Below are 71,681 nucleotides of genomic sequence, written 5' to 3' on the forward strand. Positions count from 1 at the left end.
AGGTAGGCAGTGGGTGGCTGTCTCGGTGTGGAGATTGCCACCACTGATGGCGGGAGCGCGGTGTCAGGGGCAGCGGATAGGGTCGGGGGATGGGGTCGGGGGATGGGGTTGCTGGCGGGCTGCCTGAGGCGGGGGAGCCCAACGTCTGTCCCTTGGAGGAGCAGAGGAGCGCCGCCTGGCCAGCCGGTCTCTCTGCCTTGGCGGGGCCCCACCCAGCGGAGGTGCAGGGGGCGGCAGGGAGTCGCCTGCCCTCTGTGCGCGCCCTTGAGTTCGCGCCCCCCAGGACCCCGTCTAGGCCAGGTCTCGACATCCCGGGGTGAACACTTTCCTTCAGAAGACGCCCGTGGTCAGCGCTCCTCTGTCTGACTCCGCGCAGGCTATTGGGCTCCTCACTGCGTTCTTTAAACAAACAAACATTCCTACTTCTTTGGGACCACTTTTATAGAAAAGCCTAATCCCATTAATGGTTTCTGATAATTGACTCTATATTTGCAAGGGGAACTTTGAAGCCTGTGAATGGTTGTAAACTGCATTTAATGAAAGGAGCTTCAAACAATCCTTGGTGAAAATTATGTAACTTCCTAATAATAACTCACCTTCTGTTAACATAGACTGATGACTGATCAATTGATGATTGACATAATGTGTACGGAATTTTGGTTTCAGTGGAAAGGTTTTTCTTGGCACTTGGTGCTAAAATTAAAATCGGATAAGGAGGAGGTTTTTAGAAGTAGTATGTAGTGTGTGTTTTGTCTCCATACTCATTTAGAATTGTAAGAATTTAGATTTGGAAAGCTCATAGAACAAGAATTTTCAAATTTTGATTTGACTGAGAGGGTGAAGGGTGAAAAGGCTAAATACGGTAGGATTTCATTTATATGATATTCTAGAAAAGATAAACCATAGGGAAAGACAACAGATCATTAATTGCCATTAGTTTTAATATTTAGTTACTCATTTAGTTTAATAGTTTAATCATTAGTTTTAATATTTCTGATTAAAAAATACATTTTAATGATAGCATCCTAATTATGCTTTTGGATGATACCAGAATTTAACAACCTATGAAATTCTGCAGGAGGAACAAATGACATGTTGGTTATTGGTGTCTTTGAAGTGTAAGTATTGTTGGTAATGAATCTAAATAAACTTTTGTGGATTGTGAACTACTGATTTTTTTACTAGATCCTGTTGGACATGGCATATTACAAGTTTCAAAAGACTTTTTAAATTATTGTAGCAGGCTGAAGCTATTAAATTATATTGTAAGATCTTTATAGATGAAACAGGCAAAAATACAAAAAGCCATTCATCGTTTTATCTTTGTTAAAATATCAAGTAAATCTTACCATATACATGAATGACTTTTGGCTAGACAGACCTGAACTTGACAAGTTGGACTCATTAGTATGGTGAATTTGTTTTGGAATGTTAAAATGGGAGAGGACATATGTTTTTCCTGAGGGTGACTCAAATCAATATGGTGGTTTTCGCTGTTTATACGCTCTTTCTGAGTTATGATCTTGATTAAACAGCTCGTCATAGACGTACCAAGAAATTTGGGCTATTTTATGTACCAATATTTTAAGATGTCCTATTTCCCTGATAGCTTCTGATTTCAGGGTGTCTGGGAAAAACAGTTTCTCAACATAGGTACTTTGGAATATAATTTTTGATTGTTGACTTATTGAATCATAGAATTGTGGAGTTGGAAATAATTTCAGTGGTTGTAGAGCCTAAACTCTTCATTTTCCAGGAAATGGAAAGTGCGATTTCTCAAGTTAAGTCATCCATAGTCTGACTGCTACTTAGTGGCAGAGTTGGAACTATATGCTCAGATGCGTGTTTCCAGATTCCTAGTACAGTGCTGTCTGTGCTATGTTCTATTAAGTAGACAAACCAATGAGTTATCTTCCCAGATCATATATGTAGCCAGCAGGGTTGATTCTTTCCCATATGCATTTTTTCCTTTCTTTTTTAAATAACTACTAACCACAATTAATTCAGTCCCTTACCATGTTTAATGACTATCCTTGTGTGTGTCGCCTTGAGCACACGTGGACTCCCTAGAATGGACACCTGCTTGTGAGTGGATTGCTGGAGCAGAGGCTGATGTGCATCTGCAACTTGACGAGCTGCAGCCAAATCATCCTCTGAAGTTTTAACAATTTCCATTTCCACCAACAGTGTCTGAGTCATCCTTGCCCTGGGAATTGTCAGATCGGCATTGTCAGATTTTTAAAGTTTTGCCAATCTGATGCCTTAGAAATGATGTATTTGTTTTTGTCTATGTACAACTGTTTTGACAAATGCACAGAGCTGTGCAACTACCAAAATCAAGATACAGAATAGTTCTAGCACCCAGAACTCCCTTGAGCTGCTCTTTTGTAGTCAACTCCTCCCCCACCCTTAACCCCTGGCGGCTAATGATCTGTTGCCTTTCCCTGTGGTTTGTCTTTTCTAGAATATCATATAAATGGAATCCCACAGTATTTGGCCTTTTGAGTCTGGTTTCTTTCATTTAGCACAATACATTGATTTGTGTTCATCCATGTTGTTGCCTGTATCAGCAGTTCTTTCTGTTTTATTGCTGTATGCAGTATCTATTGTATGAATGTACCACAGTTGATCCATCCACCCGTTGAAGGACATTTGAGTTATTTTCAGTTTTGTCTTTTTTGACTAGCAAAAATCTGATATAAATCTTTGCAAACAAGTTTTTGTGTGAACATAAGTCTTCTTCTCTTGGGTAAGCACCTAGAAGTGGAATTGCTGGGTCACATGGTATGTGTATGTTTAACTTTATTTTAAAAACTGTTTGTGGTAGCAAAGTCATGGCCCACAAAGATGTCCTAATCCCTGGAATCTGGGAATACATGAGTTTACTTGGCAAAGGTAAATTAAATTTGCAGATGGAATTAAGCTTGCTAATCAACTGATTTTAAAATAGGGAGATTATCCTGGATTATCCAGGTGGGCCCAGTGCATCACAAAGGCCCTTAAAAGGGAAAGAGAAGCAGTTGAGTAGGAAAAAAGATACAACTAGGGAAGCAGGGCCAGAGAGTTGCAGAGTTCTTGGTCTTGAGGGTGGCAGAGGGGGGCCATAGGCTAAGGAATGTGGTGGTCTCTAGAAGCTTGAAAAGGCTAGGAAGTGGATTAACTTTTACAGTCCCCCAAAAAGAACCTAGCTCTGCCAACACCTTGATTTTAGCCCAAGGAGACCCATGTCAGACTGCTAACCTACAGAACTGTAAAACAATAAACTAAGTTGTTTTAAGCCATGAAATTTGTGGTAATTTGTTACAGCAGCATAACAAACTCCACTTTAAAACTGTTTTCCAGGGGCCAGCCCCATAGTTTAGCGGTTAAGTGCGCGCGCTCCGCTGCTGGCAGCCCGGGTTCAGATCCTGGGCGTGACCGACACACTGCTTCTCTGGCCATGCTGAGGCCACGTCCCACATACAGCAACTAGAAGGACGTGGAACTATGACATTACAACTATCTACTGGGGTTTTGGAGAAAAAAAAAAAAGGAGGAGGATTGGCAATAGATGTTAGCTCAGAGCCGGTCTTCCCCAGAAAAAAGAGGATTAGCATGGATGTTAGCTTAGGGCTGATCTTCCTCACAAAAAAATAAATAAATAAAACTGTTTTTCAAAGAGGCTGAACCACTCTGTGTTCCCACCAGCAATGTAGGAGTGTTCCAGTTACTTTCCATCCTCATTAACACTTGGTATGGTCAACCTTTTTAATTCTAGTCATTCTAATAGGTACATAGCAGTATCTCAGTGTGGTTTTTATGTGCATTTTTCTCCGGATTAATGACGTTGAGCATCTTTTCATGTGCTTATTGGCCATCTGTGTATCTTCTTTGGCGAAGTGTCCAAATCTGTGCCCATTTTAAACTTGGATTTTCTTATTGCTGAGTTTTGAGGGTTCTTTATAGTCCTGTCAGATATGTGATTTGCAAAGGTCTTCTCCCAGTCTGTGGCTTGCCTTCTCCATCCTCTCACCAGTGTCTTTGGAAGGTCTGTGTAACGTAACTCGAGGGGCTCCACATGACCTCATTGGGAAAGAGTGAGGTTGGAGCAACTGAGTCCAATCAGACATTGATCAGAGTTGGGGCCGGGTCTCACTTTTAGTAAACCCAGCCCTTCCGCTTTCCCCCTGTTTCTGTTTGCTGTGCTCCTCTCCCCTGCATAGGGGTCTGGTTCTAAGTCTGGTAGATCTCTGTCTTCTCAGATTTGGGAGCCCACAGAAAATTCAGCTATATCCTTCAGACATCTCAGCGTAGCTCTTCAGCCTCCTACCTTACATCGCTTCACAATATGGCAAATTCCCTGAAGGTCAGACCAGCAGTATGTTGGACTTAGGCCACTTCCACCACTTCTGGACGTTTCACTTTGCTTTATGGAAGCTTTTGACCTAGCTCCCCGGATTCCTGTGTGGCACCAAAACGTAACACGGGTGCTTTGAGGAAGAGCAGTTGTGTGTCTGAAAGCCCTCAGGTTTCCTCTGCCACACCAGTCCTGCAGAATTACTACAAGTTTGCCTAGTTTCTCTTTTCCCTAGCTGAGGCTCTGACTGAGCAAGCCAGATCCTCAGCAAGCACCCAGAATCAGAAAACGCCTGCAGGGGAAAGAAAGATAAAAATCCTTGCTCACATAAAAGACTTTTTCTTCTTTCTGGATTTTAGTTGGTTGATTCTGAAGTTCTCTGATGCTCTAAAAATATATTTATAATTTATCTGCCTGTGTCCAGTTTTGCAGCAAGACTGCTTTCCTGTCCTAGTCTCCTCTAAAACAGAAGTTCCCTTGTCATTAGTTTTTAACTCCATCAGTTATACACTGTCAATATTATTATTGTTTGGTAAAGTCATGCTTTCAATGATTTATTCAGATGTTTACCCTTTTTTATCCTCACAATCCATTTTTACCTCTTAGCACTTCTTCTTCTATCAGTTTCTTTCTTCTTAAAGTACATACTTTTATACTTTTTAAGTTTTTTCCTGAGGAAGATTAGCCTGGGCTAACATATGTGCCCATTTCCTCTATTTTGTATGTGGGTCACCACCATGGCATTGCTGATGAGTGGTGTAGATCCACGCCTGGGATCCAAACCCACAAACTCAGGCCTTGGAAGCAGAGTGTGCTGAACTTAAACCACTACACCGGGTGGCTGGCCCCCTTAAAGTACATTCTTCAGAAGTTCCTTAATGAGCATTTGTTGGTGGTAATACTCAGTAAATGTTTGCATAAAAATATCTTTAATTCACCCCAGTTCTTTAGATATGGTTTGATTGGGTATACACTGAAAGTTATTTTCTCTCTGTACTTGGAAGATTTAATCCAACTCTCTCTTGCCTTCCATTGTTAAGAAATGTATCATAGGTCTAAATGTAAGTATCTGTAAGTGTTCTGTTCCTCTGTGGGGCTTTGAATATCTTCTTTTGTATTTAGTGTTCTTTGGTTTCCCTGGATGGATCTGGCTCTAGATTTTTTTTTTTTAATTGTGCTTGAGATGTATTCAGCTGCCTGAATCTAGAGTAGAAGTCTTTTATCAATTCTGGAAATTTCTGTTATTATGCCTGTATATTCCTTTAAATCATATATATATGTTTATATTATTTAATTCAAATTTATATACACATACTTATACACATTCAATATATATTCATTAAATATATATTTATATTATTTAATTCAATATATTATATTATTCAAAATAGTGATTTGTATTATTCAAAAAATATACATATATTATTTATATATATAGTTTCCTCTACTTGACCAAACTCAAGCCAGGCTCCTTTGAGCCCTCTTCTTGACTAGGCCTCCATCTTGGCCTATAATAACTACAGCCTCTCAGCACAAATGATTTCACTGCCCGACACACATTATAAGACTTAAACACTGACATAGTTTCTAACAACTCAAATCCACATCTCTAGGATTACCCCTGCCCCTTTAAAGTGCCTGCCTGAGAAAGCTCAAGGCAGCCAAAAGAATTGACTGTTTGTTCTGGCCAACACTCCATCATTGGTCCCTGACATCCCTTTCTTAGAGCATTTATCCAAAAGTGCTTACAACTGTGAATCTTTGCTCTGTCCTTTTGAGTTGTATGTGTGTCTCCTATAACTCAGGAGTGCACATCTTTTTTTTTTTTTTAATTTTATTTATTTATTTTTTTCCCCCAAAGCCCCAGTAGTTAGTTGTATGTCATAGCTGCACATCCTTCTAGTTGCTATATGTGGGATGCGGCCTCAGCATGTCCAGAGAAGCGGTGCATCGGTGCGTGCCTGGGATCCGAACCTGAGCCGCCAGTAGCAAAGCGCGTGCACTTAACTGCTACGCCATGGGGCTGGCCCAGGAGTGCACTTCTAATGGTCCTGACAGCCATTCCTTGAGATGAGGACAGGGTGTCTGTCTCCCAGACTCTGTGAGAGGAGAGAAGTGAAACTTTGATCATTTCCAACCAGCAGACACAACTGGCCAGATCACACTGCGCTGACCAACACTCTGTAACTTTTCCCTCCCTCACTCTACTGAGCCCCTGCTCACCCCTCTTCCTGCTCCCTCATTCTGCCTTTCAAATGCCCAGTCAGCTCTGTACAAATCAAATTGAGTTCAGTTGACCCTGTTCCCTCTTCCCTAGTGCAGTGGTATATTACTGATTAAAATCTGTCCTGACCACTTTCACTAGAGCCTGGCTTTGTGTATACTCTACATTTAACACACATGCAGATAATCTCATGCATATGCATACATACGCATATACCAACATAACCATGGGCCCTCCGGGACCAGTTCAAGTGACCCCATCTTATCAACAGAGTAGCTAAGAGTTTTCTTTCAGGAACTGAGACCCCTCATCCAGATCAGACCACTTGGGACCACCAACTCATCAACTGGGAGTGAACAAATGCTTTATAAGTGACCTTTGGACATCAAGGAGCTAAAAAGTCCATTCTCTGATCATGGTAACACTGCCAATTTGTGAACATACATCCAATGAAGAGCCACAAAGCTTGACTTTGCTTGTCAGATCATCAATTACTTCACTTCTCCTTACTTCCAATCACGTACCTCCACACATCAGACCACCCTGCCCTTCATCCCATAAATTGTGCCCCAAGACCTGGATCAGGGATACAGATCAGAGACAGACACATGCCCCCTGTCTCCTTGCAGATCAATCTCACAAAATAAAGCTACACATCATTTCCCAAAAGCTGATGCCAGAATAATTGGATTTTTTAATGTGCATTAGGCAAGAGAACCCCAATATTGTCCAGTAACATCAATACATATATATGCACTTACTGATTGTCTTATCTTTTTTATTTTCTTTTCTGAAGAGGATTCCCCCTGAGCTAACGTCTGTTGCCAATCTTCTTTTTGCTGCGGAAGATTCACCCTGAGCTAACATCTGTGCCAATCTTCCTCTATTTTGTATGTGGGTGGCCACCACAGCCTGGCCACCGATGAGTAGTGTAGGTCCACACCCAGGAACTGAACCAGGAACACTGAAGTGGAGTTCTCTGAACTTAACTACTAGGCCATGGGACCGGCACATCTCTAAATGTTTTGAAGATGTTATTAGATATGCAATTGAAGTTTCACTATGATCTCGGGATTTCCTTGCTGCTCCTTTAGTCCCTTACTTCAGTGTATGTGTTTCTTGCTCCATATTTCATGCTAGAGGAATTCCTCAAATATCAAGTGGCCCTTGGCTACCTGTTCATATTTCTGTGATGGGAAGAAAACAGCTGAGTAGGATCTCTGCAGGCCTGATGGGGCCTGTGAATGTCTAGACTCAATGTTTCTTCAGAGGTGTTGAATATTCAACTGGTAACAGGCAAACAATGTTGGTGCCCACACTGATTAATAAAATACTTATTCCACACATTCCCACAATGACAGACATCCTCTGAAGATGTGGAAATGCTGACAACACACACCCACATCCACATACCCACTATTTGCAAATGACCATCAGCATTCAGACTGTAAACTACACCTGATAATGCACACTGATACTCAGAATATACACACAAACTCACACACACATACAGACCACTCACTGTCTCAGAGCCCACAGTGACTTGAACTCTAAACACACACACGTCAACAAAACACACCTTCATATAGATGCCATAATAGCCATGCACCCTGTGACCATACAGAATTGCTGAACACACACACATCCACACAACAAGGAACATGGCCGTGCACGTGTGGGGTTGATCAGGAGGTTTTTCACACCTCAGCATCAACATAGACACCCCGGGGCGAGAGGGAGAGGCAGAGGGCATAGGGACAAAATGTGGGGAGCAGTCAGAAGGCACTTGCATAAAGCAAATATGATACCTGCAAAGCTGGTTGCTAAATGACATGTGACTCAAGGGTAGGAGGAGCCAAGAGGATCTGAAATGGTACAAAGGAGGTGACTGATACAAACCCATCACAAGATATTGAAATGTAAGGAACAGTGATATTTTAAAAGGCACTGAGAGTGCATCAAAGCTTAGATATAATTGCAAACAATGAATGACATGGAATTCTGGCCAAAGAACAGCCATTATTGCTGTCAAAATTCCTATTTAAATGTTTCTTATAAAATTATAGAAATACTCATTGAAAAATGACAAATATTCATTGGTTTAAAACATTTAAAACATTTCAGGATAAAATTACTGCAGGTTCCTCTTTTATTGAGTAGCTTTCCTTGGGCAGCTAGACTAGCTGGACAAAGCACACAGAACAGCTGTGTGAAGGGTCAGAGAACATCCTGTGCAGACAGGACTTGGGGGTCTATAATCTCTGAGACGAGGGAAGCAGAAGATTGTGAGCACCAGCTCCATGCAGCTTCTCCACTAAGGCATTTGCTATTTCATTAGTGAGAGAAGAGAGTCTGAGCAGAAAGAGGAGGAAAAATGAATTGAAATTTGGTTCCAGCCAAATCCAGTAACTTCTGCTTCCACTTAGATGTGGTAAACGCAGAGCAACAGTTAAACATTGATTTAATAAATACTGTGTGTTTGAAAACACCAAAGGGATGTGGAAGCAAACAGGACTAGATGAAATAAAATTTCAAAAAAGGAAGAGCCTTTTTAGGTGAGATTGCCAGACATGCCCTCACCCGGGGGAATTTGCTGAATCTGGACTCTGATAATCAGACCTGTCCAACCATAAGACAATTGTAAGTAAAATCTGTCATAATTGACCTATGTTAGCTTTTAAATAGCACAATATTTGTTTGCCTGTTAATTTTTATTGCCTCCACTAGAAGACTCTGTGAAGGGAAAGACATTGTATCATTTGCCACATGATCTCCAGAACATTCTTCAGTTTGGGCTGTATGACTTCTATAAATATTTATTAATTGTTGGTTTCATGAATGCTATAGACTGAATGTCTATGTAATCCAATTTTATATGTTAAAATCCTAATCCCCGACGTGATGGTGTTTGGAAGTGGGGCCTTTGGGAGTTAATTAGCTTAGATGAGGTCATGAGTGTGAAGCCCTCATGATGGGATTAGTGCCCTTATAAGGAGATGGAGGGCCAGAGCTTTCTCTGCCAGATGAGGGTAGAGCAAGAAGCTGTCCTTCTGCAAAACAGGAAGAGAGCTGTCACCAAAAGCAAATCAGCTTGAACCTAGATCTTGAACATCCCAGTCTTCAGAACAGTGAGGAATGCACTTCTGTTGTTAAAAGTGCCCAGTCTAGGCACGGCCTGGTGGTGCAGTGGCTAAGTGTGGATGCTCCACTTCCTCAGCCCCAGGGTTCACAGGTTCAGATCCCGGGCATGCACTGATGCACCAATTCTCAAACCATGCTATGGCGGCGTCCGGTATAAAAAGTAGAGGAAGATGGACACAAATGTTAGCCCAGGGCCAATCTTCCTCAGCAAACAAGAGGATGAGTGGCATCAGGTGTTAGCACAGGGCGGATCTTCCTTACACACACACAAAAAAACCCCCAAAAATGCCCAGTCTAGGGGCCTGCCCTATGGCCTAGTGGTTAAGTTCAGTGAGCTCCTCTTCGGTGGCCTGTGTTCGGTTCCTGGACACAGACCTATACCACTCATCAGCAGCCATGCTGTGGGGGTGACCCACATACAAAACAGAGGAATACTGGCTCAGATGTTAGCTCATGGTGAATCTTCCTCAGCAAAAATATAAATAAGTAAAGTACCCAGTCTATGATATTTTTGTTACAGCATCCCATACTGACTAGGACACTGAGTGTGTGAATAAGTTCATTTAGATTGACGATCCTTCTACATGACACGTTATTGCCAATGATTCCTAAATTGGTGTGAGTCAAATTTCCCTTAAGGATCATAAAGATGTTAAGGACCTTCTCCCTAGTTGTGCACATATTGCTACACATGAAAACATGTTGCATCAAGTGCTTTGTCAACACCTTAGTCTCACACTTCATCCCATTGGCCTTCAGTGAACCTCAGTGTTACAGTCAGTGCTTTGGGCAATAAAGGAAAGTCCCTGGACTGAAAAGGGGCCGGTATCCATCATGCAGCTCCTGTCCTCTGCCCAGCCAGCTCTAGAGCAGGATCAATTTACAAGATAGGCTTTTCTCCAGGCAGCTCATTCTCCCAGGCTGTTCTCATTTAGGATGATCTCACCAGGAGCAGTGAGTGGAAATTTGGAGGGAAGAGCTACAGAAGACATCTCCCAGGGGAAATTCTTTGTGGTTACGTGACCTAGAATATGGACACTTGACTGCTCTAAGGTGTCATGAAAATGGAACCCTTCTCATGTCTGCAATATCCTTCCATGTCCTCTTTCCACTCAATCTCTCTGTTCTTGGTGGCCAAATTCTTATGGTAATGACAAAAAAAAAATGAAAGTAGGGAATGACCCGTCTCCACTCTCAGAATTCTGTGAAATTTTACTGCCTATCCCCAGACTCACAGGACTGACACTCTTTTAACTCTTTTAAGATTAGATTACATTTTAATCTCCTTTAATCAGAGTTTTCTCTCATCCTTGTTATGTATATACATATTCTAATACATAACATTTAAAACATTATTTTTGGCCCTACAATTTCCAGATTCACTCATAGTTATTTTCTAATGGATGCATGCCTGTGTAATTTGTTTATAACTCCATTAACTATAGAAATTGACTAAATGATGAGTAGTAATGTACTAATACAGGAAAATGGCCGATTTTTATTCAACATAAAGTTTCATGTTTTCATCAAGACAAATACATGAATACTTAATTGTTCAGCAAAAACTCTTACTGTGTACATGTAAGCAATTATAAATCTATTGGAGTTGGTTTACCTTGTCGATTGTTCCTTGTTTCCGAATTGTGCATTCAGCATTTCCATGAACACTTTAGAGTCCTGCATCTTTATCCTACCATTTTAAATACTAGGTCATCGACAAAAGTCCATGTTACTCGTTCAGTTGTGTGCTAGTGGATCGTTTGTTGGGTGTCTTCCCAGGTACATTATCACATGGTCATCGATAGAAGTCCACATTACTTGTTCAGTTGTGTACTAATGGGTCCATCATAAGGTGTCTTCCCTGGTACGTTTTCCAATGTGAACCCCAGCCGATGGCCTTGTGACACTGACATAAATACTGGTGTCTCCACAGATCATGGGGCCAATGATATGTGGTCCTTTACGGAGTCATATATAACCTAATAGTTTTCATTCAATTAGTGTAAGGAATGCTATGGAAAGTAGATTGGTGACAATTAATAAAAGAAGATTGATTATGAACATGCTGTTAGGGAGAAAAATTGAACCTCTGGCTATAAAAGTTTACTTTTTATGCAATTAATCAGCCACCTTAACAAACTCTGTTTATAGGCAGGGCTATATACATACATATATTAGATTAAGATTATGTCATCTATTAGTTTGAATGTGCTTTTGTAAAGTATGCCTGTTTTCTCTTGCCCTTTTGTTCTGGGAGAAATACGGAATAGATAGAAACCGACTGGATTACTCTGGTCTGAACTCAGATCACATAGGACTTGAATCATTCAACAAATGAGCCATTAACGGCGGCTACACCACTGGGATCTCCTGATCCAGCATCGCGGTCATACACCCTATTGTGGATACAGACTCTAGAATAGTATTGTGCTGTTATCCCGTGGCTAACTTGTTCAGTTGATCAATATTTTGGATCAATAAGTGATAAAATATTTTGACTAGCTGGTCTAGATTTTAGTCACTCAGAGGTTATTTTCTTCTCTGAGGTAACCCCAACCAAAATTGTTAGTCCATTCAAGATTTGTTATCCCTTGATTTGGCTTACCTTTGTTTTTTTTTAATTAATTGAGGCTCCATAGGGTCTTCTCATCTTACTTTGTCATTCCCGCCTCTTCAGGGAAAGGTCAATTTCACTGATTAAAAGTAAGAGAGAGTAAAACCTTGGAGTGGCTGTTCATACAAGTCCTCATTTAGACAACAAATGATGATGCTGCCTTTGCAGGGTCCAGTCACTGTGGCCTTTACACCGTGTCACTGGGCAAGCAGTGCCTGTAACACCAGAAATGCCAGAGGAGATGCTTTTGGTAAACAGGTGGGGGCTGTGTTTGCCGAGTTTCTTTTACTTTTTTAAATCTTTCCTTGAATGAGTACCTGTGTTGGGTTAACAATTAAGGTAATAAATAATTATTGGGTTGAATTTATTTTATTGTTGAATTTTGGTGATGATCTGTTCTAATATTATGCAAGGAGAAATAATTCTTGTTCCTCATAGTAACAGTAGTACTTCTATGAATTAAAAGATTAATACAGTATTAGATTAGGAGTTTCTGTGATTGAAATTAAGATAAGTATATTGTTGAACCTGAAGGCTTTCTTAATTGGTGGCTGAATTTAGGCCAACTAGGGTATTGTTTGTACTCCCTCTCTAAGGAAGGTTGTATCCTGTATCTAAAAGGATGTACCTCTTTAGGGCTGGGTCTGGGGAAGGCAGGAGGCTGGACAAGTGTGGAGCTGGCTCTGGCCCAGAGGGATGAGCAAGAGACTCAGGGCACCTGCTGCCACACACAGCCGCAGCAGACATCACCAATCAGTCACGACATGCTGGGCTGCAGAGCCCAGAGAGCCCCCCAGTCCTCAACAATGTGCACACGGAAGCCACTCCCGGGCAGAGCAGGGGGCTCTGATGAACCCATTTGCCATCCCAGCTCCTCTAAGACGTGCTCCAGGCCTCCTCTCCCCACTTATTCCGCCAGCTCCTCACTGTCCTCGGGACTCAGGCCTTCAAGGCCCGCCAGCAGCTGGCTCCAGCACTTCTCCTTCCTTACCATCGCCTCCCCTCTCTGCTCCCACTCTAGTTCCAGGGCAAGTTACCTGTGGCTCCTGAGTGCTGCTCTTTGCCTTGGAAGGCCCTTCCTTCACCCCATCCACCCTGTGCACGCCTACTTATCCTTCAAGACTCGACTCCAGTGATGCCTCCTCAGGAAGCCCTCCCTGCCGCTCTATCTCCCCAGGGCTGCTCTGGGCCACCACTCTGCCTCCTGCCCACTTCCATCACTGCCAGGAACCTTGCTGGCCCCCCTTGTCTGGTCTCCACATCCAGCCCAGCCCCTCAGGAGCGGCAGAAATTCTTAGGCTTAGGGTAATGGAGCAGATTCCTGGACTGTGATGACACTGCCCACTCGAGGGGAGGTCATTCTTTGGGCTTCTTCCAGCTTGGGCCCAATGCAGCTCAGAGGGAGCCAGGACACAGGGAGGCTGGCTCTGGGCTCAGTAGATCATAGGGTCGGCCTAGGGAAAAGGCCTCACAGAGGGGTTCAGGACAAAACTCCAAGTCGATGATACCCTTGCTAAGGGCAGCAGGGGCAAAGGCAGATGCACAGGCTGCAGGAAATGCTGGCGAGCTTTTCATCAGCTCAGAGAGTCCCAGGGCTGGATAGAAGGAACTCAGGAGGCCCATCTGAGGTGGAGGTCACCTCGGGGGCATGCAAGCAGAAGCTGAGGTTCCCACAGCAAGTGGAATCTGAAGAGGTGACTCTCAAACTCCTTGCCGCTTTAATGTCTCCGAGTTGGAAGTCAGTCATCTCTGTCACAGCCTGTAGCTGCCCCCTCACAGGGCTGCCTCTCAAACACTGCTCCCAAGGCGAGTGGAGGCTGAGGATGAAGAATACTTCCTACCTGTGAGAACTGCTGTGATCACGGCCTCCCACAAGGGGCCAAGTATGATGAGCAAGGGACAGAGGGACTGACCCACAGGACTTCCCCTCGGATGCTGAACATGCTTGTGATTCATGGGGCCAATCAGTATCTGTCCTCATCCCCCACTTCTCTCTCCCCAAAAGGACATGTCAGTGTTTACTATGACATCCACAGACACATCAAGGGCATCTGGGAAGAATCATGTGTACATCTGGAGAGTCAGGAACTGTGAAAACCAGTAAGATCTGCATCCATGTGTGCAGGTACCGACATCTACCTACAGCTGTCTCATTCCTCCAGCAGCCCTGGAATACTCCGCACTCAGGCCAACAGGCTTTGGCACATGGTAGCCAAACCAACTGGTGGTGTCCCCAAGTGCCACCACTGCTGGGGCCTACCTTGAGGATGGGGGGAGGCAGGGTGGATGATTCATCTCACAAAAGTCTGGCTGGTGTCCAGGAGGGTCTCACAACCTTCGACAGTCATGCCCTCCATGGTTATGTTTTCCTGGATGCTCTCTGTCTTGTTTACTTCATTGTGTGTTATCCTGTCGGGACAGAAAATGTCAGAGACAGGCTGCCCCACCTCTCAGGGAGAAGAGAATGCCGAGCCTCTGGCCAGACTTAGGAAGAAAGCCTGGCATCCAGGATTCTCAGGTGGAACCTGTGGTCACAAGGGGGGAGAGAGCATACATATTGAATGCCCGCCCTGCCGGGCACTCTATGGGCATGATCTCACATCATCCTTCTTTTTTTTTTTTTAATTTTTTGTTTATTGCAGTAACATTGGTTTATAACATTGTAAAAATTTCAGGTGTACATCATTGTACTTCTATTTCTGCATGGATTACATCATGTTCACCACCAAAATACTAATTACAACCCATCACCACACACATGTACCGAATTATCCCTTTCACCCTCCTCCCTCCCCCCTTCCCCTCTGGTAACCACCAATCCAATCTCTGTCCCTATGTGTTTGTTTATTGTTGTTATTATCTACTACTTAATGAAGGAAATCATACGGTATTTGACCTTCTCCCTCTGACTTAGTTCACTTTTCATTATACACTCAATGTCCATCCATGATGTCACAAATGGCTGGATTTCATCGTTTCTTATGGCTGAGTAGTATTCCATTGTGTATATATACCACATCTTCTTTATCCATTCGTCCCTTGATGGGCACTTAGGTTGCTTCCAAGTCTTGGCTATTGCGAATAATGCTGCAATGAACACATGGGTGCATGTACCTCTGCAAATTGGTGTTTTCAAGTTCTTTGGATAAATACCCAGCAGTGGGATAGCTGGATCATATGGTAGTTCTATCCTTGATTTTTTGGGGAATCTCCATACTGTTTTCCATAGTGGCAGCACCAGTTTGCACTCCCACCAGCAGTGTACGAGAGTTCCCTTCTCTCCACATCCTCTCCAACACATGTTGTTTCCTGTCTTGTCAATCATAGCCATTCTGACGGGCGTCAGGTGATATCTCATTGTAGTTTTGATTTGCATTTCCCTGATAGTTAATGATTTTGAACATCTCTTCATGTGTCTGTTGGCCATCTGTATATCTTCTTTGGAGAAATGTCTGTTCAGGTCCTTTGCCCATTTTTTAATTGGGTTGGTAGTTTTTTTGTTGGTAAGATGCATGAGTTCTTTATATATTTTGGAGATTAAGCCCTTATCAGAAGTATGGTTTGCAAATATCTTCTCCCAATTGTGAGGTTGTCTTTTCGTTTTGTTGATGGTTTCCTTTGCTGTGCAGAAGCTTTTTAGTTTGATGTAGTCCCATTTGTTTATTTTTTCTATTGTTTCTCTTGTTCGGTCAGACGTGGTGTTTGAGAAGATGTTGCTAAGACTGTCACATCATCCTTCTGATAGCCCAAGGAGACAGGTGTTGGAAATGGAAATGGAGATTAATAGCTAGAAAGCAATTCTGATTTAAAAGTCTGAACCATGTGGAACAGAGATGGCAAAACTGGGAGGACGACAGTAGTGCAGGAAACAACCTTCATTAATCTGACCCCCACACCACTTCTGGCCTTATCTCCATCCATATAACTCCACCCACCCATCCTGCCTCAGGGCCTTTGTACTTACTGTCTCCACCCCTCCCCCAATGCACTTTATACAGTTGCTTCCTTAATGTTCGGGTCCTGGAACGGCTTAGTTTTGGAGCACCTGACAATCCAGCTGGCTCACGGAAAGACTGACTCCAGTAGGCTCCAGCACGTCTTGGGGGGAGCAAGACACACCTTGCCCCTTAATCTGAGAAGAAGGACAACTCTCGTATTTCTCTTGTTCTGACGGCAGAAACACCCCTCCTCCAGAATCTGGCGACATTTAACTGCTTTTTAAAATTAACATTGGTGGGAAAAGAGGCCTGTGAGTTGCGAACTTTGCTAAGAGCCTTGGTGGGTTTTCAGGAGTCTTAGGGTGTTAGTAATTTTGTGGGAAGGAGCGTCTGGAGAAAGTACCCCACCTACTCCAAGAAAAGCACAAAACCTCTTATTTGTCTGCTGATGCCTCAAATTCTACAACCATGACCAGATCACCAAGAGGGCTGGTTAGTATGCGTGGCTTAACGAAGTTCTCTAGTAGACGCTGTCCAATTTAATCTTCCGAGCAATGAGAGATGACACTGGTTGAGCTGGATCAGTGATTAATGAACTCAGTGTGATGAGCAAATTACTGGGCCCCCCTGACCCTCAGTTTGCTCACCTGTAGAAGGTCAGAGTGAGGAAGGAAGAGAATGCATTTCACGTGCAGACTTCAGGCCCAGCACACATGGCAGGTGCTTGAGTAAAGGGCAGTGATCACTGTTGCTAGTATCACTGGTTGCAAAGTTGTTATTATAAAACTATTATTAAGCATTGTCTTCTGGTTATCAGACTGGGGCATGGAGATGGGGTATCTTCCTTAGGAGCCTCAGTCTCTCCCTCCCAGCAGTGCTCTTCTCAGCAGCCCAGGCCCTAGCCCTCTTCTGGAAGGGACGGGGCGCAGGAAGGCACCTTTCAAGGATATGCTAGTACCCTGGATAGGGATTCAACTTTGGAAGTTAGCAAAGGTAAGCAGAACCATTTCTTTTTTTGACGTGGGTGGGGATTTTGCTGAGGAAGGCTGTATTTGCTACAAAAAAGGGGGCGATCCCAGAGTAGCAACACTAGTTTCACTGTTAGACAAGTGCCAGCTGCAGCTGCTCAGGACTGCTGCCAACCCCGGCTGGGGTTTGTGCTGAGAGCCACACCGTCCACGCAGCTGGGGAGGAGTTCCCAGGGCCTCAGGCTCCCGGGGGAACTGGAAGTGACGACCTGGGTTACATTGAGCCCAAGAGATGAGGTTCAGGAGAAAAAGTGGGACAAAGGCCAGAGGTAGGAAAGAGCCAGCCCCAGGGGAGGAGTGTTTCTGAGCACAGCCAGGGAGGATAGGTTATCTGATGGCTTCCTGCCGGGCTGGGAGCCTTGCTCAGTCCCCCAAGGGAGGGAGAGAGGAGAATGAAAGGACTGCTGTCAGGGCGATAGGAAAACCGTCTTCTGTGCCACTAGGGCTGTGCTCAGGCCAGGTGCAGGAGATCAGGTAGGACAAAGGATGAGTAGGCTTTGGGAAAGGGGATCAGGGTCTTGGGACAAATGCCTTGGCACCCATGTGCCTTCCTCGCCCCTGCCTGCACCGGGACAAGCCATCCCGCAGTGACGAGGAGCCTCATTGGAGCCCCAAGTCTTCTCCTTGGGGAAGTGTGCAGGATTTGGCTCCTTGGGGCATGAGAGGACTGGGGTCTCCACCCCACAATGGTTTTTGTTAGTCTGCAATCACGCTCTGATTACATCTGCTCCCTGAATGACCCTCCACTCCGGGGCCTGTGCCCTGCCCTAGTCCAGCCTGGTCCTCCCTCTGCCCACCTGGGAACCGTGTCCCTACTGGCTGCCTTTTGCTGGACTCAGGAAACCATTTAGAACACTGAGCAGGGCTGGGGACTGGACCCCACATGCTACAGACTGACCTTTGCAGCTTCTTGCCGCCCATCACTGAGTACCAGGCTGCTCATCATCTCTTGGCCTCCATAACGTGCTGACCCCAGGGCTCAGCTCTTGGTGCACATCTCGTTCCTACCTAAACTCACTCCCTTGGTGATCTCACCAGTCTTGTGACTTTAAATACCATCTCCGAGCTGATGGCTCCTAAATGGCTCGCTCCCTTACACTCCAGACTCAAACGCCCTCCTCCCTTCTTGTCCTCTCCACCACTGTTGTCCATCTCAAGCTCAACATGCCCCCAGTCAAGCTCCAATGAAGCAAGAAAGACTCCCCCTCCACATCTGCCCATCCTGCCTGTTTTTCCATCTCGGTTAGCAGCAACTCCAACCTTCTGCTTCCTCATCCAAAAACTCTCGAATCACTCTTGAGTCCCATCTTCTCTCTCCTCACATCTAATGCATCAGAAACTCCTGTTGGTTCCATCTTCAAAACACACCCGGAATCTGAACCTCCTCCTCACCTCCACTGCCACCACCTGGTACAGGCCACCGTCAACTGCTGCCTGGGTTGTTGTAGGCGCCTTGTTCCTGGCCCCTCTGCTTCTGCCCCGGCAGTGGAAGGTTGCCCCGTACTTTGGTGACTGAAAGAGGGACAGGGGAGGGGCCTTGACCAGAGGGCTGGGGCCTCTGACACTGGACTAGTCATGGGCTTCTCCACCCATGACACTGCCTGCTGTTGACTGCAGCCTTGAGCACATGAAGGCCCATCACCCAGGACCCCCTCTGGGTCTCTGGCAGCTGCTGCCTGGGCTGTTGTAGGCGTCTCCTCCTTGGTCCCTCTGCCTCTGCCCTGGCAGAGGAAGATTCCCCCTTGGCTTTGAGGACTGAAAGAGGGGCAATGGAGGGGCCTTGATCAGAGGGCTGGGGCCTCTGACACTGAACAAATCATGGGATTCTCCACCCATGACGATGCCTGCTGTTGACTGCAGCCTTAGACACATGAAGGCCCATCACCCAGGACACCGTCTGGGGCTCATATACCACAGGTTGTGAGACACTGACACTGGAGAACAGAGGAAGTTGGCGGAGCGCCTGCGAGTCCCCTGGCAGATCCCTTTCCTGGCAGATGGGCCTTACGTGAGTGTCCAGGACCCTTCCTCGAACCTCATCTCTGCCAGGGACAGCACACCACCTGCATCATCCCACCAACTGCCCCCTGGGCTTGAGCTGTGAACTCAGGTTCCTCTGAGGAACCTGCTTCCAGGTGAGGCAAGCTGGGGTCCCCCAACCCCCACCCCTTGAGATCCTAACCTGAACATGAGATTTTACCATCTGGGGCCCAACAAACTCTCTCTGGGGAGCATCCTCAGCCCTGGTCTGTCCACTGGTGGGGGCACCCAAGAGCCGGGCTCACACAAACAGCACCCCCAGTTTAGCCCTGGCGTCGTCCAGGCTGTTGGGTTGATGTGCTCGTGAAAAGTGGGCCAGGAGCTCGTGCAGTTCAGAGTGTGCCTGGGAATCTGCAGCAGGCAGAGGCAGGGGGACAGGGACAGAGGAAAGGATGGGGAAGGACAGGGAGACAGAGGCAAGGAGAGACAGTGATGAAGCAAGTCAGAGAGAAAGCAGTAATGTAGAGAGGGAGAGAGAGACAAAGTAGATGGAGAATGGTTCTCGCAGCTCCCAGTACTCCCACCAGCAGGGTTGAGGACGGACACCCACAGCACTTCTGATCTCAGACTCTAATGTGGAGGCTCTTCCAGGGTCTTGTCTGGGCCAAGAGCCCATAGCTTGAGGCTCTAAGCCAGCAGGAGGAAGGGCCTGGTGGTGGGCTCAGGACCAGGAGCTCCCCCTCACCTTCCCACACTGCCTGCTCTGTGGAGCTGGACAGGCCTACAGTCCGCTGGGTCAGGGGCTGGCTCTAACCCCATTCTCCAGGCAGCCAAGAGCTGGGGTCTGTTATGGCCTGGGCCCTCCCGGCCATGGCCCCCCGCTGCCCCCTGCTGTCCCCAGCTGTGGCTTCCTCCCTGCTGGGGCCCTCACTGCCGTGGCCCCCCAGCAGGCTCCCCAGGCATGCGTCCTCAAGGACAGGGCTAGGTGCCAGCTGGAACATGGGGTCAGTGAGGAAGGTCTCCAGCACCCTCTCCTTGCAGTCAGTTTGACCTCATAGTGATTCAGCAGCTTGTCAAAGTCTCTGTTCTGCTTGCAGGCTGTACTTGTGGCTTGAGACCAACTCCTGATAGAAATTGACCATGGGCAGCAGGATGGCCAACAGGTCTGCTCAGGGAGATGCCCCACAAGCCCTCGGTCACCCAGCCCCACCCACAGAGGTCAGGGCCAGGCTCAGACCTCCCACCCAAAGACACCCTTGCCTTTGGGGATGACTCTGGCACCACTGCCCTATCCAGGGCCAGATAGGTGGCCCCAGGCTTCAGGACAACAGAGTCACAGATCTTTATAGAGATGGGGCCCTGTCTAGTCTGACATCTGTGTATTGGAATGTCGGAGAGGGCTATTGTGGGTGCTGTGGTGTGCCTCGCCGCCTGAAGAGTCTGAAGGGCCACGTGCTCCGGAGCTTTGGGGGGGTTGGCTGAGACCTCTGTGGTAACTGAATTGCAGCTCCACATCCCCCTCAGCCCTGGCTCCCACAAGAGGCCTCCCTCCCATAGTGCCCCACCAGTGACAGAAGTGACCCATCCGAGGTCATAAGGTGAGTCAGTAGCTGGTCTGGAAACAGGTCTCCTGAGTCCCCCATTCCAGGGCTTCCCCCACATGACCTGCCTTCCCGAGTCACATCCCTTCAGCTGTCTGTCCCTTTATTCATGTGTCCCTGTCCTTCCACACCTTCCCAGGTTCAGCAAGGTGTGTCTGCTGCTGGCCCGCTCTGTCCCAACCTCCTGGATATACGATATCCTGCCTTCCAGCCCCCAAAATTCCAGCCAATCTCCCCAAACCTGCCCTTCAATACTTGATTGGCAGGGATAGGCCCACTGAAACCTCTGCTTATAAACTCCATTAAAAAAGAAAAACGTGCCTCCTTTGCGATAAACTCCAAGTGGGAGCTTACACAGGGCATTCCACTACCCAAGGGACGGCATCTTCAACCACGCAACTACAGGAAGTGCAGACCTCGTCTTTCTAGGCCCGCTTCCCATTGTGACCTTGGGGAAAAGTGGGGCTCTCTGACTTAGGAAAGTGAACAACAAAATGTCACACTCAGTGTGGGAGAGGCACGATGCAGGGGTCCTGCTGTGCAGCCCTCGGGGCCATCAGGGTGGTGTAGCCAGCTTGGAGAGCAGTGACACAAGGTGGACAGAGTGGGAGCCTTGACCCTGCTTCTACCTTTTGTTTCAGTCATTCTACTTTTGGAAACCTGTCCTAAGGAGACGCTCTCTCATATGAACATTTCCGATGCAGAGATGAGTGTTTCTAGTAACAAAAAGTTGCAACAACTTTAAGAGCCAAGGATGGGAGATGGCTGCATGGATGATGGCATACTCACAGGTACTAGAGCATCATACAGCCATCAAAAAGCATACTTTCAGCATGAGAAAACAGTTGTGCTACAATCTTAAGTAAAAAACAAAAAACATCAAGATTGAAATTCAATATTCATATGTGTGACATTATGTAAATAAAACGGGGGGGAAAAACCCAAGATCTGTGCATAGAAAAAAAATTTGAAGAAAACACAACAAAATGCTTACAGTGGTTATATTTGGGATGTAGAACTATGGTTGATATAGCTTTTAAATTTTTCTGCTTCTCTAGATTGTCAAATTTTCTCAAATGGGTTCATATATATTATTTTTAAAAGGGAAATGTAGATAAGAAACTAAAAATATATCACTTCCTCCTAGAAAAACAGCTTTTGCAAAATTGTCTTTCCTCTTCTGCTCCCTCTGAGGGATTTTGCGGGTTTTAAGGGGCCGCTGTCACACCCCAGGAGGATAGAAGTGCCGCCAGCCTGGAGGGGAGGGCCTAGGAGAGGGACTTCTCAGGTGGAGGCGGGGAAAGGTGGGGCAGGGGACCTCTGCCAGGACTGCCTGCTCACCCAGGCCCCAGTGGGCCAGCTGGAGATGCAGACCTTCAGGCCTTGGCAAAGATCTGGTGCAAATCCACAATGGCCTCACTGACAGAGGAGCCACAGGGTAAGCTCCGGCCACGGAGTTCCTGCCCCTCCAAGGCCCTGCCCCCCAGTCCAGCAGAGCTGAGGGGCCCAGGGAGAGGGCAGGGGCTGCCACCACCGGTGGGACTCTAGCAGCAAATGCCTTTCTCAAGTGAGACCTTATGTGAAAACCCCATCAGCGGGATGGACTATGTAACTTGTGGCCCAGTGCAAAGAAAATATGCAGGACCCCTTGTTAAAAAATGATAAAATTTCAAGATGGTGACAGCAGAGCACTAAACCAAACACAGACTTTTGTAAATGCATCACACACCCCAGAAGCTGGCAGAGGATGGGAGCTGCTCTCGCTGCCAGCCTTCCTGGCACCTTCAGTGCCCACCTGCTGCGGTGACCCTAAGGGATCTTAGAGGAACTCAGGGCTCTAGAGAATTCAGAAGAAATGCCACTGATGATGTGAAAAGAGCTAGGGCTTGAGACCCACACAGAGCAGGCTCAAATCCACCTTATGCTGCTTCTCAGTTGTGTGACCTTCAACAAGATGCCTAACATCTCTGAACCTCAGGTCTTTCCCGTAAAATATGATGATCTCTTGCAAGTAATGGGACAATTTGAGGGCCTGGGGCAGAGAAGGTGCTCAGTAAATGCTAGCTCTCCACCACCCCCTTTTGGGGGAAAACTTAGAAAAGCAAAAACACCCAGATTCTCCCAAGCACCTGCCCTGTCACCACCTAAAGAGCCGTGGGGAACATGCCTTCTCACTGGCAGCTTAACACTGGGCTGGGTAATGGGCCTCTGAGCACCCCTGGCAGCCACATTTGCCGTGTTCCCCTCCCAGCACCCTCTTCCCCGCCCATGCTCCCCAGCCAGCCAGCTCCAGAACACAGCCCGAGTCTCTTCTCCCAGGATGAGCTGTAAGGATGCCAGAGAGACTTCTGCTACTTCCTGCAGCCCCCTCCCCTCCCAACTGTTCCTCCTCTGCCCCTGCTCATCATCCCCAGCTCCTAAAACCCTGGAGACCTGGGAGCCACCACAATGTGTCTGGGGTTTGAGCTGAACAACAGAGGGCAAACTAAAGGGACTCTGTCGTGCACCCCATTTGTGGACAGGAAAATAAGCTCAGAGAGAAAGTGTGAAACCACCGGGAGTCAGGGCAGCCCCAGCCTAAAAGCCTGTCCCCCTCTCCCTGCAGTTGTCTCTGTCTTTCTCTGCCACATCAGATGCCCCTCCCTGGTCCGATTCTCCACGTGTACTCTCTGCTCCCTCCCTCTGTGATGACTCAGTACTTTGGCTGTTGGAGACCCCTGGTGTTGTCCTTCTTGGGGACGTGTCACAGGGGGCTGTCCCCTCTCCCAGCAGTTTGTGCCCTGAGGGCAAAGCCCCACCCTGGGGTCTCACTCTCTCAGTACATAAGAACAGGGGATAGAAGGTGCTGAGTGGGCACAGAGACATCCCTGAACTGTGTGGCACACGTCCAAAGATAGTAGCTCAGGAAATCACAAACATGCCACAGAGCCAGCTCTGCTCCCTTTTCAGGGCACGTGGCTTTGTCTCCTCAAGCCCACTTGCTGAACCACAGGAAGAATGAGCTCTGACAATTGAAGGAATGGAGCACTTTGAAAGCAAAATGGGACAGTTATCCCCTCTCCACTTCCGGCTTGCTAAAACTACCCCAGCCTGTGCTTGAAGAGCGGCTGAAAATATCTAATGGAGAAATATTCATTGCCAATACAGGCTTTTCTATTTTTTCGATTCTCTGAGAACCTTAGCACTTGAAAAAATGGCTGTTCTTGGATCTGAACTCTAAAGAGCTAAGGGATTCACACAGAGGCTCGTGGAGAGCTCAGAGACACGTGGATGCCCAATCAGCACCCTCACTGCCCTGATGTCATCACCCCCATGCCAGTCTGCTCTCTTTGCCAGTTCTGGGATTTGCACGTGTTATCCTTTTCTCTTTAGGATGGCGGGGTGTGTGCGTGTGTGTGTGTGTGTGTGTGTGTGTAAGAGTAGTCTGTATGTAAAACTGATGGTGCTCTTCTCAGAGACATCTACAGGACATCTACTCCCCAGGGACCAGAGCAAAAGCCAGATGCAGTCAGGTCAGGCGCTCTGCTCCCTGCAAAGGCAGCACCGGCAGTCTGGGAGTCTGATTTAAGGATTGGGCCGAGTGGGCAAAGCTCTGGAAAGCTGTGAGCCTGGGGACCATGCAGAAGCCTTGGGCCATGGCCCACCCTTGCTACGAGCCAGTGTCAGGATGGCGGCAGGAGCCCCAGCCCCACTGAGCTCGCAGATGCTGCATTTCCCTTACCCTGCAGGTCCCTTCTGGGGATGCATTTGCTTTGGATCTGGGTTGGCTTGGCTGACGTCCAAGCCTGCTCAGTTGACTCTTGTCAACGATGGCAATGGTGAGTTGGGACTTTGGCTTATACCCCAACTCTCCGGCTAGAGTCCAGCTCTGGCTGCCCAACCTGGCTCAATGCCTGGCATCTCAGCTGAGCCCTGCCCACTTGCCACCCCACAGTCTGGGCTTCTTGGCCCATTACAGGCAATCCCTCGCTTGCCACACCCCTTAGGGGCACTGGTCATTGGCTCCTGCCCCAACCAACTCCCCTGTCTGGAGACAGTGTCTTTAATCCAGAATGCATTTAGTCAGTGCAGTCATTGATGGAGGAATTAGTCCATGGTTTTCTCTCTTTTGTTAGCAGTCAAGGTTTTGCTAAAGATCTCTGTACTTCTTGCTTTTCAAACAGTTGCCACACAACTCAGTTCTCTCTCCTTCCTTCTCCATTCCCTCTGGCCTCTTCCAAGCCTAAGAGATGCCCATCTCTGTCTCCCTTTGTGCCAATGCTGTCAGCATGTCCTGGTGGTGTCTCTGTGGTGGGCACCATGCTGGGCACGGGTGAGACACAGCTGGAGGTGGATAAGTCAGATCCCTTCCCTGGAGGAGCTTCCAGCCTAAGAAGGCTGTCAGATACCCACAGAGGTAACTTATACTCCAACAAAGTGAGGCCAGAACAGAGGTGGGCCCCTACTGCAGTGGGAGGGTCTCACCATGCAAGCCACAAGCGCTACCCAGAGGTTTTGCAGGACAAAAGGGGAGCCCAATTGGGCTGGCCCCGTGGTGCAGAAGTTAAGCGCATGCGCTCTGCTTCTGGAGGCCCAGGTTCGGATCCCGGGTGCGCACTGATGCACCACTTGACCCGGAGTGTTGTGGTGGCGTCCCATATAAAAGTGGAGGAAAATTGGCACAGATATTAACCCACAGCCAGTCTTCCTCAGCAAAAAGAGAAGGATTCGCATGGATGTTATCTCAGGGCTGATTTTCCTCACAAAATAAAAATAAAAAGGAGCCCAACAGGTGTGCTATGGGATGGAAGAAATTGGAGCAGAGGGGATGGTGTGAACAAAGATGCAGAGTTCGACAGAGTGTTGAGTGCAGGACAGCAGGGGTGTGGATGGCAGGAGGAACATGGGAAACAGGACTCAAGGCACAGAGTGGGCCCTACAGAGGGGCTGACTGGGGAGGGGTCAAGGCGGCCCTCTAAATGTCAAAGTTGGTTTGCAAACCTGATTCCACGGCTACAGTTTTACCTTAAACCCTGAAGTAAAGATCTCTGCAGTTTCTTGCAGAGTCAGCCTTCCAGGATTCTGAGTGCTCCCAAGCCAGGAAAATACCACGACCATCTCTAAATTCTTACTCTGCCCTTTACGGCTGCCTGAGCCCTTCCAACTTACTTCCAATCATAAATGGGAGAAAAATAGCTATTAAAACAATGAAATGGTGCCAAACTGAGGATTCTATAGGAGGGGAGGATTCTTCTCAGAGGAGGATGCTCCCTTTGTTTTAGATGGTCCTTGGAGCTTTTTGGTTACAAAAGATGAGGCCCAAGAGGGCTGTTTAGATGGGAGAGAAGAGACTGAACAGAGCTGGATAGTTTTGCTTAATAAATTTTGTGCAGACTTTTGTTTAGGTGTCATCTCCCATTACCTCTAGGGAGACATGGCTGTGGGTGGAGTCTCCGGGAGTAGAGAGTATACAGGGAGTAGAGACAGGGCCGGTGTCCTCGAAGTGTGCCTGTGTCCCTGTCTCTGAGTGAGAATGTTGTGGAGCAGAACCCACAATGGACACACAGTGTGAGAGAGAAAGCAATCTTTGTTGTTTTAAGCCACTGAGATTGGAGGCTGTTTGTAATTGCAACAGAATCTAGCTCCACCTGATGGACACATGGAGTGACCACACGGAGTAAGGAGCAGTCAAGACTGAGTGAAGACAGGCACTGTGAGAAGTGATACAAGAAGTCAGGAGAGCAGAATTGGAAATCAGATGTGGCCGGGAAAATGGAAGACCCTGAAAATCCTCAGGAGTATGTGGGATGGGGTTTGAGGAATTTTTCTGGCTATCAGGTGGACCATGAGAGCTTGAGGCCATCCAGGTGACACAGTGGTTCCCAAACATTCACCTTTTATCTGGCCCGTCTCCCCAGCAAGGAAGGAATAAGTTGTGGGGCAGGCACAGGCCAAGGATCTGCAGCCAGGAGACCCAAGGTTAAGCCTGGATTCCAGCACTGGAAGTGACCTTGGAGTGACCTTGGTTAAGTCCCTTCCTCTTCTGTGGACCTTTGAGTTCTCAGATCCCTCCCAGCTCTGATGTTCTAAGACCCTCTGTCTTTTTCACGTGCGTCACTGATCACTTACTTGGCTCCTCAGCTCCTCCTGCCTACCTGATGGCCTACTTCCTGGGAAATGGGCTCTGTTTCACTTTCCTGGAGCCCCTCCAGAGCATACAGGTGCCCTCTGCCCTGCAGGATGTGTGTGTGTGAGAGAGACTGAGTGAGAGAGAGAGAGAAAGAGAGCGAGCGAGAAACTACAACCAGAAAGCTTTACAAAGCTGATCTTTCAAAATCTTCTTTAAAAAAACCATTTGCCCTGGAGAGTAATGCACTCAGTTGGAAACGTTGCTCCAAGTTCCCACCAAAAAGGCCTATGCTGCCACACTGACACACACACACACACAGACACACACAAATACTTTCACTCCAAACCGACCAGTTTGGTGCACTCCAGCACCAGAGAGGGCCCTGCCATTTGCACCCACCCCTTCTCTGGCCTATCAACCCCCAAAATCTTTGAAGGCCATATGCGAGATGAACCCACCCCCTCTTGGCAATAAAATGACTCATTTTCTACTTGGGTTCACACCGCAAGCTCTATTATGGTGCCAGTCACACTCTACCACAATCAGACCTTAAGGGTAGAAACTTCCATCTCTTTACTGCCTACCCGAGAGCCTGATGTTCATTCATTCATCAAGCCCTTACAGAGTAACTACTATGTGTGAGGCAGAAGGGACAGAGTGATAAAGGATACCACTGCCTTCAAGGAGGTCCCACCAGGTCAGGTGGGGACAGACTTGAGGAGTCGGCTCTGATGTGGCATGCTGAGGGTGAGAAAGCTGTGGGAGCAGGGGGCATGGAGCACATTCTTGGATGAGAGTCCCCAGGAGGAGACATTGGAGTTTGGTAGGATTCCACCAGGCAGGGAAGCGTGGGGGTGGCAGGGGTACTCCAAACAGAAGGCCAGGAGGTGCACAGATCTTGACCAGGGAGCACTGGCTGGAGCCCCATATGATAGGGGGAAGAGGAGCCTGGGGAAGAGGATGAGGCAGTGTTCAGCTGATCTTAGGCAGTTAGTGAACAAGTGAGTGAATCACACCCTGGATCATGAAGCCACTAATCTGGTTCTGGTCCCTAGACCTATTCCCTGGCCCCTAGCAAGGACTCAGCTTGGTTTCAGGGATATGTGTAGGGCTAGGATAGATCTCAGAGTGAACCAGATGGTTTAGACATGAGACAAGCCCCCATCCCAGGAGCCACGTGGGAAGAGGCTACGAGTGGCAAGCCTGGCAAGTAGACACTCAGACCGGGTTCTAGTCCTGGTTCTGCCGTCTCCCAGATGTGTGAGCTTGGGCAGGTGACTTGAGTTCTCTGAGCCTGCTTCCTCATTCGATCCTATGAGGGTGGTTATGGGGACTGACTAATGAAGCATGTCTGACAGTGCCTGGTGCAGGGTAGAGGAGGTGTGTGGAATCTGAAAATTTTGTTCAACCTCCAGTTCCAAGCTGATGTGACCGTTAGTTCAGAGTTTGGCAATGGCACCATAAGGTGGAATTGGCAACTTCAGATCTTTGAACATTCCAGGCAGAGCTGGCTTCAAGGGCATGTGATGGGGTCCTATGCTCGGAAGACCCCATGCTTGGAGATTAAAGTTCTGCAGTTGTCACCCTGAAGTTCTTAATCATTTCTCTTTGAATTTGTGTTTCACGAGTAACATCTGATGGAACAATGGAGCACACCCCAGGGGCATGGAGCCTCAGCCCCTATGTGTTCCTGCCTCCTGCTGCCTCCCTGGGATGGTTTCTCAGCTGCTGGCTCCCAACACGCCGGCACCCCAGAACCGATGACCTCGTCTATGCTCTGTCTGGGAGCAAATGGGTTGAGTCAGCCAGGAAGACTCACATCCCACCATGAGTCACCCTCTACCCTCTGCAGGGACCTCGGTGTAGGTGCAGAAAGTGTTGGTGCAGTGCACTCCCGATGGTGTCTCAGGGCATGGCAAGGAGACAATACCTGGGCACTAGATGGGTGACTCAGCAGGGGCATCTTGCCCACTCCTCATCTAGGTACCAAGTGTATCCTGGCACAGAGGTTAGAGGAGGTCGGATGTTGAAATGGAGGGGTCGCCTGTCTGCCATGGGTGGGCTGTGAGAAGGGGAGGTCGACTTTCCCGACTCCACCTAGGGCCTTGCATTTTTCCCTTAAATCAGGCCCTACAAATCATGTAGCTGACCCTGGTTAGAATCTATGTTTCCATTTTCCCATCCTCAGCTCAGAGTCCACGGTCCTCGTGTGACGTGGCCAAATGGCTCTGAGCATCTGGTGAGCACTGGTGAGATGAAGGGGGAGAGGAAATCAGATCATTTGGTGCTGGGGTAGACAGCTGGTGAGGGGCGTCTAAGGGACAGAGAGCCAGCACCTCCCAAGCTTTAATGTAAATGGCAATCAACTAGGATGTTCTGAAAGTGCAGATTCTGATTCCGGAGGTCTGGGCAGGGCCTGAGATTCTGCATTTCTAACATACTCTTGCTTCATGGACCACATTTTGAGTAGTTAAGTTCTAGAAGGCTTAACCTAGCAACAGCGTGACCTCCAGACCGATGCGCAGTGAGCCCCAGTAGGAGCTCTTATGACAGGCAGAGGGAACGACTGCTTGGAACTGAGCCAGGATCTCACACTGTGATGACCTACCAGGGACACTGTGTCGCCGGACTCTTCAGCTGATAATGTGGGAATGCTTAGTAAACGTGGTCATCAGCAGAGTAACTAAAAACTCGCTCATAAATAACCTCACTCAATCCTCACACTCTTGTCAGGCAAGTAGAGAAAGGCTGTTTTATAGATGAAGGAATGGAGGCACAGAGGATGGGGGGACGTACTCCAGGTTGCAACTGTCAAGTGGCAGAGGTAGGATCTGAACTCAGATCTGACTAAGGCCCTTCCGACTCTGCCAGCATCACTAAATTTAAGTTTGGAGGCTGACCTCACTGTGGCTGGAAGCTGGTCCCCCTGCCCGTCATGTGCCCCCTGGTGCTCCCTGCAGGAGCCCGGAGTGTGAGGTGTTGGCCCTGTGCCTTGGGCCCCCTGGCCAGCCTCCTCTGCACCCCTAGCCAGCAGTCACCTCTGCCTTCAACCACTCAATATGGATCTCCCCATCCTCGATCTGCTGCCGTAGGTGCTTGGCCACTGTCTTCTCATCTCCACGATCTGCAGCAAGTGCAGGTACTTCTGCCTCAGCGCTTCACACTCCCTGGCCAGGGTCTGGTAGATGTGGACAGACATACGTGGTAAGACACTGCCTTCTTGTCCCCCAGAGATCCAAGCAGAAGTGAGGCTCCCCCACTGACTGCAATTAGAAGATCCTGACTCCCAGACATGGTGCACAGGGCCTTGACCTGGCTGCTGTGCTGTTACCGACTGCTCTGGCCCCTTCTCCAACTCCTGTCTCACACTCTGACCTCTAGTTCCTCTAACCAATCCTGTTCTCTCCCCTCCCCCTCCAATCCACCCCCCGGGCCTTTGTACAGGCTCACTCTCTTGTTAAGGGGAATGCATCTGGTGACTTTAAGTTAAAGTCAATGCTCAAATGGAACAACAAAGCTTAGATGACAGCACATCTGTTTACAACATGGTTCACTGAATATTTTGAGTCCACTGTTGAGACCTACCACTCAGAGAAAGAGATTCCTTTCAAAATATGACTGCTCACTGGCAAGTGCTGTGATTCCCATGCAGAGACTGATGCTGGTGTGTGCCCCCCTCCACACACGCACAGAAGTTAGGAAAAGTCTTATGACTCACATAATAGAAGTCTCCGAGGAGAGCAGGGCCAGAAATTCAAGCAGCTCTGAAATGGTTTGAGGGAGCAAGGAAAGGAGCCTGGCCTGGGTTTTTATTGTGGTTGGGAGTTTTAAACAAAAAATATTCAATGACATTTGTCAAAGATGGTAAGGCATATTTTATTCAGCAACACTATGATACACAGAGACCACCGTCATGGGATTCACAGTGGGGGAGAAATGAGATTTGGCTCGACTCTGAATGCAGCATGGGCAAGTGGGATTTCATGGCCAGGCAGCATGGTGGGGGTCAGGGGATGGAAAATTACTAAGAAAAACTCAAGTGTTGGGGTTTCTTGCTAACCTGACCTAACAGGATTCTTACCAAAGAGAGGCCAGAATGATCAGACACCACCTGAGGGATGGTGGAGGAGGAGGAGGAGCCTGAACAAATCTCAAGTGTGATCAGACATACAGGTGTGGGTTCTGCTTAAACTGACTTAGCAATGTTCTTGCTAAAACTGCATTTTACAAGGAATTGCACAGACAGGCATACAACAAGGTTCAGGGGCCTGACTAAAGTTTGGTCAAAGCAAGAAATCTTTGCCAGGGCTGAGACCAGGGCAAGACTTCTGCACACAGACAAGGACTTGTGTCGTTGGATCCGAAGCCAATGCCAGAGAAGGGAGCCTCTGGACATCCTCCTCAGCTTGTCCAGGTGTGGACACGAGGGGAAGAGGGAGAGGAGAGGCATAACCTGTCAGCACACATCAAAAATGCGGAGTCTGACCACTCATTGCAAGGACGAACATGCGTAGAAAAATATGCATTGACAATGGCTTGTTTTCATATAAAGAAACACTAACAGGATGCTCAAGAATGATCAAAACTGTGTACTGGGGGTGGCGGGAGTAACAGCGCTGGAGGGGACCCAGAAATGTTGGCAGTGACTCTTCTGTGGTTAGACTTTTCTATCTTACAGATTTATCTAATATAAACAGAAATTTACACATACCATGTTTTCCCATTTAATAGCTTTTCTTTAATTTTAACTTCTGTACATAGGAAACCATTCTAAGATTTAATTCCTTTAGCACACTAACGGTTACAAAAGAGTAACCAGATGAAATAAAATTACAAAGAACTAAGGGAAACCAGAAGCACAGGACTGCAGTGTTCAAGCGATACAGGAGTCCAAAGGAAAGAAACACAAATACTGGGATCAGCACAGATAAGCAGCCTTCTTCCCACAGGACAGAAGGAAAGCCACATTCAGAAAGTTAAACATGGGGTCCAGCCCTGTGGCTTAGCAATTAAGTGTGCACGCTCCGCTACTGGCGGCCCGGGTTCAGATCCCGGGCACGCACCAAGGCACCGCTTCTCCGGCCATGCTGAGGTCGCATACCATATATAGCAACTAGAAGGAGTTTCCCCTCCCAAACTGCCTAAAGAATTTAACAGAAGACCTGTTTCAGGAAGGACCCAATATCATATGATGGCTGTAATATAATATAAAATAGATGTTACACTAGGAAAGGCACCACCAACAAGCCCATTTTATCTAAATTTCTGTCTCTCCCTGGCCACATTCTCTATAGCTTGCCCTGAAAAAAGTTGTACAAACATTTGCATTTCTATCTCCATGTGAATTGTCTTCTTCCCCTCTGAAATCCCAAACCACTCCCCCTCGAACACCTTCCATACCTTTAGCTACAATACAATACTTAAGCAAGCAGCTTGGACAGAATGACGAGTTTCTCCCATGTATACATGTTATTAAAGTTGGTATTATTTTCTCCTGCTAGCCTGTCTTTTAATTACTTGGACAGCCATAAGAACTTTAAGTGAAAGGGCAGTGGAGGATTCTCCCTCCTGCCCAACACTAGCATTGACCAAAGCACCAATACCCCACCCCTGCCCCCCAACACATTGTATTCGGACCCCAATAAGTGAAGGCCCGATGAGATGCATTGTTTCTCTTTCTCATCATAGAAAAAGAAGTTGGAATGATCTATCAGTCAACAAAATCATTCTTGTGTTGTGAGCATTGGAGTAGTTTCCTCCCCGCCAGCCTACAACATAACTTTAAAGGAGTTAGAGAGCTTCCACTTCTTAACTCCTGGAGGGGAAGGAAAAAGCCTCCCAAGAACCAGCTCTCTAGCCCCACCCAATGCCCCACCTACCCTCCCTGCTGCCCCACTGACCCTCCCACCTCAGCGGCCTTGAGTCTGTCAGGCCGGCGCCCCAGCCCCACCCAGCACCACCCTTTCCTTCCCCGACCCGCCACTGCCCCTCGGCCGTAGGCCTCAGGCCGGCGTCCGAGTGCCAAGGGCGGAGGGAAAGAGTGTCCAGAGCTGCAGGGATCGGGCTGTCAGACATGCAAGTCTCACTACAGGAGCCACCACCGCCCACTCTGCACGAAGACCCGCTCCACCCAGCAGTCCCGCCCCAAACTGCGCCTGCCAGTCCAACGGCCAATGGCCCAGGCGAGCGCAGCCTCCCAGGCCTCCTGGCGCGGGAATGCCCTCACCCACGTCCCTCTTCCTACTGCCCCGGAGAATGAGTGCAATGCGATGGGCAGCCGCTGTGGCCAATCCGGCTGAGCAATGCAGGCAGGGCTGGAAGTGTGGGCAGAAGTGCATCATTTGCCATGCGGGTGTATGGCGGGTCCCCTTGTGGAGGGCCAGCCACACTTTCACTCCACCACGGTTTGCTTCCTTCGCTCTGAACACTGCAGCAGCGACCTATTGGGGCAGCAGAACAGACGAGTTTGGGCAGCGCGACCCTGGGGTGGGTGCGTCAGCCGGCATTTTGCCTAGGCCCACAGGCATGGCCATCTTGTTTTACGGAGGACGGACGGGTGCATGCCACCATCTTGCAGTCCTGCGGGGTGTGGGGAGCAGCTCCCATGTGCTGCAGAGTGTTGCTGCAAGCCCTTATCCTTGTGGCAGTCCTGCTGCGGGGCAGTGAGAAGTGAGGAAAAGCCTGGCAGCTCAACAACCTGAGGCCCAAGATGGTGATCGCTGCACTGCCGCGAACTGCTCCCACTGCCGGGCAATGAGGAGAAACGGCTGTCGCCTTCCACAGGTAATTGGCCATCGCCGCCTGGTCAGCCTCCGTCGCAGTCCAACCTGAGGCGGGCGGCACTCTGTGCTCGGGGCCTCAGTGCCGGTCCAGTGGGTGAGTCAGCGCCAGGCACTGTGTGGCCTTGGTCTGTGCCACCATCTCTGCTCCGGGCGCCTCCGGTCACCGCGGCCCCCCCATGGCCACCAGCGCCCACCTTATGGCCTCCACCACCTTCTCACTCCCACCCCATGACCACCCTGTCCTCCACTGATTCAGGCTGAGGCCAACAATGTCGAGAAACAGGGCATTCTGGAAACTCTCTTCCTTAGGGTTACTATCCTCTTGCACTTGCTGTGACTTTTCTGCTCTTTTGGTGGCAGGGAGCCTGCCTTGATCTCTGTGATCAGGAATGTGGCTGAGCAAATGGAGCTTGTACCTCCAGGATGGATGTGCCTCCCAGATGCTAGTTGCTAGAAGAGTCCTGGCAGTGGAGGGAAAGTTGGCTCTGCACTGAAGGTGAGTCCTGGAAAGGAATCTGACAGTGGACTCTGCACTCTGTATCTGACAGCATCCTCGGTGGTGGAGGGTGCGGCCCCTTCTCATTGGGAGGCTTACCCCAGGGACTCGGAGAAGGGGCTCCTCTCTTCACTTCTTCCTTGGGCTCCCATAGCATGGTGAGGCGTTTGCCTTTCCCCTGGCCTGGCTCCCTTCATGAGGGCTTCTGGAATTCAGCCAGTTCAGCCAGTCCTTTCCTGTGGACTCCGCACTGGAGGTCCCAGAACAGTGCACTGAAGACATTCTACTTTGAAAACCTCCTGGCAGATCTTTCTGTTTTGCACTGCAGGTTCTTGATGAATTTTGAAAGACCTGAATGCCACTTGTCTGTAGTCTTATTGAAGGTTTACAGTGGTTTGTTCTAAGTCAGAAGTCGTTACAATCTATCCAAAGAGCTAGTAACATGAGCTTGTTTCAGAGGTCAGCTGCCATGCTTTCTTGACAGAACCTTCAGAGCCTATGCCCCAAAAGTTATGTTACTGTTTTTGAAAATGAGGCCAAGCACTGCAGAGAAGGTTGCTCTTGGCATGTGTCATGGTCTAACGTGGTCTGGGGGCAAAGGAGGTGGAGGTCCTTTGGTAACTAGTCACAAAGCATTGAGGAGGGTTAGAAGGACATGTTGCTTGGAACTCCCTGAGGACCTAGTATCCACCTGGTCTGGTCCACAGTGGCCTCAGGGGGTTAGATGACCTCAGGTGGAGCAGAAAACCCTAGGGAGAGATGACCCCAACCCCTCACGTGCACAGTTTGGTCTAAATAGAGATTTTACCTTAATGAGGAGAAGAGATTATGAAGTGTCTTGGTCAGTACCTTGCAGGGCCTGGTTGCTCTGTACAGGGAGCCGCTTTCCTCCTGGTAGTGGGAGGACAGGAGGAACATAGATCTGAAGCTCTTGGGGCTGACCTCTTGGCAGCGGTCTCGCATCCTCAGCTGCTTGAGCAGAGCTGGGGCCAGGTGCACTGCTGGGTGCCTGGGAGGCTCTGCTGGCCAACACCTGGCCTGGCTTTGAAATAGGAGGACCAACCCTCCCCATTTTAGCACCCAAAGTCCTGCATCCCAGGGACAGCAGGAGGGTTGGGCAGCCATGAGCTTCTAAGAACTATTTCTGAGACTTCTTGAAGCCTTTCCTGTTGTCTTGATGCCATCCTGTGTTATCTGCCCAAGCGTCTGTGTCCCTACAGGGCACTTACCACAGCCTGGGAAGAGGTCCTCACCTTCCTTCCTTCTCTGTCCTACAGATGGTCAGCTCCTTAAGGTAGACAGTGAGTGTTTCATCTTTCTATTCCAGTAATAACTTGCAAGCAGAAGGTGTTCCTTAAATCTTTACTAAAGGTTTAAATGGGCAAAGTGGCTACAGGTGTGGATGTTCACAAAAACACTTATTTTGCTTTTATAGTTGATTATTTTAGGGGGAGACATTTAATTCTTTCTAATTACTTTTTCATTTATTCTTGCAGGCTCCACATAAAGGGCTCAAAATGTCTGGTTAAGTGGTTAAAAGCTGTTCACAGGGATGACTGGAACCCACTAAGCATTCTTTCATCTGTAGTGAACATTTCACCAAAAAAAGCTCTTGGAAAGGCTGGAGGGTCAGTACTATGTGCTCAAGCCATGGCCGTGCCCTCAATCTTCCACCCAACTGAGAAGGGAGGGCTGAAGGCCACGGCCACCCCAGGAGAAAGGACACCAGGAAGGCCGCTGGGGACCTGAGGAACATGCGAGTGAAGCAGATGGGAAAGGAGCTGCAGGTTCATCGTCGTCCTTGAGGGAAAACCTGAGGGCCCGGCCGGGGTTGCACGAGTTGAAACGAGCTGCTCTGCAGGGTCAACCCACACCCAGTGCTGCCCAGGAAGCCACCAGTCAGGATTGGGTGCAGAGTCTCTGGAAGGAACTCCAGGAGACAGTGTGGCCTCCACAGCGTCAGGCAGCCAGGGAGATGCAAACACGTCTGCTGTAGATGCTGGTGATGAGACCCCCTCTTCCCTGCCAGGGCCTGCTAGCTAAGAGTGGCATTTCTTATCCCTCAGAATCTGGGATGTGCAGATTTATTGGCTGGCTTCCTTCTTACAGTTTCTTCTCAGAGCAAACTTGAGAGAGGCCATCTGTCCCTTGAGAGGCTGTTGACTGAAAGAGGCTGAAGAGAGATGTGGAGCCCAGCTGCAGTGGGACCAGCCTGGGGCCTGATGAGAGCTTGGCCCAGAACCCCCAAGTTCATCATTCACAATGATGCCTCAAAAAGCCTCCCAGAGCCCCTCCACCCTCCAACAGATGTCACCTTGAAGCCAGCCACAGAAGCTGTGCAGGGCGAGCACAGCAACACCGGCCCCACGTCCCTCAGAAAGCGACCCAAGAACTCCTCGACTCACTGCACTCGTACTGCTTCTGCTCCCGGGGGAACAGGAGCTCGGGTGCCACCTGCGGGAGCAGGTGGAGAAGAACGGCGAGCTGAAGAGGGGCAGCCGCCAACAGCCTGGTGCACACGCTGCAGGAGGAGCTGGACGAGCTGAAGGAAGGGTGCTTCCTAACTGAGCAGCCTGCTGCCCCCAGCCGAGGTCAGTCCCAGTGCTTGGGGCTCTTCCACTGCCTGCTCATCATGAGGGGTTTCCTGTTCCACAACAGACGGCCTCTGAGCACTTCTGTGTGCAGCCTGCCTGCTGCTGTCTTGGGAGAAGGCTCTGCTGGTAGCCGCCCCTCGCAGACAGGGAGCCCAGGTTGCAGAGCTCACCTCGCTCTCTCTAGGGCACTCGAGAGGCAGCGGTAGTTGTCAGGGTTTAGCAGGTGGGGAAAGAGGCATTGCAGGTCTGCTGGGAAAGCCAGACCTACGCAATGAACGGTGTCTGGATCGTTGGTTTTCCACTTGAACAGTAGAAAATCAGCTTCTGTTGCATCCCTCACACAGATGTAAATTCCAGTGAGTTAAGATCTAAATGTTAAATAAAGTGGACATAGTAAACTATTAGAAAAGTTATAGGAGACTCTTAAAGTCATGGGGACGTTCTTTCCATTCATGTTTTAATGAATATCTTTGAACTGAAGTCATTTTGAATATTTTAATAATTTCTTTAAAATTTTAAACATCTTTTTGAGTAGAATACATTCTCTTTTGTAAAAATTAAAACACTACAGAAATATATAAGCTAAGAAGTGGTAAAAACTCCTATTTCTCACCTACCTCCCAACTTTTATTCCTTGTCAGTAGTAAAATTTGGTGTGTAATCTCCTCCACTCTTCCCTGTGCTTTACATGCATATTTCTCCACCTGTACCAATAGGTTGGATATATTTTTGGTGTGTTCATTGGCTATGTTTCTGATTTTCCAGCTCTTTTACAATTTAGTACTTGTAAACATTGGTTTCTCGATATTCCTTACATGCTGAGTGTACCATCTTTTCCCTGTTATACAGCCATGGAAGACATTTCCCTACCACGTTGTTCATTTAATCTGGATCAGTGCTTGTCTTCTCAGATGTCAGTAACACTTCAGGTGGGACAGGCTGTTCAGGACCTGCGGGACCTCTAGGGCAACAACCATTAGGACAACACAAAACAAGAAACAAAACCTATCCTGCGTGTTTCCAGATGCATCCTGGGGGAAGGACAGCTCCAGCTGAGGGCTATTGATGTCTTGGTCAGAGATAGCCACTATGTTCTCCTATCACGTTAAAGCTGTTTCCATAGTTTGTCGTACCTGATAGTACAGTTTGGTGCCTTTGTCTGTTCCTCTTGGTCAGACTGTACAAGGTTTCTTACTGTTACAGGTCTTTCGGGAGAGCCAGCCTTGACTCTATTGCTCAGGTCTACGTTGTTGTTCCCGCCTCGTGAATCCTCACTTCATTCTGCTGTTGTTGGTTTTATTGCGATGTTGTTCTGGCTCCTGGAGGGAAGTGTTCAGCTTCTTCGTGTACAGTTGATATTCCCTGATACCTGCAGTGGAGGCTGTGTCCCTTCTTCTGTCCCTTAGTCCCCACGCCATGGATTTGCCTCATGCTGCTCTCATTGCTGTTCATTTCTAAAGAGTTTGTCCCATCTGTCTAGATCCCCTCTTTAACATGAGAGATTTAGAAGGGTGTGGACAGATTTTCAAGTGGATAAGTTGGGGTAGGGGAGCCAATATTTTGTGATTATTTTTTACTTTTGTTGCTTTAAGTTCCAGTAATATGGTCACTTATAGATTTCTGCTTTTTGGACTCTTTAGAGATTTCATTGTGGCTTAGCACACAGTCCATTGTGGTGACTGTTTCATTGTGGTTTGAGGAGAATGTATCCTCTCCACTAGTTGCTTATGTTGTTGTCCCTCAGGCTGAGGCTAGATCTAGCTTTTTTGTGTTTGTCAACAGATCTGTTTCCTAACTTACTGTATCACTTGACCTGTGGATTTCTAAGAGAGGTAAGGTAGGTTTCCCTGTGATTCTGGAGCTGCCTGTGTCTTCTTGTTTGTCCAGTTTTGCTTTATGTTTCAAGACCATATTGTGAGGTGCATAAGTGTTCCTGACAGTTATCAACTCAGAAAACCCCTTTTTGTCCCATTTAAAGTCTTATTTCTTTATCTCCTTATTTTCAACCATATTATATCCCTTTATTTTATAACCATATTTTAACTCAACTTGAGAGCCTTCATCTTTTTATAGAGCAATTTGATCCATTTACAATTGTGATTATTAATAAATTGGAATTTGAGTCTACCATTTAATTTAATTTTTAATTTGTTATGCTTTCTCATGATTTTTCTATTCTTCTAGTGGGTGTCTTTCAGCTTTTAGGAACAATCATTTCTGCCTCTCTTTCTGTAAATGCTTAGAGTTGATCAGTTCCTGTGTTCTACACTCCCAACTCATCACCTTCCACTCCCTGGCTCGAGACTGTCTGATATTTGTTCTGTGTTCTTATTTTCCCCATCAAGCAGCCATGATTGGATGTATGTATACATTTTATTGGTTACTTTGATCACCACTATTCATTGTATCCAAATTTTTCCTCCTTTTTGGAAATATTTGATGCTATTTTGGAACTCATATGACAGTAAAATTTGGAGAGGAATCAAATCTGAGATACTCCTTAGGTGCTGACACTGGGGAGCTAGCACCTAACCTCTTAAGTTGCATCTGTGTGTCTGCAGAGTCAGGATGAGGTCAGACATGTTTAAAACCATGCAATTGAATGAGGTTTCCTGGAGACACTGTAGCTGTAGAAGGGATCAGGGCCCAGCCTAGCAGCAGGCAGTGTTTGCAGAGGTGTAGCTGAAGAGGGTCCAGGAAAGGGGACTGAAACGGTGGAGCATGGAGTCGCAGGAGCCACGAGGGGAAAAGGGTATTGCAGAAAGGAGGGGTGCTCAGCTGGTTCGGGTACAGCTCTGATCAGAATGGAGAAAAGATGGCTGGACTCGGCCACGTGGGATCACTGGTGACCTCAGTCTCCTTGAGAGGATGAGAATGAAGCTGGGTCTAGAGTGGCGGAAGGGGGTCATGGGAGGGAAGAAGGGAAGAGGCACCTTACTTAAAGAGGTTTAGCCATGAAAGGGAGTTGGGAAAGTGGACAGTAGCCCAAAGGGAACATGGGTCCAAGGGAGAGTTTTGTATATAAGGTGGAGATGAGCTAGCAGGTGCTGCAGGTAGGACCAGATGGAGAAGAGGAGCCTGGGGGCCCAGGAGGAGCATGCTGGGCCCTGAGGAGGTGCAGAGCTGGGCTCTGCATCCTGGGGAGGCGCAGAGAGCAAGAGGACAGATGTGCTGGTGGAAAGGTCGCCCTGTGCCTCTGCTCCTGTAATCCTGGAGCGTGAGGTGGGCAGTGGCTGGGAAAGGAGGGGCGATGCAGAAGGTGTTAGGTGAGAAGCAGGGGGAGGAGGGGGAGGGAGAGAGGTCACCCTGGCTTGGTCTCCATGGCCAACACGGAGCTCCCCATTGGGATCCCCGGGCACCAGCTGCTGTCTCTCTTTGATGTCTTCCTCAAATTTTGGCTCTCTTGATGGTTCCCAGGGATATTATGAATTTATTCATCAATGAAGGAATCTTTGGGTCATTTTTTAGGGATTTATGTCAAAGGGGCTCTACCTGTGTTGATTCAGTCCATCATCTTTACCCAGTCCCTTTGTTTTTGGACAGATTCCGTACAACAGAGGAGCCACGCCAGTGGCCTGCAGCTTCCAGTGTTCGGGAGGTTTGCCCTCCAGAAACCCGGTGCTGATTGGCATTCTCACAGGACGTGGTGCTCTGTCCCTGAGCCTGCTCTAACTGTGGGTGTCACGACGTTGTAAATCCTGGGGCAGTCCTCTCCGGGCCCATCGTTGGCATCTCTGTGACCGGTGAGCGTGAACACTTTTCTGTGATCATTATCTGTCACTTACCTGACTGTGCTGTCGCCTGCCTTGCTCACTGAGCTCTGAACCTTCCTGGTGGAACCAGGACGTTCACTCTTTATCCAGTGTGATTGCACGTTCCCTCAGTGTGCCCCTTGAGTACTTGCTTCAAAAATATCTGTTTTCTTCACATTCTTTGATTCCTTGTACATATAATCTAGATTTAATCTGGACCTTTAAAAATGTTTTATTGTGGAAAACCTTGAACATACACAAATTAAACAGAAATGTGTGATAGCCCCCCATGTCTCTATTACTCAGCATCAACGTTTATCAATATTGTGATATTCTTGTTTCCTCCATATTTCTACCCACTCCCTACCTTCCATTGATTACTTTTTAATTAATAGATTGTTTTTTAGGAAAGTTTTAGACGGACAGAGAAAGTCAACAGATACTGCAGAGCATTTCTCCCTCCTCCCCCACAGTTTCCCCTACTGTTAACATCTTTCATGACCAACCTGTGTTAGTGCGGTTCATTCCTTACAAGTGAGGAGCTGATGCTGCTATAGTGTTCGTAACCAAGTCCGTAGCTTACATTAAGGTTCACTCTCTTGTTGTCATGTACTTGGATTTTGACAAATGCATAATCTCATGTATCCACCATGATGGTATCCTGAGAGTTGGATTGCCCTAAAATCCCTGTGCTCTGCCTCTTCATCCCTTGCCTTCCAACTCCTGGCAACACTGATCTTTATACTGTTTCTATGATTTTGCCTTGTCTACAATGACGTGTAATTGGAATATATGAAAACTATAGAACAGAGTATATAGCCTTTTCCTGTTGGGTTCTTTCACTTAGCAATATGTATTTCAGAGTTCACTATGTCTTTTTGTGGCTTGATAACTAATTTCTGTGTTTTTTTCCTTTTTGTATATTGAGTTAAAATATACATAACAAAAAGTGTGACGTCTTAACCATTTTTAAGTGTACACTTCAGTGGCGTTAAATACATTTGTGCTGTTGTACAGTCATCACCACCATTCATCCCCATAACTCTTGTAAATCTGAAACTCTATACCTATTAAACAATAACTCTCCCTTCTCCCTTCCCCCAGTCCTTGGCTTTCCATCTCTATGATTTTGACTACTCTCAGTTCCTCATGTTAGTGGAATCATACAGTATTTATCTTTTTGTGACTGGCTTATTTCTGTTAGCATAATGTCCCCAAGGTTAATAATCCATGTATAGCATATTGCAGAATTTGCTTCCTTTGTAATGCTGAATAATATTCTGTTGTATGGATATACTGCATTTTGTGTATCCATTCATGCGTCAGTGGACACTGGGGTTGTTTCCACGTTTTAGCTATTGTGAATAATACTGCTATGAACATGGGTGTACAAATATCTCTTCAGGGCTCTGCTTTCAGATCTTTTCGGTGTATATCCAGAAGTGGAATTGCTGGATCATGTGATAATTCTATGTTCAATTTTTTGAGGAACATTCATACTGTTTTCCATAGCAGCTGCACCATTTTACATTCCTATCAACAGTGTACACGGGTTCCCATTCCACCACATCCTGGCCAACACTTGTTTTCTGTCTTTCCCGTAGCACTCTTCGTAGTGGGTGTGAGGTGGTGTCTCATTGTGGTTTTGATTTGCATTTCCCTAATGATTAGTGGTGTTGAGCGTCTTTTCATGTGCTTATATGCCATTCATAAGTCTTTGGAGAACTATCTCTTCAAGTACTTTGCCCATATTTGAATCAGCTTGTTTTTTAGTTGTTTAGTTTTAGGACTTCTCTGTATATTCTGGATATCAGTCTCTTGTCAGAAATATGATTTGCAAATATTTTGTCCCACTCTGTGGGTTGCCTTTTTAGTCTATGGACAGGGCCTCTTGATGTACTAACTTATAAAATTTTCATGGAGTCCAATTTGTCCATTGTTTTTCTTTCGTTACCTGTGCCTTTGGTGTCATATCCAAGCAATCAGTGCCAAGTCTGATGTCATCAAGATTTTGTCCTATGTTTTCTTCTAAAAGTTTTCTTATTTTAGGTCTTACATTTATGTCCTTGAGTTAATTTTTGCATATGGTGTTGGATGATGGTCCAAGTTCATTCTTTTGCATGCAGATATCCAGTTTTCCCAACACCATTTGTGGAAAAGAAACCTTTCTCTATTGCATTGTCTTGGCACCCTTGTCAAAAATCACTTGACCATATATGTGAGGTTTGTTTCTGGGCTAGCTATTCTATGTCATTGGTCTCTATGTCTGTCTTTATGCCAGTACCATACTGTTGATTACTGTGGTTTTGTATTAAGTTTTTCCTCAAGTTTTGTTCTTCTTTTCCAGGATTGTTTTGGCTATTCTGAATCCCTTGAGATTCCATGTGAATTTTAGGACGGGTTTTTCTATTTCTGCAAAAAACATCATTAGGATTTGGATAGGGATTACATTGAATCTGTAGACTGCTTTGGGTAATATCGACACTTTAACAATAGTAAACCTTCCAATCCATGAATATGGGGTGTGTGTCCATTTATGAATGTCTTCTTTAATTTCTTTCTGAAATGTTTTGTAGTTTTTATGGTGCAAGCCTTTCACCTCCTTGGTTAAGTTAATTCCTAAGCATGTTATTCTTTCTGATATAAATGAATTGTTTCTGTAATTTCCTTTTCAGAGAGCTCCTGGTTTGTGTATAGAAATTCAACTGATTTTTGTGTATAGACTTTGTATCCTGCTACTTTCCTGAATTCATCTGTTAGATCAAACGGCATTTTTTGTGAAGTCTTTCGGATTTTCTACATATGAGATGATATCATCGTCAACCAGAGACCATTTTACTTCTTTCTGTCTAATTTGGATTTCTTTTATTTATTTATTTTTATTGCCTCATGGTTCTGTGGTGAACTTTCAGCTGTGTTGAATAGAAGTGGTGAAAGTGGGCATCCTTGCCTTGTTCCTGATCTTAATGTTTTCAGGAAAAGCTTTCAGTCTTCCATCACTGAGTCTTATGTTTGCTGTGTGTTTTTCCTCCTATTCTTTGTTTATTGAGTGTTTTATCATGAAAGGGTGTTGAATTTTGTCAAATGGTTTTTCTGCATCAACTGAGATGATTCTGTTTTTTCCCCTTCATTTTCTTGATGTTGCATATTACATTGATAGATTTTTTTATGTTGAACTACACTTGTATATCAGGAATAAATTTCACTTGGTGATAGTGTATAATTCTTTTAATATGCTGTTGAACTCAGTTTGCTAGTGTTTTGTTGAGGAGTTTTGCATCTATGTTCATCAGGGGTGATGGTCTGTAATTTTATTTTCTTTTAGTGTCCTTGTCTAGTGTTGGTATCAGGGTAATGCTAGCATCGTAAAATGTGTTTGAAAGTGTTCCCTCTTTTTCAATATTTGACAGAGTGTAAGAAGGCTTGTTTTTAAAACTTCTTTATATGTTTGATAGAATGCACCAGTGCAGTCATATGGTCCTGGGTTTTACTTTGTTGCGAGATTTTTTTTTTTACATTTCTTGAAATATTAGTGACATATAATGTATGTAAGTTTTAGGTGTTCAAGATGATGATTTGTGAAAGGATTACCACAAAATGGTGAGTTAACACCTCCATTCCCTCACATAATTAACTTGTTTTTTCTAACGATCACTTTTAAGATATACTCTCTTAACAAATTTCAAGTCTATAATATATTATTGTTAATTATGGTCACCATGCTGTACATTAGATCCCCAGAACTTATTCATTTTACAGCTAGAAATTTGTGCACTTTGACTCACATCTTTCCCTTTCCCCCACTCCCAAAGTCCTGGCAAACCCCATTCTAGTCTCTATTCCTTTGAGTTGGGCTTTTTTAGATTTCACATATGAGTGAGAATACATAGTATTTGTCTTTGTCTGTCTGACTTATATCACTTAGCGTAATGTCTCAAGTTCCATCTGTGTTGTTACAAAATGCAGGATTTCATTCTCTTGCATGGCTAAATAATATTCCATTATATATTTCATGTATATGTACATATGTCTGACATTTTCTTTATCTATTTATCCATTGATGGACACATGGATTGTGTCCATGTCCTCAGTTTGTGAATAATGCTGAAATGAACATGGAGGTGCAGATATCTCTTCAGAATAGTGACTTCAATTCCTTTGGGTATACAACCAGAAGTGGAATTGCTCACTTATATAGTATTTCTATTTTTATGTTTTTGAGAAAATTCCATATTTTTTCCGTAGTGACTATAGTAATTTACATTCATACCAAAAGTGTACAGGATTCTCTTTTCTACCCAGCTTCGCCATAATTTGTTGTGTGTTGTCTCTTTGAGAATAACCATTCTAGCAGGTGTGAGGTGATATCTCATTGTAGTTTTGATTTCATTTCCCTGATGATGAGTGATTATGAGCATCTTCTCATGTACATGTTGACCATTTTTATGTCTTCTTTGGAAAAGTATCTATTCAGGTCCTTTGACCATTTTCATATTGTTTTGTTGGTTTCTTTGCTGTTGAGTTGCAACAGTTTCTTATATACTGCGGATATTAGCCCCTTTAGTTTGCCAATTGTTTCACTTGCTATGCAGAAGCTTTTGTCAAGACCAGTTTCATGGGGCTGTTTTCTCTATATTTTCTTCTAGTTGTTTTATATTTGGTGTCTTACATTTAAGTCTTTAATTCAATTTGGGATCTTTTTTAGAGTGGTGTAAAATAAGGGTCCAATTTCAGTTTTCTGCATGTGGCTATCCAGTTTTCCCAACACCATTTATTGTAGAAACTAGCCCTTCCCCATGGAGTTTTCTTGGCTGACTTGTCAACTGTTAGCAAAGTGTATGTGTGTGGTTTTATTTCTGGGCCCTTGATTCTCTTCTATTGGTCTATGTGTCTCTTTTTATACCTGTATCATACCATTTTTATTACTATAGATTTGTAATAAAGTTTGAAATCAGGAATTGTGATGCCTTCAACTTTTTCTTTCTCAGGGTTGCTTTGGTTATTTGAGGTCTTTTGTGGCTCCATATAAATATTAGGATTGTTTGTCCTATTTCTGTGAAAAATGTCATGGGAATTTTACTAGGAATTGCATTGAATCTTGAGATGGCATTGGGTAGCATGGACATTTTAATATTAATTCTTCTGATCCATGAACATAAGATATCTTTTCATTTCTTTGTGTCTTTGATTTCTTTCCTCAATGTCTTATAGTTGTCAGTGTCCAGATCTTTCACCTTCTTGGTTAAATTTATTTATGAGTATTTTATTGTTCTTGATGCTACTGTAAATCTGATTATTTTCGTTATATCTTTTTTAGATAGTTCATTGTTAGTGTACAGAAAGGCAACAGATTTCTATATGTTGATTTTTTCTCCTGCAGCTTGAGTGAATTTGTTTATTAGTTCTAACAGTTTGGGGGGAAGTCTTTAGGTATTTCTCTATATAAAATCATATCGTCTGCAAACAGAGACCACTTTGTTTCTTCATTTCCAATTTGGATGAATTTTATTTCTTTTTCTTGCCAAATGTCTCTGGTTAAGACTTGCAGCAGTATGTTGAAGAATGGTGTTGAGACTGGGCACCCTTGTCTTGTTCTTTGTCTTAGCAAGAAAGCTTCCAACCTTTCACTGTTCAATATGATGTTAGCTGTGCGTCTTGTCATGTAAACATTTTACTATATTCAGGTATGTTCATTATGTAACACTTTATTGAGGGTTTTTATCACGAAGGGGTGTTGAATTTTGTCAAACTGCTTGTTCTGCATTGATTGAGATTATTTTATGATTTTTATCTTTCATTCTATCAATGCAGTGTTTCACATTCATTGATTTGCATCATGTTGAACTTGATCATGTTGTTTGATCCTTTTTTTGAGTTTGGCTAGTTTTGTTATAATGTGTCCTGGAGAAGAAAGTTTTAGGTTGACAGATCGGCTTCAGGACCTTGGATGTCTAAATCTCTCCCCAGATTTAAGAAGGTGTCAGCTGATATTTTTTTTAAGTCAAATTTCTTTTCCTTTCTCCCTGTTTTCTCCTCTGATACTTTAATAATGCTTATCTATTTCTTTTCATGGTATTCCATAATTCACACTGCCTTTCCCTGTTCCAATCCATTCCTTTTTTTCTTTTTGCTTCTTTGACTGGATGATTTCAAATGACACATCTTCTAGTTCACTAATTATTTCCTGTACATGGTTGAATCTGATTTCGAAGCTCTCTATTAAATTCTTCAGTTCAGTCATTGTGTTCTTCAACTCTAGGATTTCCGTTTGTTTTTCCTTAATGATTTCTGTTTCTATGATGAACTTCTCACTTGTTCATGCACTGTTTCCTTATTTCATTTAGTAGTCTATCTGTGTTTCCTTATAGTTTTATGAATTTCTCAAAGAGGGTTGTTCTGAAGCCTTTGTCACATAGTTCCTATATCTCCATTTCTTGGTCGGTCATTGGAGTTTTATTCTTTTTCTTTGGTGGTGTCATGGGTCTTTGAGTATTCATGATCCTTGTGGCCTCCATTGGTGTCTGCAAATTTGAAGAAGTAGGCACCTCTTCCACTCTTTACAGACTGGCTTTAGCAAACCAAAGCCTTCACAGTCAGCCCATCTAGGGGTCCTGGGTAGGCCATCTGGTGGTGGCCAGGGGCAGGCTTGCTGCTGGAGTCCTTGGGCAGCCTGGTACAGGAGTGAGTGGAAAGATTGGGTCTATGGTATTGTGTCTGGCCCTGGGCACAGCTGGGACCCTGAGTTCATGAGTAGCCCCACTGGAGCCTGGTTTGGCAGGTCCTCATTGAGAGCCTCCAGCCACAGGAGTCATCCAAGGCCATGGGAGTTGGCCAGTGCTGGGATGATCTGAGATCCTTGGTTCACGGGAGCCTGCCAGGAGCCTGATGTCATGAGAGACAGCTTGTGCTGGGGTAGGCCAGAAGTCTGGATTCCTGGGAGCCTGCTGGGATCCTGGGGTGACAAGAGCTGCCTGAGGCTGCAGGAACCAGCAGGCATTGGGTCAAGATGGAAGCCTTGGTTCATGGGAACCTGCTGGTGCCTGGTGCAATGGGAGATGTCTGTGGCCACCTGAGTCAGCAAGCACCTGGGTGAGCTGAGGGTCTGTTTTTGTGGGATCCTGCCAGGAGCATGGTTCCGTGAGAGCTGTCTGTGGCTGCTGGAACTGGCAGGTGGTGTAGTGAGCCAGGGGCCTGAGTTCCCAGCAGCCCCCGAGGAGCCTGGTGCCACGGAATCTACCTGGGTTTGCTGGAGCCAGCAAGTGCTGGAGTGACCTTGGGTCCTGAGTTTGTGGTAGCCCACTGGGTGCCCTGGTACAGAAGCTGCCTGTGGCTGTGGGTGCTGCCTGTGGCTGCTTGGAGTAGGCAGGAACTTGGGTGAGCCAGAGTCTGGATTCACCAGAGCCCACCAGGAGCCTGGTGCCAAGAACACCACTTGGGGTCACAGGAGCCACCTTGGGCTGCTGAAGATAGCAGCCTGTAGGCTGAGATGGGGGCCTGGGTTCCCAGGAGCTGGTGGGAGCCTAGTGTCGAGGATGCTGCTTGGGGCCACCAGAGCTGGCATGCTCCAGGGTGAGTCAAGGGCCTGTATTTGCAGAAGCCTGCAGGGAGCCAGCTAGGTCCACAGGAGTCAGCCTGGGGCTGGGGCAGGCTGGCTCAGGGGTCTATGGTGAAGTCAGGCAGAGTGGAGAAGTCTCTTCTTGTTGGGAGGTATTTGATTAATGATTCAGTCTGATTATTTGTTACGGGTCTGTTCAAGAATTTTATTTCTTCATGATTTAGCTTTCATAAGTTGTTTCTAGGAATATATCTATTTTGTCTAGGTTATCCAATTTATGAGTGTACACTAGTTCAGAATAGTCTCTTCTGATCTTTTTCTTTCTGAAGCCTCAGTTGTACTGCCTCTTCTTTCATTTCTGATTTAGTTTATTTGAGTCATCTCTCTTTTATTCTAAATATTTTATCTAAGGTTTTATCAATTTTATTGTTTTAAAAAATCAACTTTTACTTTTATTACTTCTATTGATCTTTCACACTCTCATTTTTTTCCACTCTCCTCTTGGTGCCTTCCATCCTTCTGCTCACTTTGGGTTTCATTTTTTCCTTTTCTAATGCTGTGTGTTGTAAGTCAGGTTGTTTCTTTGACATCTTCTCTTATAATGTACAAGTTTATCACTATAAACTTTTCTCTTAGTACTACTTTGGTGCATCCTATAAGTTTTGGTGTGTTTATTGTTTCTTTTTGTATGTCTTGAGCTATTTTCTAATTTCCTTTTTGATTTCTTCTTTGATATACTTTTAAGTTTAAGAGGTTTTTGTTGAACTTCCACGTATTATGAATGTTCCCGTTTTCCTTCTGTTATTGACTTCTGGTTTCATGCCATTGTGTTTGGAAAAGATACTTGGTATTATTTCAGTTTTCTTAATCTTTCTTGTTAAGAGTTGTTTTGTGACCTAACATGTGATCTGTTCTTTAAAATAGTCTATGTGCTCTTGAGAAGGGTGTGCATTTTGTTGCTGCCCAGTAAAATATTCTGTGTATATCTCATAGGTCCATTTAGTATTTAATGTTTTCATGTCTGCTATTTCCTGATTTTCTGTCTGGATATTCCATCCATTGTTAAAAGTGAGGTATTGAAGTCTCCTACTATTTGCAACTTATATAACTGAGAAGACTCTAATATTGAGAATATTATAAAGATCTCTTAGAATTCAATTACAAAAGACAAGTCAATGAAAAGGGGTAACCAGGTGGGATAGACATGTGTCCAGAAAATACATAGATGGCCAATAAGTACAAGATAGATGCTCAATATCATTAATAATTAGGAAAATGCAAATTCAAAGCACAGTGTGATACTATTTCATGCTCAAAATGAAGGCTATATTTAACATAATGGAAAATGACAAGTGTTGGTAAAGATGTGGAGAAAGGGAAACCTACATACATTACCGGTAGGAAAGTAAAATGATGCAGCCACTGGAGAAAACAGCTTGGCATTTTTAAAAATCTTAAAGCTAGAATAACCATTGACCTGGACAGGCCCATGGTATATGTCCAAAAGAGCAAACTTGCCCATGGACATTCAAAGCGGCATTGATCACAATGATCAAAAAGTGGAGCAAACCCAAATTTCTATCCGGTTATGACTGCATAAACAAAATGTGGCCTATTCATACTATAGGATATTATAGAGCCACGAAAAGGAATAAGCTACTGCTACATGCTAGGCCATGGATGAACCTTGAAACATGTCTGCTCATTGAAGCCATCCACAAAGGCCACAGATAGCATGAAGTCATTTGAATGAACTGTCCAGAATAGGCAAATCCATAGGGGGAGAAAACAGATGAGTTGTTTCCATGGGCTTGGGTTAGCAGAAAATAGAGTGTGAATGAGTATGGGTTTGTTTGGGGGTGTTGAAAATGTTCTGGAATTAGTTAGTGGTGATAGCCACATGACTTAATCATTGTACTAAAATCCACTGAACTGTATACTTTAAAATGCTTACATGCATTTCTCCCATAAAAATTTTGAATTTTTTAAATTAATTAGAGTATTGGTTAATTTTAAGTTGGTTGGGGTATTTAGTAAGGGTAATTAATAGAGTTATTAGGGGTAGGGCAGGTTGTAGCCAAGACAGTAAACATCTGATGAGGGCTACAGTAACAAATCCTATGATTATACAAGCAACAGTCTAAAATCCAGTCCATTGCCATTGTTCCCAGCTTGGAGAGACCAGCCATGAAAATAGGTCAGTGATCTCGGGGGCCTTGGGTATCTGTTCAAAGATTTGGGTAATATTATGCACTATTTTAACCTCTTGGGCCATCTGGTGGAGGTAGGTTTGAACTTGTGTGTTGACGTACATTAAGCAAGTGGTTCTAGGAAAGGCACGATGCCTTCCTTCCTTGGCCAGTATAGACAGTCTAGGGCGAGGCCATTTTCTAAAACCATTTAGGCAAGAGACTCATGAGACTGTTGTACAAGGGCTAGGATAGGTTCCTACGGAGTTGTTGTCCATGTTGTGTTAAGGTTCTCGATACTTCTTGGTTGCCTCAGTTTGCTGATTATGTGTGGGTAGGGCCAATGCACCTGTGCCCAGTCCAGTTAGTCAATCCTAGTAGAACTGAACACTCAGTGCTATAGGACTGACAGTGTCTCTATGGGTTGGTGGTAGCCAGTCAGGGCAGGAAACTCAGAGGACCTGCGACCTGAGGGAAGCAGGTTGAAAGAGAGACAATGATGCATTGCAGAATACAGCCTGGAGAAAGCTGCTCAGAGGGCTGGGGAGAGAGACGCTCACTGGGTGAGAGCCTTGTGATATCAGCCCACAGTGAAACCCAAAAGTGGATGCTCCTGGTGTAAAATATTCATTAGGAGTCTTGGAGGTAAAATCAGTAATTTGCACCCATTCACTGGTTACCTGTGCAATATGATTTCAGGGGGTATGGTTAAAGTGTTTGTGGGCCAAGAGCTGTTTGGGCCTGGGCACAAAATCCCCAAGGTGGCCTCGAAGGCTACGCCAAAATGATCCCTCAAGGAGCAGTTGGGGCAGAAAGTGGGGAGAGCATTTTGAAGGAAGCCTGAGGCAAAGATGGTGTTGTTCGATGGAGTTGGTTACAACTGAGTCTCTCTGCAGGGTGAGCCCTTCAGCTGGGGTACAATAGGTGATTGGAGGCCAAGTGACAGACCCTGCGACTCCTGATTCCCAGTGTATGCGCAGCCCTCTCAGCCCATTGGACATAAATGGTGGTGGTGTTTCTGAAGCATCTTGCTGGCAGTGTGGAAGCTATATGGGACGTGTGGTGGGAGATGTTATGATAGTGTCAGGAGGAGCTATGTGTGAGATTACGGTGTTGAAAGGGAAGGACTGGAGGCACGTGCAGTGGGTGTGTGACCAACAATGGTCAGTGAAGGGACAGCCAGGGTGAACTGGGAAATTCAGAGACCAGCAGAAGTCATGTGTTTAAAACAAGACACCAGGCCCAAATGGAGCCGCTTAAGCTATGCCCTACATCAACAAGCCGAGACTTAATTAGACTTTTGGCCCTCCCAGGAATGGAATCTTAAACCAGTCAATGGGGAATCTCCTGATGAGCAGCAAGTAGCTCATCTTCCTGATAGAGCCCTGCCATCCCCTAAAGGAAGGTAACCTTGCAGTAACTAACCCTCTTTTTGGTGTAGTGTAACTTCCTTGTTTCTGCTCCCTTCTGCATATAAAAGTCTTTCATTTTGTACAGCTTCTTGGAGCTCCTTTCTCTCTGCTAGACTGGATGCTGCCTGAATCATGAACTGTTGTATAAAGCCAACAAGAAGTTTAAAATTTACTCACTTTTATTTTGTTTTGTACCAGTTTGGTGGCAGCAGTGGGATCCAAAGGAGACATCTGATGGCTTAGGGGATGAGAAACACAGGCATTGGTACCTGCAAAACCTTTGAGTTCTCCATCCTTTTTGCTGTTTTTGAGGGCCGTGGGTAAGTTCCTCTCAGATCTGAGATCCACTGTCTTTGCGTTGAGCTCCCGATCTAACTGGCTTTCCAGTCCAAGGTCAATGGGTCAGTCTCAATTGACAAGATGCTCTATCAGAACATCAGTATTAGCCCTTGGCTAGTCCGCTGTGCCAGACAAAGGCTTAGCGGGTCAGCTTGAGCTGGCAGATGATTCTACCAGGATCCTGAGTCCCTGGCCCTTGCTTAGTCAACAGTCCCTATTTGTTGGGGTCTGCTAGTTGAGTCTGCAGTCTCCATGTGTTAGGGTCTGCTGGTTCAGTCCATAGTTTTTGGTAATGGAGAGGAGTGGAAGAAATGTGTGCTCCATGCACACCCAGTCTTTGAAAACTTCCCACGTACATTTTACATACATTTTGCCCTCTGTTGACTGTAGATGGGTTCTAAGGAAATGGTGAAGGCACAGTGAAGAGGAATTGTGGATATCTGCATGACTATCTTGAGGAGTGCCGCCCCCTCAACCTGAACAGCCACCCAGCACTACTAGAAGTGAAAGACATCCCATCAACATAGATTGGAAGACTCCTTATTGTGACGATGTCAGCATTATCCCAAGAGATCAACAAATCCAGTGCAGTCCTTATCAAAATCCCAAGGACGTTTTGTGCTGAAATAGAAAAAAAAAATCCTAAAATTCTTATGGTATCTCAAGTAAGCCCAGATACCAAAAATAATCTTGAAAGGAGATACTAAGTTGGAGGACTGATTCTTCCTTGTTGAAAACTTACTGCAAATCTACAGTACCAAAACAGCATTGAAATGGCGTAAAGACAGCCATATTGACCAATGGAAACAGAATTGAGAGCCCAGAAATTAACCCTCACCCGTGTGATCATATGATGTTTGACAAGGGTGCCAAGATTATTCAATGAGGAAGTCTTCTCGACAAGTTGTCTTGGAAAAAGTGGATATCTACACGCAAAAGATCAACTTGGACCCTTACCTAATACCACATACAAAGATTAATTCCCAGTAAATCAAAGACCTAAATGTAAGAGCTAAAACTATAATACCCTTAGAAGAAAACAGCAGGGCGACAGGAGACAAAGGTTAAATCCTTCTCCCCGATGGGCTGTTGAAAAGGGCTTTTTAAGGGCAAAAGAGTGGGTGCGGGAATGTTGGGGGCAGTCCTAGGCATTTTGCACAAGAAGATTTTCATATTCTATAATACATCCCACATTCAAAAGGCAGTGTCCTTAACATGATAGGCAGAGAATTTCTTGGTCTCCCAGGTCATCCTCCAGTCACTTGTGCAGCCACAGTTTGATCTTGCCAGCCGTCTTGTGGTCTTACTGGCTCAAACCAGTTGAAACTTGCTCAAGGAGAAAAAACGGAGTTTCTGAAAAACAACTCATGGCCCAAGACTAGATCCTTAGTAAATATCATATGGAATGTGGCTTAAGAAAGTAGTCTCCAAGGGACCGTTGATAAAAATCTGGTTGGGGCCCCATTTGATTTTGGGCTTGGTTTTGGCCCTGGCTATGGTATCTGTGCAGGGATGTATGGATATGCAAAATGTGGAATATACATACAATATCATATTATTCATCCTTAACAAAGGAAGGAAATTCTAAGATATGGCACACCATGTGTGAACCTTCAGGATATTACTCTAAATGAAATAAGCCAGTCACAAAAATACAACCTTGTGTGATTTCCCTTCTGTGAGTCTCCTGAAATCGCCAGATTCAGAGAGACAGAAAGTAGAACAGTGTTTGCCAGGATCTGGGAGGAGAAGGAATGGGGGGTTATTCATGAATGGGTATAGAGTTTCAGTTTTGCAAGATGAGAAGAGTTCTGAAGATGGATCATGGTGATGATTGCACAGCAATATTAATGTATTCAATACACTTAAAGCATACTTAATGTATCGATGGGGCCTGATAACTTGTCCTGGCTGAGCACGTGCTTGTGCTATTGCACATCTTACCCCTCACTGTACAGTTGGGAAACTGGCCCAGGAAGAATCAGGTACTGGCCCAGACCACAGGAGGTAGTCAGAGTCCCGAAGACTAGACAGAGCTCCAACTTCCTTGGTCAAGGCTCTGCCCCTTCCCTCAGGTTTCCTTTGGTAATGAGAGGTATTAAGATCCTAGGGGGTTGCTGCCCACCCCTGTCCATATGGGGTCATATTCCTCTCCTCATCATCGCATGTGCACAGGCACACCCACTCACACTGATTTCTCATGTGGGGGCCATGGAGGTGCAGTCAAGAAAGAGGCGACACTGGGGAAGTGATAAGAGGCAGGAGGGAGAGAAGTTGGTGACAGCTCTCTCACGGGGCCATAGCATCCGTTCTCCTAGATATATGCCCAGGGGCCCATAGATGGGCAGAGGAATCCCTATGGTTCCTAAGTTTCTACCTGTTCCAGACCCATCTCTGGCCCAGCTTGGCGAGCACAAGACTGGAGTCCTGCAGTCCACCTCTGTGGGTACCCAGAACTGTGATGAGCACATCCTCCTCTTGTGTAGGCATTGGTAACAGAAGAGAAGATCTCAGTGAGGGTCCTCCTGTATAAAGTGGAGTGCATCCAGCCAGTGATTCCAAGGGTTCCAGTCACTCGCAACGTGTCTGTTGGACTAGGTTCTCTGTTGATGACCTACTATGCTCTGAAACGCTGAGAAAATGCTTTCCACCCACTTGAGATCATTTAGGCTTGGGGGCTTGGGCGGATGAGAAGTTGGGATAAGGAAGAAGATGCCAGAGCACTAGACACCAAGTCTAGAGACGAGAGAGAAGACCAGTCCTTGTTCTCATCTGGAGGTCCAGAGGTCCTCATCTGGTGGCAGGGTCATTGTCCTGGTTGAGGTTGGATGTCTCAGGAATGAAGAAGACACTTGGTGGGGGAAAGCAAGATGGGGGAAAAGGTAGGCTCCCGAGATTCCTCCAACTCCCTCGAAGGTGACAGGTCCTGCTCTTTTACCCCTAGGAGTCTGGGGATCCTCTGTCTTGAGGACACCTGAATAAAGGTTCTTTTCTGTTTAATGGCATTTTGGCGAGGGCTGCAGTGCTAGTGCTTGCCACCAGGGGACGAGCAGCCACTTGTGTTAGTGGTGGCCAGTGAGTTTTTGTTTTTATTTTTTTTCAGTTGTATTGAGATATACTTGATATACAGCACTCTGTAAGTTAACATTGCTGTGTGGTATATTTGAAAGTTGCTAAGAGAGTAGATTCTAAAACTTCTCATCACCAGGAAAAAACCTTTTATTTTTGTTTGGTGATTGACGTTAAATGAACTTATTTTGGTAACAATTACATGGTTATTACATAACATATATTACATATTACATACAAATTACATAATATATATATACATCGAGTCCTGCTGCTGTAAACCTGGAATTTACATGGTGTCCACTGAACTTTACTGGACTCCTGGAGCAGTGAAGAGTCAAGTAGAGGGCTTTCTGGCTGTCCCCTTGCCTCAGAAACAACTTGTACCTCCTATTACTAGTGTTCATCTCCACAATCAAAGTTGGTCAGAAGCAGGGGGAGGGGTGCAAGATCTTCCCATGTACTCATTCAGCAGCTGTGCACTGAGGACTCACCCTGTGCCAGGTGCCCTGGTGGTCCAAAGTGCAGGATGAAAATGACCAAGTGGTCCCTGCCTGCCAGGAGCTCACAGTCTAGAGGGGAAATGGACAAAAGCAAAGACATGAGAAAGAAAAGAGCAAGTGCTGTAGAGAAACACAGCAGGAGGCTGTGAGGGAGGGCTGGGCGTCACTGGGTAGGAGGGTCTGAAAGGCCTCACTGGGGTGGCATTTTCTGGGACCAGAATGACAAGAGGGAACCAGACCTGCACGACTCTGACAGCAGTGTGTCAGGGAGATGGCACCACTGGTCCTGAGTCTCACAGGCAGAAGTGAGTTTGGCCAGAGGAGGTTAGAAAGGTGGGCAGTGTGGCTGGAGGGAGCCTGGGAGGAGAGAACAAGTGGAAGGTAGGGCCAAGGCCTGGTAGGCTGTGTCAGTTACCTTTCCCTCTCTGACTGCATTGCCCCTAACCTTGCATTTCAAAACTACAAATGTTGACTATCTCACAATTTGTGTGGATCAGCAATCAGGCATATTTTAGCTGGGTGCCTCTGCCTCAGTGAGTTTAACAGGTTGGTGCTGTGGCCTCAACTGAGGCTCAACTGGGGGAGGACTCGCCCCCAAGTTCACTCTCAGCCTTCAGGGTTCAGTTTGGACTGAGAGCCTGAGTTTCTTTCTGTCTGTTGGCCTGGGCACCCCCGTGCTTCTCTCCTGTATAGGCTTCCACATTGTGCAGCCCCAAACACTGGTATTTGATTCCTCAGTTACAGGGAATCGATAGAGTGTGTGTGAGAGAGAGAGATGGAACATGAAAGAAGGAGTAAGAGGAAGTGAGAGACTTTGTTAGTTAAAATTTAGACTAGACATCCCATCACTTTGGCTGTTATTATGTTCAGAAGCCAGTTACTAACTACTTAGTGGTTCCACAGGGATGGCTATACCATGGGTGGGGCTTACTGGGTACCACTGTAGAGGCTGCCCACTTCATAGGCCAAGATGAGGCACTTGGGTCTCATTCTCCACAAAACAGTAAACAACTGAATGGTTTTATGCCGCAGGATGTCAGTATCTAAATTTCCATTAGCTTCAACCCCCTCATCATGCTAACCTGAATATGAGGCCAGGTTGTAAGCGACTGTTCCAATATCATATTGCTAGAACCCAGGCCTGTTTTGAGTGGTGTTCTGTGCTACATATCACCCCTTCTTATTATTCTTCCATCTCTAAGTTTAGGTACAAGTGACACTAGCCCACAGGGGTAATAGATATTATGTCATATACACCGGGTAACGTCCCTAGGAAGTAGACTCTAGCTTGATCCTCATGGTGCAGGTTTGGAGACTGGGGAGGACCTGAGTGGCACAAGGACTATCCCAGGATGCAGAACTGATAAGAAAAAGAAGGTCTGCATTCATCTCTGTCTCCTCAAAGCTACAACTCGACTTAGGTTTCCAGGGAGCTGTGGCTATTGCTGTGTATGCTCCTTGTGTACAGTTCAGGAGATGATATGGGGGAGGAGGCTGAGCGGCCCGGGCCCAGGGGCAGCTCTGGACAAGTCTGATTGAGGGACGGGGCCCAGGTAAAGGAATCTTGAAAAATGATTTACTTCCTTGGTCATAGACCCCGACAGATCTTAGAACTCTGATAACAAGGCACCCACAGGCCCCCATCCAGCTCACTTGATTGGAGACAGTCAACAGGCAAAAATATTTTGTTGTTGTATCCCAACTTTTGGAGAATCTGGACTCAAAAAAGGCCAGAAAGAGAATCTTTTTGGCGTTTCCGACGTTGGCTCAGCCCTCATCCCCGATGCCTCTGGGCGTCTGGCAGGAGGCAGTGCCGGCCAGGACACAATTGTGATCCCACCTGAGCATCACCACACCCCTTGCCCCTCATCGTGTGTGTGTGTCTGTGTGTCTTTGAAGAGGGGGGAAGGCAGGGCATGAGGGGTAGGTCATTCCTGGGCAGGAGCTGGTGGTTAGGTGTCGGAAGCCTGGTGGGTCTGTCATGTTCATACCCCAGGTCGTGGCTGGCAGCATGAGAATGTGAGCTCCTCCACTCATATTTTACCGAGCAATGGAGGTTTGATCTCCTTCCCTTCCTGACCACAGTTCTTTGCAGGGATGTCCCTCTGTGACTGAACAGAGGAGCAGACTTTCTCTTGGGGGTTGACCCCAGTGGCAGTGTGCAGCCAGCCCCTGATTCCTTCTGGCCCAGCTCCCGGGCAGTCTTTGCAGAACTCCACTCAGGAGGTCGTCGAGGAGATGCCCAATGGTTTCAACTCCACCAACTCACTAGACAAGGGGCAGGTGCATGAGGCCACAAACACCATCTAGTGCTGCTCAGAGGTGAAAGCAGGAGCAGAGGGTCTCCACACTCAGGACCTTGGGATGATGGGGTTGGACCAGAACTTGGGGAGGACCAGACTGGGGCTGTCCCTTTTTCAAGCTAAAGGGGATGTACATGCAGGTCACCTTGCCTGATTCGGAGCTGAGCTGCCAGGACCCTCTTACCCTTGCTCAGTGTGAGCTTCTGGAGGCCACTGAAGCAGAGTCAGAGTGTAAAGGGGACCGCAGCCTGGGTGCCCCTGGAAGGGAAGTGGGATCATTTCTGTGTTTAGAAGGACACATGGAAAGTTAGCTATATGGGTGAACCTTTCTCTTTATCCGGCTCCAGCGCCAGCTACAGAGCTCCAGCCAGCAGCAGAAGCAGAGCAGTGGGCAGTGGTGGAGGTAGAGCTGGCTCCAGCTCTGTTGACATCACCCCTTCTAGCGCTGGAGCCAGCGTCCCCTCTATCAGCAGTGTTGGCTCTGGGGCAAGGGCCAACATCGGCTCCAGCAGGAGTGAGAACTGCTGAGCTGGAGTCACCTGGACCATCATTTCTAGTGGGAAATCCATCTCCACCTGTGCTTGTTAAGCAGCGTGAGAAGAAGCCTAACATCATGGCCTTCCCTCCTAAGCTGGTGGTGGAGCAGTTGACCGTGATGGATGCGGTGAGCAGCTGGGCTCTCAGGGCGGGGTGGGGTAGGCCTTCCCTCTGCCATTATTGCCCTAGACCTGATCTAGACTCCTATGATCTGGACCCAAATCCTGGTTCCACTCCTTACCAACCATAGGACCTGGACAACTTTCTGAACTCCTAAGACATTGCTGTCCACCTGCAGACCGTAGAGTTGGACATTAAGAGGACCTGTTGCAAGGAGTGGCTGTGCCAACTCCATGAGGTAGAAGAGATGGAAAGCTGGGCAGGGCCTGGTCTATCAGTAAGGAGGGGAACTCACTGTGTGCAGCCAGATCCCTGGTGGCCCAACCTTCTGCTCAGGAGGCTCAAGAGACTCAGGACCTGATGCGTACTTCACTACAAGGGAGACAGACAAGGACAGTGGTTGTAGCTGCCATGGGGAAATGTGCATCAGAATGGGGAGTGGGACCAGAGGGGGTATCCCGGTGGTGGAAGATGCCCCCTTGGGATGAGCCGAGTTGAGCCACCGTCTGGAGCTTGGAGTTATCCAGGACAGGGTGGGTGCAAATGACCCTCTCCCTCTCCTGCCAGTATTGAGTCCTGGGTCATCCTGTGCTGGGTGTCCTCGGTGGACAGGGAAGAAAACCTAGGGATTCTCGTAAGGCTCAGGCCACATCCTGAGCTTCCTGATCTCCAGCTCTAAACTGTGACCCTGTGTGGGACTTTGGGGGCTGTGGGCACAGAACTGGCACGTGGTAGGGCTGGGTGACACTCCCCCTGTTCCCCAGGAGCTTTTCCGGAAGGTGTTGCCCTCTCAGTGCCTGGGCTCCACCTGGGGCAAGAGGAACAAGCCCAGCAATGAGCACCTGGCACCCACTCTCCAGGCCACCGTCGACCACATCAGAAGGGTGGCCAGCCTCGTCATCACCCCCTGCCTCGGGGACCCGAGCATAAGGGTGCTGGACAGGGCTAGGGTGGTGGAGCACTTGATCCAGGTGGCCCAGGTGTGCTGTGGGAGGCCCAGTGGAGCCCCTCTCTGGAGCCTTGGGAACTGACTCTCCACCTTTACCAGCTCCCAGGATTGAAGTGTAGTCTAAGCCCCTGCACAGTCTCTAGGCCTTTCCTGCCAGGGGCCCGCTGATCTTGACTCCAGGTCCCAGTGGGAGGATGCTCACTTCTTACCTGACTCCTTCCCTGGGTTCAGCTAAAATCCTGCTCCCTGTGAGTGTTACTCTTTGGGTCCTAAATGTGCCCTTCTGGGGCTCCCTGAGCATCTGTCTCATCCAGGATGGGAGATTTAAATAGAAGGGGACTGAAGCTAGAGCAAGCTGGGCTCCAGTGCCCCACCTCACAGCTCATTCTCTTCCCTTCCCCAGGGGTGCGAGATCCTGAAGAACTTCTCCTGGCCCTGCACTGTCATCTCTGCTCTGCAGGAAACCTCCACAAGCCACCTGAAGAACACACGGGGGAAGTTTCCCGGTGGGTAGGCCTGTCTCCATAGGAGGACCAGGGTGGATGGGGGATCTCCTGTGTGTCTGCCATTGGCCCCTCAGTCAGCTGGGAACTCCTGGGAGGCAGCAAATGCTGGGGACAGGGCCTGGGCCTCGGCAGGGGGTCTCTAAGCCTCCTGGGTCCTTAGTCACCAGTTCTGCTTCAGGACTTGGTTTCTCTAAGTGTCAGGTACTGGGTTGAGCCACATTAGAGATTTTCAAGTGTTCATAGCTACAGAACTCGACTCCCAGTTGAAACTCAAAGTGGTCAAAAGAGAGCTGCTCTGTAGAGCTGGGGAGTGGAGACCCCAGTGACCAACAGGAGAGTCCCCTCCCAGTCCCACGAGACCTTAGCGCTCAGTGGATCCCAGTGAGAACACTCTTCCAGGGAGGTTGAATCTCTCGGGTTGTCAAAGAAAAGGGATTTGCACTCAGACCCCTCACATTATCCCTAAATTTATCTTTCCCTCTTTCCCCTCCCCTCAGGGAGAGCCCTGAAAAACTTAAGAAGCGCTATAGCCAAGACGAGTCCTTGAGCAGAGAACTGATGACCAAGGTAAAGTGGAGGCTAGGGGACTGGAAAGAGAGGAGGAGTAGGGGGAGAGGGACTGAGCAGGCTGTGGTTTTGATAGTTTCTGACTTGAACTTTCTCTGAGACATTCCCGTCTATCTTGTCCAGGTTAACAAGCAGAGGGATCTGTTTGGCCCATGGGCCAGTGGGATGCTGTTTTTGGGCAGGAGGCCCTGGTCACGGGACACAGTGGTGTTAGCTGGGCTGTTCCAGGATATGTTGCCGAGCTGTTGCCATCAGCAGGTCTCTGGCTTCCATGCACGTCCATCTTGATGGATGTAGCTACTTCCAGGCTGTTGGGTGGTTGGGAGGGGGGTTAGCCCTCAGCCTAAGCCTGTCCTCAGGAAGCCAGGCACCAGCAGCTCCTTCTGTCTTCACCATATCTCCAGGGGTGGGTACCCTGCCTGCCCCAGGGACGGGCACAGCAGGGGATTCCCCTGGCCCAGGTGGACAAAGAGGCTGCTCATCCTTGGGTCTGAGTGGCTACACCAGAGACAGATGTGTGTGCATTCTGGGACTCCCCACTGGACCCCTAGAGCAGTTACTCAAGTCAACCACAGGAGTCTCACCTGAGTGCCTGGTTGGCAATGACATATGCCCCAGGTGGCTTATGAGAAGCGTCTAGGCAACTGATGGATTCTTAATGGATCCTGCTGAAAGGACGTTAAGAGCTTCATGTAAACGAGGGAGCAAAGCGTCCTGTCACCTCCTTACTTGTGGATCAGAGGTGACACCTTGTGGGTCCAGTTCCTGAGTGGATAAAGAAAGAGTTCAGTGCAGGGGAATATCCTGAGGGGTTCTTTGGTGAGGAGAAGGCTTTGGCAGGGCCTCTGTCCCAGCCTGGGGCCCATACACTCCACGGGACTAGGCAGGAGCCACTCAACCAGACTCCAAAAACGCCCCATCCTCTCCATCCATGGCTCGGCCCAGGACGCATATTTGAGAGCTCAGGGGAAAGGACACTTGTCAGTGGTGAGGATGGGGGTTAGGTGAGGATGTTGGAGCAAGGCCTTTGGCTGGTAGGGGCAAGTGGCCTCTCCTCTGTGGGCCCCTGAGCAACTCACTGCCCCTGTTTGGGCCTCTGTCTCCTCATCAGGGAAATGGAGGGTCATCATGTGGTGCAGGCCTCACAGGGTGGTAATGAGGTAAGAGGGAGGAAAGGAATGTGGGAGCTTTCTGCCTGCTCCATCTGGAGGGGTGAGGGTGAGAAAAATGGTGACAGTCATGTGACATTGAGTCCTCAGGAGAATTGTGAGGTAGCTGGAGTTCTCACACATTCCAGATGAGGAGACAGGCTCGGGGAGGCCAGACCAAAAGCCCAAGCTCACACCCAGAGTAAGAGTTGGAGCTGGGTTTGTTCTGGAATCACAAGACTTTGGAGGGTGGAGTGGCATTGGTACCAGTTGACTCGAATCAGATGTCCAGGGTCAGAGGCCAGTGGTGCTGGAGAGAAATGGGGCAAGGGGAGTATGGCCCACTGACACTGTCCTCGACTCTGGCAGGAGGGGCCCTCCACGTTTGCCTCCAGGAGAGCAACCCCCAGAGAGTGCAGGAGAAGCAGCAGCAGCAACAGGTGAGTGTGCCTGTGGGGGAGGGGCTCTGCGCTCCCAGCTGGAGGCCTCAAATCAAGAGAGAGGGGCCCTTCCTCTTGGTGCCACAGTGCCTGAATCCCCCAGTAGAAGTGACCAGGAGGAGGGCCTGGAAGAGCTGGTGCAGGATGGGTTTGTTGTGGGGAGGGCCAGGGACCACATACCCTGTGATTTGCCAGAAGCCGGCCCTGGGTGGTGAGGAGGAGGAGTGTGGTGTTCTTGTGGTGTGAAGGGAGGAAGAATTGAGGGGAGGCTGTTAAGGGTCCTAGGCTGCTCCTCGTGGGATCCCTGGTGTGGGCCAGGAGGTTGAGGGTGAGGATTTTTCAGGGGAGGGTCTGCAGGGAGCTGACCTGAGAGCAAGGGCTCATCCCACGTGTACCCCGGTGTCACAGGGTGACGTCCCCTATCTTGGCACATTCCTCGGTGACCTGCTGATGCTGCGTCTGGCGATGGGTGATTATCTCCAGATGGGTGAACCTGAGGACCAGACAGGGGACTAGGATCCTGAGTCTTGGGATGCGGGATATCCCGCACTGAGCTCTGAGCTCTCAGCACTTGGCACATCTCCTCTCATGAGAGCCTCGCAGCTGCCCCTGGGAGCTGGGGCATCAGGCCTATCTTAGGGATGAGTGAACAGAGGCTCTGCCTGAGACACCCATTCTGGTTACTCAGGCTGGGGAAGCTCAGAGCTGCCTGATGGCACAGCTGCATGAGGTTTTATCTGAGCTGGACTCATCCTCTCCCTCCCATGCTGCCCATGGAAGGTGAGAGAAGTCGGGCCCCTCCAAGACAGGCAGCACATAAGTGGCTGAGCAGTCCCCTCTGCCTGAGGCCTCAGCCTCAAAGTCTGTCATCAGAGAGGGTTGTCCTGCCAGGTCCCTCAGCCTCACCCCCATGTCCTCCTTCTCTGGAGCCCAGAGCCCGGCCTAGGTCCAAGTCCTGTTTTCTCTGCATGCCCCGCCCCCTCTGGGGACCTGGCAGTAGTGCAACATGAGAAGGGGTGGGCATAGGGGGCTAGTCAGGCTAGGGGGCTCTGTCTGATGGACTCTGGCTGCCTGCCTTCCAGGGGAATGAGATCAACCTTGAGAAAAGGACTGAGGTGAGCCACTGTGGCTCTCCCTGCAGGGGAGGGGAAGGAGGTGGAAATCAGAGACCTTCTGGGCAGAACAGTTCCTGGCTCCACCCCCTGTATCTTACATTGAGTGGAAGAGTTTGATAACAGAGAAGTGGGAGACCCATCCAATTGACGGGTGGGTTGAGGGGAGGATGGCATCAAGGAAAACTTCCTGGAGGAGGGGCTGATTATTCCCATTCTGAGAACAGGTAGAGCCTGGGTGGAACTGGAGGGAAGGAGGGTTTCCAGGACTGGTACCCTGCCCCACTCCTCACCCCCCACAAGGCCCCTGCAGCATCCCCCACCCAGTCCTTGTCTCCATCCTCTCCTTCCCTCTGGTCCCAGGAACACCGAGTCATGAGGGAGATCCTGCTGCTCCAGGTGGCTGAAAAGAATTACAACCAGAGCCCGAGGACCGATTTGGGGCCTGGTTCCAGGACATGGAGCTTCTCAAAGAGAATGATAGGTGAGGGTGGGCAGGAGTTGGGTGAGGGCAGGGGTGGACTCTCCCTCTTGGCCAGTCTAGAGAGCCTGTCTCAGTGGCCCCCCAGTCAGCCCTAGGCCTTATTGCGTGGCGACCTGTGGGACATCCAGAATCCAGCTGCTGGGCAGTCAGTGGCGGGACACCAGAGGTGTGGATCCTGGTAGGCTCACAGATGCCTCTCTGTCCTGTAGCTACAGCCTGTCCTGCCAGCTAGAGCCCCAGGCCTAGTTGGCCAGCAGAATACTCAAGGCCAAAAAGAACCGGTTGTCATCAAGGTCAGGGGTGAGTGAGTGTCTGGGCCAGGGTGACTGGCTCCTAGGGGTTCAGTAAGGCCTCAGGCTAAACGTGGCCTTGGGGAGTCGGACAGCTGGCACTGGGATCTCAGCTCCACTACTGAGCAGTCCTGTGACTGGGGTGAATCTCTTCAGCTTCCTGAGACTCCGTTTCCTCCTCTGTGAAATAGGTGATACTAAATGATCACTCTCGTGGCAGGGACGAATGGGGTACTGGTGGCTGACAGCACTGAGCACAGGGTCTGGAGCACCCAGTGCAGTGGGGACAAGGTGGGGGGCCATGATTCTGAGGGAGGCCCCCCAAGATAACCTGACTCTTCTACTCAGACCCCAGGCCCCAACACCGAGCCCCATACCAGTGGCCGATCACAGCCCCATCCTCAGCAGCGGGGACACAGCTGGGAGGTTTGCGATGCACAGGGCCAGCTCCTCACACACTACAGGAAGGGGAGCATTGTAAGCTGATTCCTGGGGCCCCCTGGAGTCCAAGAGAGAGGGGATGACCCCACCCCAGCTCCCTGACATCTCTACCCCAGCACCTATTCACCCATTGGGGAGGGACAGTAGTTATTTGTTATAAATAATAAATGCCATATTTGAATATTATATTCAAGTCCTGTTCCCTTTACAGCCTGGGAGTTGTGGTGTGGTTCTGTCACTTTCTGTAGGCATGTGAGAGAGACACAGAATCTCACATTTCTCCTTGAATCAAGAACTCCTGGGTCATCAGCTTATTGTATGTGGGAGAAGGGAGAAGGGCCGGCCCCTTCCCTGACTAGTCGGGACACTCCCAAGTCCCCCTAACTCAGAGGACAAGTTCATTTCAGTATCATTCAGTTCCTCCAGGAGCAGACACGACCCCCTGCCCATTCTCTTGGGATTTAAAGGTTGAAGGTACTTTCACAGGCAGAGCAACAACCACTGAAATGTGGGTGTCTTTAAAACAGCACTACCCAGGATCGTGTCGTGCCACAGGCAGGGGCTGCCATTCTACGTTCTGGAGGAACAGGGAATGTATCCTACTTCTCTTCTTGAGGTTTTTTCTGACCAAATTTTAGGAACTTGTAGTTTTCTAGTTCAATCTCTGGAATTGCATCAGCTGTACTTGAGGAAAACAATGTAAAATGATCAAAACGTGCACGTGGAAAGGACAAGGCTCGAGGAAGGTCATTTGCAAATGAACTACAGGCAGACAAGATTTTCTCTCCTGAGGCCCCTCTAGGGGCTCCATGTTCGCCTCTGACCTAGATTTGAATCCTGCTGGGATCCTTGTCCAGGACTCTGAAATCCTTTTCCTGCTTGATTTGTATCCAGGAGGAACGATTTCTGATGCAGCTTTAAGGCTACTGCTGGGCCTCGTTCCATAAACATGACTGCTCCCTGTGAACTAGGATTCTCAGCACCCCTGCCTTCCTTATGCCATTCCCTTTAGGGCAGAAATTCCCTAGAAGGCCCCCAGCCTCCTCCCTGGCTTGGCCTGATGGATCCCGGGTGAGCTCTACTTTGCCAGGATGAGGGACCATAATCCTGGCCAGTGAGTGACTCTACACTGTCCCTTGTTGTCCAGGGTGACTTCTGAGCCCGTGTCAATCTGAGGTCCATGGTCTTGGACCATCCTCCAGTTTACATGCTCAGTGTTGGTGTTACCAACTCGTCCAAATTGGGCAATTTGGCCCAAAACTTTAAAGTGAGTCGCCCCTCAAGAGAAACAATAGAAAAAATAAACAAATGGGACTACATCAAACTGAAAAGCTTCTGCACAGCAAAGGAAACCATCAACAAAACGAAAAGACAACCTAACAATTGGGAGAAGATATTTGCAAACCATACATCTGATAAGGGCTTAATCTCCAAAATATATAAAGAACTCATGCATCTCAACAACAAAAAAACTAACAACCCAATTAAAAAATGGGCAAAAGACCTGAACAGACATTTCTCCAAAGAAGATATACAGACGGCCAACAGACACATGAAAAGATGTTCAAAATCACTATCAGGGAAATGCAAATCAAAACTACAATGAGATATCACCTCACGCCCGTCAGAATGGCTATAATTAACAAGACAGGAAACAACATGTGTTGGAGAGGATGTGGAGAGAAGGGAACTCTCATACACTGCTGGTGGGAGTGCAAACTGGTGCAGCCACTATGGAAAACAGTATGGAGCTTCCTCAAAAAAGCAAGGATAGAACTACCATATGATCCAGCTATTCCACTGTTGGGTATTTATCCAAAGAACTTGAAAACACCAATTTGCAAAGGTACATGCACCCCTGTGTTCATTGCAGCGTTATTCACAATAGCCAAGACTTGGAAGCAACCTAAGTGCCCATCAAGGGATGAATGGATAAAGAAGATGTGGTATATATACACAATGGAATACTACTCAGCCATAAGAAATGATGAAATCCAGCCATTTGTGACAATGTGGATGGACATTGAGGGTATAATGCAAAGTGAAATAAGTCAGAGGGAGAAGGTCAAATACCGTATGATTTCCTTCATTAAGTAGTAGATAATAACAACAATAAACAAACACATAGGGACAGAGATTGGATTGGTGGTTACCAGAGGGGAAGGGGGGAGGGAGGAGGGTGAAAGGGATAATTCGGTACATGTGTGTGGTGATGGGTTGTAATTAGTATTTTGGTGGTGAACATGATGTAATCTATGCAGAAATAGAAGTATAATGATGTACACCTGAAATTTTTACAATGTTATAAACCAATGTTACTGCAATAAACAAAAAATTAAAACAAACAAAAAAAAGTGTGTCGCCCCTGAATGGTTGTGTTTTTTCCCCCAGTCTTGTGCTGTGGTACATTACAACCACCTGCTGGGGTGCGAACCCTGTTTGGAGCTTTGAAAGATGAGGCATGACAGGGGTGTGGGGGTGTCCAGCAGGGAATGCCACGGAACTGATGATCCATGGACGTGCATGAACACAGCCTTACCAATTAAAATGCTGAAATGCTTCCCATCTGGTTGTGAACAGAAACTGCTCTGAGCCCATACCAAGAACCCTCCTCATGACTAGAAGCTTTCAAAGGGTTACCAAGTCACATTTTGAACCTCATCCCTCCAGAACACCTTGTAAGACAAGCGCCAGAGGAATTGCTTGGCACTTGTGAGTTATCCCCTCCTTTCTGATGGCTGCAAGTGTCACCCAGACACACAGGCTGGACTCTGCCAAGGAAGCCTTCTCAGGACAGCCAGAAGCTGAGGATGAATCCTGGTTCCCGGCATCCCAGGCCCTTCCTGACATGGCAGAGCCACCCAGGAAAGTGATTTGGCAATGGAAAGAATGGGAAGGCCGTACTTTCCCTCCAAAGAGAAAGAGAAATGCCAACAGCAAAAGCTTGATCCCTCAAATAGACAATTAAATCCCAACAAGCAGTGGGTTCTTGTCAGATTACTGATGCTGAAAAGGCCTCTTTTGATAATAGCACGATCCCCCAGCTGCCATGTCCATCTTCATGAATCAAATTTCCAACACATATGGATCTAAAACCTGAGGGAAATCTGGTATTTCCTTAGATGCAACTCTGAATTAGCATGCAACAAATAACATAAAAATGGAGACTTAGAAGTAAATATCTAATTTGAGAACATAGACATCAAAGTGCTTTTGAAATAATATTTTGGAATCTATTGGAATATTACACAAAAAGAATAATCCACTTTAAGTAGATTTTACTATGACTGTGAGGGGAAAAACTGAATCATCCCGTGACGTTTATAACTCGCTGCTGACTTGAAAGTACAAGTAAATAATGTACGTAGTAAAAGAAAATGAGAGAACAGCATGAAAAAGGAAGATCTTTCTCTCCTCACCTGAAACTCAACCTCTCACCTCAGAAAGAAACCGCTGTCTATATTTTCTATGTCACGCAGCAGAGTTTAACAAAAGAAACGTATTGGTATGTTTTAAAGTTTCAAGAGCTCAAAGCAAGGAAACATTAGGGACGCTGCCAAGAGACTTCACTGAGGTTTCTGCTCCATTTCATCTGCTGTCAGGACGTCCTTCTTGACCCCTCACTTTCTCTGCCTCGCTAGCAAGTTTGTCCACCATCAGAGCTATCACCAGTCTCTCTCCTGTGCTCTTCACTGCCCTTTCCTCCTTCCTGATACCTTCCTCAGTCACCAGAAATTGTTGGCAGTGGAGCTGTGGAATGCCCAGATCAGCTCCTGGAGTCATCCCTGCCAAATCTGAAGACTGGCAGGAGTGGGCATGGGACCTGGAGTGCAGACCACCTGCGAGCACACCTGGCAGGGATTCACCTGTGTGACTAGGTGCAAGTTTTTGCAACGCTTTGGCAAGATTGAAAGGACTTACTAGTTGTCCTGCACTTCTGCAGGCCTGGAGTTCTTGTGGTCTCTCAGGCCAGCAGACCTGGTGGGGCTGGTCCAAGGTGTCCTCCCAGACACCCGTCACTGCCAAGATGGGATGAAATTCTAGTAACCGGCCTCTTGAATATGTCACTGGACATCCTCAAAGGGATGAAGATGCTTAAACCAGGCTTTGGTTTGGACTGGTTCCCACAGTCACGCTGCTTCCTCTGTGAAGACGTGACTATCATCCTTCTTTTCCTCTTACCCTATAAAAATAAATCATGAAATTGAGTCAAATGATAAAGGAAGCCTGCCTTTTTAGGACAATTATCCTGGCTGTTTTGTACTTCCACCCTCCCTCTATCCTCTGGGGATCTGACCTGTGTCCTGGGATGTCATCAGGCAGATTTGCATCAAGAACAGAAAGCTCAAGGTCAAAACTCAAGGCTCCTCCAGATCATTTCTCCTCCTCCATCCTGTTAACACCCTCTCCTTGTTTGAGTGTGATTCTATTCTCTTCTTGTCCTTGTCACTTTCAACCGCACAAGTTCTGGCACTCAATCTCAGGACTGTTGGTCTCCAGTCTTTTACTAAATCCCAAATCCTACCATTTCTGTGTTTTCTGACTACTCATTTGCTTAATCCATTGACCACTTGGTGTTCATAGCTCCTTTAGAAGTTAAATCAATAGTGACATTATCAACCAGCCCCTGGTAGCGACTTACTCCCATATCTCAGATGTTCACATAATCCAAATGGTGATATTCAAAAGTAAATAATTCAGGAAACATTCACCCACACAAATTCCTGATCTCTAATATTTTTATTCAAACAGTTATACAGTAGATACCTGTCTTTCAAGTTCAGAAGTAATGCCAGATCTCCAATCCTCACCTTAATTTCCTCCTACACCTATCAATCCTGGATTCCATGGACTATGATCTCAATAATTTCCTTGGAATAATAAAAAATTCTCTACCACGCATTTATGTTGTAAACCTCCAAACCAAGAAGATCTTAATTATCTGCCACGCCGTAGCTACTGCTGGTCTTATGACAAGCTCAAGAAAAAGCACGAAACATGATCTTTTGGTACCACTGTAAATACAAAACCATCTGCATCAACTGGGAAGCACCCATAATGCCTGAAAATTTTGTTCTCTTTTTTTGTGTCGGCTCAATAACAAAAAGACATATCAATTCAAAAAATGGGCAAGGGACCAGAATAGATTTTTTCCAATGAGGACATACTAGTGTCCAAGAGGTATATGAAAAGGTGTTTGGCATCACTAATCAGGGAATGCAAATCAAAACCACAATGAGCTATCACTTCACACCTGTTAAGATGGCGATTATCAAAAAACTGAAGATGGCAAATGTTGCTGAGGATGTGGAGAAAAGGAACCCTTGTGGGAATGTAAACTAGTACAGCCATTATGGAAAACAGTATGGAGCTTCCTCCAAAAGTTAAAACTTGCATGTGATCCAGCAAAGCCATTTCTGGTATATACCAACAGGAATTGAAATCAAGGTCTCAAAGACATACCTGCACTCTAATGTTCATTGAAGCTAATTCACAATAACCAAGATACAGAACTAACGTAAATGTCACTGATGGATGAAGCATAAAGAAATGGAATATTAGTCAAACTTGAAAAAAGAAGGAATTCCTGCCATTTTTGACAACATGGATGGACCTAGAAGACATGATGTTAAGTGAAATAAGGCAGACAGAGAAAGACAAATACTCATTTATATGTGGAATCTAAAATAGTCAAACTCATACAAGCAGAGTTTACCAGGGGCTGGGGGGATGGAGAAATGAATAGCTGATGGTCAAAGGATACAAAATTTCAGTTATCAAGATAAATAAGTTCTGGAGATGTAGGACAAGCATAGTGCCTACAGCTAACAAGACTGTATTGCATACGTCACATTTGCTAATAGAGTAGACATTAGGAGTTCTTACCACAGAACAATAGTAATAAAGGAGGTGAGAGAAAACTTTGGGAGGTGATGTATATGTTTTTGGCCTTGATGGTGGTGACAGTCTCAAGGGTGTATGCTTATGTCCAAATTCATCAAGCTGTATATGGAAAAGTATGATATAATCGTTGATTCTTCTGTATCTTGAAATACACCTTGTCCTCATCACAAGATAAAAAAATTTGTAACTATGTATGGGGACAGATGTTAACTGGACTTATCGTGGTGATCATTTCAACATATATACAAACATTGAATCATTATGGTGTACCGCTGAAACTAATATAATGTATGTCAACTTTACCTCAATAAAAAAAATATAACAGAGAAAACCATTTGAATATTGTAAACGAGTTCAGTGAATCCCTGAAACTGCCCCATTCCCATATGAGAGTTACAGGAAGCAGAGAGAATGAAGTAAGATGGAAGAAAGTTGTACAAAACAGTAGTCAAATTAAAATCATTTAAGTTGCTATCAGCTCCTTGTGGCAAAGTTTTGTGAGCACTGATCTTTCACATTTTTCTTGGAAAAGCATACTTTCAGATCCAACCCATAATAGTTTCATCATTTGCTCTAATAAGACAATTTCAACTTAATAAATAAAACCAAAAGCATCCCTATGTATGAATAAAGTTAGTGAAGTTTACAGAGAAAAGAGCATATTTGTACAATCTCAATAAAGGAAAGAGAAGAACTGAATGATGATCGATTCTCATTCAAGCTTATCTTTGAAAGCCAGTAAAACCAGGTTATCTTTTCAAGGATGTGTGTAGAGCTGTCAGCCTTGGAAGACAGAAATAGCTACCACCTCTGGTGCAAAGGGCAGGCTTGCTTAATGCCCAGTACAATAAAAATAACACCCCTCCCTGGGGCAAATGTCAGCAGACTTCCTGCCCATTATCAAAGATTTGAGTTCCTTAAGCTCTGAGTTCTTGCAACCCTCTGCATGTCACCTGGCCCACTGTGTATCACCCTGTAGGAAGTGGGATTTAGTGAAATGGTGCAAATGCTGATAATCTGGCCACCGCCATTGCTGTGTTATTAAGTCCTTTGTCTCTAACCCACGGGTCTCATGTCTTTTGATAACATCTATAAGACCATGGTAGGCTGACTTATTAGCTTGCAGGTAAGGTAAAATATCAGACCTTTCATAGTTCCTCACAAGCCCTTTAAGTAACTAGTAGTCTTAGGAACAGAAAGCTAACCAGAAGAATATGC

The 71,681-nt window shown here is 46.9% G+C and overlaps 1 protein-coding gene and 1 long non-coding RNA gene across 2 annotated transcripts; both read left to right on the plus strand.

The window, feature by feature from the left end:
• The first annotated feature begins 33,650 nt into the window (after positions 1–33,650).
• LOC131414208 (uncharacterized) lies at positions 33,651–35,763 on the plus strand. Its single transcript, XR_009222159.1, has 3 exons — positions 33,651–33,754; positions 34,114–34,249; positions 35,746–35,763. It is a non-coding gene; the product is annotated as an uncharacterized LOC131414208 (long non-coding RNA).
• Positions 35,764–58,287: 22,524 nt separating this feature from the next.
• On the plus strand, positions 58,288–59,653 carry LOC131413396 (ral-GDS-related protein-like). Its single transcript, XM_058553918.1, has 2 exons — positions 58,288–58,629; positions 59,387–59,653. Exons 1-2 carry the CDS (start codon positions 58,579–58,581, stop codon positions 59,651–59,653), a joined length of 318 nt encoding a protein of 105 aa, XP_058409901.1. The 5' UTR covers positions 58,288–58,578.
• The last annotated feature ends 12,028 nt before the right edge of the window (positions 59,654–71,681 follow it).

Source organism: Diceros bicornis, chromosome 14 (assembly GCF_020826845.1).
Source record: "Diceros bicornis minor isolate mBicDic1 chromosome 14, mDicBic1.mat.cur, whole genome shotgun sequence".
NCBI classification, from domain to species: Eukaryota; Metazoa; Chordata; class Mammalia; order Perissodactyla; family Rhinocerotidae; genus Diceros; species Diceros bicornis.

What these genes read in the sequence shown, in the direction of transcription:
- LOC131413396 (XM_058553918.1), top strand. Translation starts at nt 58,579, where the DNA reads ATGGCCTTCCCTCCTAAGCTGGTGGTGGAGCAGTTGACCGTGATGGAT. An exon ending in AGTTGACCGTGATGGATGCG is followed by an intron (nt 58,630 to 59,386) that starts GTGAGCAGCTGG and finishes CCTGTTCCCCAG; the next exon opens with GAGCTTTTCCGGAAGGTGTT.